This window comes from Acartia tonsa, chromosome 1 (assembly GCF_053477335.1).
Source record: "Acartia tonsa isolate MP-2025a chromosome 1, ASM5347733v1, whole genome shotgun sequence".
Classification (NCBI taxonomy): domain Eukaryota; kingdom Metazoa; phylum Arthropoda; class Copepoda; order Calanoida; family Acartiidae; genus Acartia; species Acartia tonsa.
The window spans coordinates 37448441-37520529 of record NC_137260.1 but is presented as its reverse complement, the minus strand read 5'-3'; the positions used below and the strand labels follow the sequence as shown (position 1 = coordinate 37520529).

At 30.9% G+C, this 72089-nt stretch overlaps 2 protein-coding genes and 2 long non-coding RNA genes across 7 annotated transcripts in view; 2 read left to right on the top strand and 2 right to left on the bottom strand.

Moving 5' to 3' along the window:
- Positions 1 to 10345, top strand: part of LOC145318656 (extended synaptotagmin-3-like) — a 22849-nt gene extending 12504 nt beyond the window's left edge. For 2 of the 4 annotated variants that reach the window (XM_080160097.1, XM_080160083.1), the window contains 14 exons: positions 123 to 232; positions 3892 to 4002; positions 4121 to 4199; positions 4478 to 4614; positions 4772 to 4876; positions 5103 to 5228; positions 5307 to 5374; positions 5580 to 5659; positions 5848 to 5900; positions 6023 to 6132; positions 6521 to 6603; positions 6970 to 7061; positions 9169 to 9269; positions 10106 to 10345. In XM_080160097.1, coding sequence (XP_080016223.1) covers positions 123 to 232; positions 3892 to 4002; positions 4121 to 4199; positions 4478 to 4614; positions 4772 to 4876; positions 5103 to 5228; positions 5307 to 5374; positions 5580 to 5659; positions 5848 to 5900; positions 6023 to 6132; positions 6521 to 6603; positions 6970 to 7061; positions 9169 to 9269; positions 10106 to 10248 — 1398 coding nt within the window. In that variant the 3' untranslated portion in view covers positions 10249 to 10345. Of the gene's footprint in view, positions 1 to 122; positions 233 to 3891; positions 4003 to 4120; positions 4200 to 4477; positions 4615 to 4771; positions 4877 to 5102; positions 5229 to 5306; positions 5375 to 5579; positions 5660 to 5847; positions 5901 to 6016; positions 6133 to 6520; positions 6604 to 6969; positions 7062 to 9168; positions 9270 to 10105 lie in introns of all 4 variants that reach the window. The other 2 variants (XM_080160090.1, XM_080160078.1) reach the window with 1 other exon arrangement.
- Positions 10346 to 34063: 23718 nt separating this feature from the next.
- Positions 34064 to 35395, top strand: LOC145318767 (uncharacterized). The gene is made up of 3 exons (XR_013879500.1): positions 34064 to 34169; positions 34539 to 34678; positions 35292 to 35395. It is a non-coding gene; the product is annotated as an uncharacterized LOC145318767 (long non-coding RNA).
- A 5669-nt stretch (positions 35396 to 41064) lies between these two features.
- On the bottom strand, positions 41065 to 51317 carry LOC145318906 (uncharacterized). Its single transcript, XM_080163604.1, has 15 exons — positions 51183 to 51317; positions 50610 to 50723; positions 50238 to 50327; positions 49754 to 49820; positions 49267 to 49343; positions 48873 to 48943; positions 48609 to 48689; positions 48110 to 48185; positions 47857 to 47949; positions 47513 to 47632; positions 47096 to 47190; positions 46776 to 46926; positions 46208 to 46274; positions 45746 to 45837; positions 41065 to 41732 (listed from the first exon to the last, which is right to left on the bottom strand). Exons 8-15 carry the CDS (start codon positions 48169 to 48171, stop codon positions 41618 to 41620), a joined length of 795 nt encoding a protein of 264 aa, XP_080019730.1. The 5' UTR covers positions 48172 to 48185; positions 48609 to 48689; positions 48873 to 48943; positions 49267 to 49343; positions 49754 to 49820; positions 50238 to 50327; positions 50610 to 50723; positions 51183 to 51317; the 3' UTR covers positions 41065 to 41617.
- Positions 51318 to 52099: 782 nt separating this feature from the next.
- LOC145327384 (uncharacterized) lies at positions 52100 to 53306 on the bottom strand. Its single transcript, XR_013882173.1, has 2 exons — positions 52990 to 53306; positions 52100 to 52202 (listed from the first exon to the last, which is right to left on the bottom strand). It is a non-coding gene; the product is annotated as an uncharacterized LOC145327384 (long non-coding RNA).
- Positions 53307 to 72089: the final 18783 nt, after the last annotated feature.

The following is a 72089-nucleotide window of genomic DNA, read 5'->3' as shown; positions in this document are numbered from 1 at the left end:
TTTACGATAGATGGATGAATGTATCTCTTAAAATTTACTTGGTCTGTCAGTATGTTGGGCATTGTTAAAAGGTAATTTGAATCCTATAGGAAATTCTATTGATTCCTTTTTTTATTTGTCAGGTAGAACCGCTGGTGCAAGGTGCCCTGGCCGCCCTCAATCTTGGAAGCAAGGCATTCAAATTCACAAGAATTAATCTGGGACATGTCCAGCCAAAGATCACTAACATCAGGTATTACTCAGAGATAGGTTAATAGGATATATAAATAAATTACTTCTTGTCAGGTAAAATAAAAGGACAAACTATCATTCTAACCGAAGCAGCTTAGAGTTTTTCCAAAACAAGTGTACAATTGTTAAACTCTTGAAAGGGTATATGACGTCAATCGGCACAGTTCGGCCACAAGGTGGAACATTTGTCCAATTTTTTGGAATAGCTTGTATGTAAGTATAATTTGTTTATATAATATCTTCTATAAAGTTTAACTTGTATAGAAAAGCTTGTATGCAAGTATAATTTGTTGATATAATATCTTCTATTAAGTTTAACTTGTATATAAAAGCTTGTATGTAAGTATAATTTGTTAATATAATATCTTCTATAAAGTTTAACTTGTATATAAAAGCTTGTATGTAAGTATAATTTGTTGATATAATATCTTCTAAAAAGTTTAACTTGAATAGAAAATTCTATTTAAGTATAATTTGTTTATATAATATCTTCTATAAAGTTTAACTTGTATAGAAAAGCTTGTATGTAAATATAATTTGTTGATATAATATATTCTATAAAGTTAAACTTGTATAGAAAAGCTTGTATATAAGTATAATTTGTTTATATAATATCTTCTATAAAGTTTAACTTGTATAGAAAAGCTTGTATGTAAATATAATTTGTTGATATAATATATTCTATAAAGTTAAACTTGTATAGAAAAGCTTGTATATAAGTATAATTTGTTGATATAATATCTTCTATAAAGTTTAACTTGTATAGAAAAGCTTGTATGTAAATATAATTTGTTGATATGATATCTTCTATAAAGTTTAACACTGATATAAAAGCTTGTATATAAGTATAATTTGTTGATATAATATCTTCTATAAGGTTTAACACGGATATAAAAGCTTGTACGTAAGTATAATTTGTTGCATATTTTCACCTTTAAAAAAGCCATGAACTCTGATGGTACTAGCCAGCCAGCCACAGAGACGAAAATCATAGAATTCAATACCTGGCACGACCATTAAACCAGATTTATAACAAGGATGAAACATCAATGAAAGCTAAGCTATAGAATTATAATATAAAACAAATAAATATTAACTCTTGAAGAGTGTAAGAACTATTAAAGCAGAATGTGTATAAATCAAATATTAGTTGCAAAATTGCTTGAATACAGGATACTGTTTTAAAAACTATTTACATTTTTAGGACTTGATTTGCTTAATATTTTACCTTGTTGTCCTAGGAATTATTATCCAAATATCAGATGAATGGAAATATTATATGGATATTATATCATATAAAAAAATATTGCCGTAAAAGTTAAAAACTCAGCATGTTTAAAATGGACTTTTAGACAAATTATTATATAGTTGCTGCGCTTTCAAAATCGTACCTAACTGTTGCAGGAATCATCAGGTAAGTTTAAAATCTCTAAGTTTACGGTAAGAGCAATCCGTTACAGACTTTTGGGAGGGACCGACCCTAAAATAGAAAAGCTTTGCTTTTAATTTCTTTAAATTTTCCAAGAAAAGGACATTGGAATAATATTGTTTTGAAATATATCTTTATCTATCCTAGGATAGTAAAAGCAGATTATATGAATCTAGACCTTAGTTTGATTCATTGATAAAGGAATTAGTATAATAGCTTTTTCGCCTTTGATGTTATTGATGAATGCTTAGTATAAAACCTTGGAAAATTTCTGACAAGTGATGCTTTTCTACATATAGGGCCGGTCCGACCGTCTGTATGAAATAGCTCTTTTCATTAGTTTCGGCATCTATGAATTGTCCTATCGATTTTAAACTTGGCATGTGGTTTCCTATAACAGGTACAGAAAGAAGTAGCAGATCTATAATCAAATAGGTTCGCATGTCCATTTTAAACGTGATTCTTTTTGGCATTTCTAAAAACTATATATAATATGACATAATCATTCTTTTCACTTGATTTTAGGAATATTGATTCCTAGGGCTATAAAGTATATAAATTATAGATCAACCAAAGCAACACTATAAGTAAGTGTATATTAAGCATCCTATACTGAAGTAAAATGGGATAAAATAGTACAGAATATTTATTCAGACTCATGGAAATTTACTGCGTTGTTATTCTGTATTTGTTGATGTTCGTTGGTCTACCTTTCTGATTTGTTAAGTTTTACTTTTTCTCGTATTTTTAAACTTGATTCATCAAATTTGACAATACTATGCTAACAATTTAAAATTACTGTAAAGTCATAATATAAATAATTTAGGAAATAAACAATTGACAGATATCATTCGGATTAAATATCCCTTCATTCCTAGTAACAAATAAATGCAGGAACATGAAAGCAGAGAAGAAGAAACAAAAATAAAATGGATAGAGGGATATATAAATTAATCTTCTCCTTATAAAAATAAGCATATATCAATCTATGAATAACATATCCTTTCTCAGTAGGATTCATCTTAACTTTTTAAAAGAAAAATAATTTTTATTCTTTCATTGACTTATCCATGAAACCATGAACAGAATCATAAATGTAAGGGAGTATACACTTTTACATTGCACTTTATTTTTTCAAGTCACTAAAAAACACATAGCATAAAACGGCTTCACTTTAGAATGAAAACATTGCTTTAAATCAATATGTTAATAACATTAATAATATGCTATGCGTAAATCTATGGTTTATTAATCCTTTCGTTTTTGGTACCTCCAAAGGTATTTATTTTAAATCTCAGTTTTGAGGGGGTTTCCCAATGTTTCCTCTCCGCATCATATGAAGCCTTAATCCTAACCATAAGAAAAAAACAAAGCTTCCCCAAAAATTATGGATAAATTTTATCGAACAATTAATGTTTTGGATGTATAAGCATACAAGCAGAAAGCTACTTTAGAGTGAATTATTTAAGTCGTTTATCTTCTTATTCTTTGCAATGATAATTATGTAAAACAGTAACCGTAGTTTTAATGGTATTTGAACAAAATAGTGTAGGAATATTTATTATACAGTTCCAGAAAAAAATCTCCTATTTACGCTAATCATTGCAATTTAATTTGCTAAGTAGATATAATACATAGATCCTAAAGTGAAATAGTTACTCAATGTTACAGTGATATTTTTTATATACTGATCTTAAATAGGTGTAAAATTGCGTAAATATCGACCATAGACTCCGAATTATAAGCTTCAGACTCACGAGATTGACCTTTCAGTGAAATCCCATCCTAAGCTCACATATAAAAATTTTGTCTCATAGTAAGACTGCACATAAATGTAATTTCTTAACTTAAAAGTTCAATATGAGTTGCACTTGTTTGTCATTTAAAAATTACATAACAATTTATTTTTGCAGAATTATTGTTTACTATTTTTTTTTATCTACAATCGAAAGGGTCAGGGTTCTAAGCCTCTTAGAGAAAAACTGTTGCTTTTTCGTTTTCAAAAATTACCTTTCTAACATATAGTACTTAAACCATGGTATCTTGTAATTTTTAATTCTAACAATGCCAATAATATAAAAATCAGCAAGACCCTGATTTTGATATGCATACTAATAAATTGTTTCTTAAATCATGAAATACAATCTTTGTAAGGTACTCTTGTAATTCATGCAAACTACATTTATTTCCAAAGTGTAAATATCAAAATCACAAAAAAATCTTATTTCTAGGACTCATGGAGCAGTGTCAGATATGCATCGCATAGTGATTGATTTTGATATGATCTATGATGGTAATGCTGATATACAAGTAGCCATACTGGGTACTGCTAGTGGACTCAAGTAAGAAATATTTTAATAAAGTTTTTTTTCTTAGGAAATTAATTTTTCCTAGCTTAAAAAGAAGGGTGATACAAATATCTATTTTTGAAAAAAAAAATCATTAAAACTATGTTGAAAGGAATGTAAAGATAGCAGGAAGAGCCAGAATTGTTCTGTCTCCAACAATGAGTGAACTTCCTTTAGTTGGAGGTATCCAGGTAAATAGCTAGATTTGTACTAATTGTCTCCAACAATGAGGTAAAGAATTAAAACTAAATAAGATAACACCAACAATAAGTGACAATCTTTTATTTGCCCTCTTTTAAAGCAAATATCCAAGAGATTAAATTTTAATATTTTATCTATCTTTCTGGTGATTGCAGAAGCATGAAACTCTGAGTAAAAGAAAATAAAAATCAAAGATAAAATGTTGTTTCACTTTTCAGTATATGAACTTTTAGATTTTTTTTACCTGCAACTCATTTTTTTATCTTAGTTTTTCTTCCTGACCAAGCCAGAAATAGATTTTGATTTTGATGGTCTGGCTAAAGTGGCAGATTTACCTGTCATTAAGAAGAAGATCAAAGAGGACTTGCTTAAGGATCTGAATGAACAAGCTGTCTTTCCAAACAGGTTTGCAGATTCCTTATTTTAATGTGAACCTTTTTTAGGCTGATTTTTATTTTTATTTTCATTTACTGAAGCAGTGAAGAAACAAAGCAACATTGTTTGGTCAATAGCTATCTCTGAAAGAAAGTCCAGCTCTGTATAACTCAACAATAATATTCAGGATTACCATTCCATTGTCCTGGACAGCCAATCCTCAAATGATCTGGCAACCTCAAATTTCTGGAATCTTGGGAGTCAAGCTGAAGTCAGTGAAAGGACTACCAAGGTAAACAAAAATCAAACTAGATCAAGTTTGGTTATGATACAAACATATATTATTCCACTAATTTAAGCTGTCTGTGTTGAAATAAAATATTAAAGTTTTTAATTGTGGGAAAACTTTATTCAACCCCATCCGATCAAAAAAGTTGCTTCTGCAATGATTCATATATAAGATATTCAAAACCTTACCCAACATAGCCCAACTCTTCATTTAATTGTGTATTTCATAGACGTGGAGGAATGAGAAAGTTTGTAGGACAGGACAGACCAGATGTTTACGGAATTGTTAGTGTTGGATCCAAAGAATGGAACACTAATGTTGTCAAGAATTCTCAGGAGGCCACCTGGAATGAGTGGTAACTTTTATTTGACTGTCTTATTGGTTCCTGTAATTGTTAGTTTATAATTTTATCTTACTGACAAGATTTGTTAAGGTATGAATTCCCATTAGAGGTAGTTGACGGTCACCTAGTAGAGATTAATATGTATGATGATGACACAGGTATGTCAAATAATGTAGGAACCAGGTTCTTAGTTCGATATAAGAAGCTTGGAACCATACTATAAAAAATTAAAAACAAATGTGTATATGAAAACCTTGCTTTAAAGGTTTAATTGTGTAATGAAATTGTCAAATAGCTTTAGTTTTATATAACATGAAAAATAAAACGTATGGGGATATCACATTTTTTTTATAATTTTCTTAGGAAGCAATGATGAATTTCTTGGGTACGCTGCTTTGGATGTTCATTCTGCCATGCAAACCCCCCATTTTCTATCAACTCAGGTTTATGCATGTTTTTTAGCTTAAAACTGTGTCTTTAATCATTAGGACAACAGAAATAGTAAAGTCTAATGCAGTTCTAGGCATAAAATACAATGGTCATTTTGTTTTGCTTTATTAAGAATAAATTATTTTCTAATAAATATTTATTTTCTATATCTCTCTTTTGTAAACATTTATGTTTTTTAAAGAAAAATATTGGATCTACAAATGTTCTGCAAAGCAACCAGCCTTTAATTTCCAGGTAAAGTTTTTACATTAATTTTACAGAAAATGTAAAAGTTATACACTAAAACATCTAAAATTCATGTCTAAACTATAGAATGATTGTTTTTGGTCAGTATGATTTATTATCTGTAGTCTCAGGTCTACAACAGCCAAGCTTGAAATGGTTCCTGGTAGAAAGACAAAGTATGCCAACATTTCTGGAGAAGTTGATTTAGAGATGGCTTGGATGCCTTTGGTTAATGTTCCAGGTACACATTATATATTCGCTGTACCTGGTGGAATTAAACTGGAGATTAAATGTCTTCTGGCACATATGATCATCTGGTGCTTTTTTCACAAAGTGTCCATCGAGAACTGAACCCCCCCCTTTTTATTGTTGAAATAATTTGACAATAAAGGGGGATTTTTTAATAATGAGGGGCTCTTGCATTGCAGTGCTACTTAATACCCAATACAACCTAACCTAACCTTAAGTAATGAACAAACAAATTAAAAACTAGTCCCCTCCCTCTTATTTTCAATTAATTTTAAAGATATGATGGGCTCAGTGCTCAACAAGGTACTTTGAGAAAATAATTACTAATTAACTCGGTCTTAGACATGCAGAAAACCCTACCTACCCGTGTATCTGTTAAGGTGCCCCAACAGGAAAGTTGTTTCCTAGCAGTACAGATGCCGTGCTTAGTATCTTTGTTTACTCTGCTAATAATTTAGTTAAGGTAAATGGTGTAAATTTTATTGGGCAAGGACTAATATGTCCAAGAGTAGAATGATATAAGATGATATCTTAAATCTTGACTTTGTATGAAACGATAAACTCATCTTTAAGATTTCCCCCCAAAAATTTATATTTTTTTAGTATGGCCTCGAAACAGCTCTGTGGGCCACAGTAAAAATCATGTACCGTATTGTATTTTAGAAATTTTTTTACAGATTATAAAACAAAAATCTTGCAAATTTCTTGGGTCAGAGCCTTTGACATTTCAGTGCCAACTAAATCGGAAACCTCTTTTTTTTTATTATACTATCCGCGGAAAGCTGTCTCTAATATGTATGATGCTTTAAATAACTATTTTATATATTAGTACACAACAGAGCCCGTGCCTGCAGGATATCTTCCCTCTCCTAGAGCAATTATTAAGGTTGCAAACTACACATCAAAAACTGAAACTGCTAAGTAAGTTGTTATGAACTAGTAGGGTTTGTTTAGTGCAGATCTGCTGCAGCTGCGGATTTTTAAAAATATAGACTTACTTTGCTGCGGCTGCCAATAAAAATTGCGAATTCAGTCAAATTCCTGCGAAATTTTAATCATAATATTATAGGTAGGCTGTCATTTAAAAAAATAATTATATTAGTAACAAAAGGATAAAGTATTCCCTCATATCTTTTGTAACTCCTATAAAATAGCATACTTTTTTTCATAGAAAAAATTCTCTTTTCAAATGTTCAAGTTTATAAAGAACAATGACAATTTACAGCTGTAGCTGAGAAAGAGTAGTAAAATAAAAACTAATTTACAAGTAATTGAAATGGAAATGAATGAAATTACAATGACTATGGATACAACATTACATAACTGATATATATATATATATAAAATGCTATGATGTTTGTATATCTTTCCGTGTGTCTATTTCATTTCTGTGAAGAAAAAATCTATTAAATTATCTGAAGGGTGGGTAGGACATTTGTCCATTATACTGTAACGACCAACCAACTAAGGCAATTAAAGGAAGGAGCCAAGGCAATTGGTTATGTAACACTCCAATCAACCAACCTTTGATTGTACGCATTTTGGATGAAAGTTCTAACTGGGAGTTGTGCCTCTCAATGGGCCAAGCATTGTCTCTCCATTCACAAATCTGAAATGGCAAAGAAGTTTTTTTATACACATAAAAATAAGAAGGGATGATCTGTGATTCGCTTGTTAATATTAGGGTTCTACCCAATTTTTATTACTCCATATTTTGAAATCCAATACTAAAAGCCCCAAAACAGTTATTTGAAGAAGACAAAAAGAATGCCGATAACAACTCAAATCCTTTCTCTAAATGAATTGTTTTGGTAACCATTCAGGGGGACAGAGATACGTTAGTGGACGATAAAAAACTATTGTGTTTAACGCTTTGAAAACATAGTATGAAAAAAGGAATGCCTTGGCCCACAAACAGGCATAGCTAATTACCATTAACGGGTAGGACCTATGGTCTTGGTTATGACTTGAAAAGGCTCAATTTTTGTCTATTGTTTAGGTCAGTTTAGAAGTAATGTGTTTAGAGAAACAAAAATTTGATAATTGACCAATTTCTCTTACACTGACGTATCCCTGTAAACCTGTTAACCACTAGACAACATTTATTATCATGTATTTACACCTCCTCGTAATTTCAGAGTATTTCCGCTCACCACGCCACAAATACAAAATTTTAAATAGGCTTCAGACAAAAACATGGACGATTACGTCCAACTGACGCCAAGCTTTAAAATTGAATGGACAGTCATGATTTTATTAATTATCTTTTTACTTTCTTACTTTACCCCCTAATTATAGTAAACAAAATTACCCTTTATACAAATGAAAAGTAAGCACATAAGTAAGTACATTCCATTCACAATTCCACAAATCCATGGTCCTCTCACTCTGTTTCTAGTCCACTTTTTACATATAAATAATTCTCATTTAAATTGAATTTCTATCATAACCCTAATTCTTTTTATTATGGGATAATATAATAAACGTACTAAAACTCATTTACACAAACAATCACTTTTAAAATGCTTTTTAGTTCATTTAATTAAAATATAAAAGCATGAATAAGTGATGATACTTCTGTAGCACAGGTCACAAATTAGCAAGCTGCTAACCTTACTTAACCTAACCTAATAGAATCATTGTACAAAAAAATTACACTCTTGTTATGGAAATATGATTTTCAATATTGGATTTATCCTATAAAATAAAGTAGTGAGATTTTTTGGGGTGTTTAACTATTTTAAGTTCACAATTATACAAAGTCCTTATTTAATTTAGATTTTCAGCTAGACTTCAGAAATTATTTATTAAGATTTTATTTATCAATTGTCATATTAAAGGTCTGTTTGACTGTACGTAAGTCACAGATTTCTTTACTATACTACTATTTGCTATAAGTTTATGAGTTGTTGTGATTTTATATTTTGCTGTTTATCTTGTTTGATATTTATGAGCTTCTTTAAGTAAAGATTTGGCATCCTTGGTTTTATTTTGATTTCAGTTTTTATCCATAACTTTTTTTTTGTAGGAAAACCCAACAGGCCACCTTCAACCATGGTGAAGTATATATGCTTCAATCTAATTGGAAAACTCAAGCATTGGTCATTAAAGTTGAAGAATCTGATTCAGGTAAATTATTAGGACGAAGCCCATTTTGTTCCGAATTTGTATCACTTTTGAAAAGTGCGACTCCAGTTACGTCATATTTTTCTTTCCCGAAAAAGGGAAGGGGGGAAGAAAATCTCTTCAAAAGAGATGGGAAAAAACCCCTTTTCTCTCATCTCTTTTTTCTTCCCCCCTTCCCTTTTTTTTCTTTCCCTCTTCCCTTTTTCGGGAGAGAAAAATATGACGTAACTGGAGTCGCACTTTTCAAAAGTGATACAAATTCGGAACAAAATGGGCTTTGTCAATTATTAGCTAATGTGGCCATCAAGCAAATCAAAATGTTCTACCAATAAACTAATCAAAGTGAAATAATTATTTTTCATAAACAAAACATTTAAAGTGCAAAGACAAGTTTTGATTTTTAGTATCGAAACAGGCTATATTTCAGAAAGACACAAAAGAAAACTGTATTACAGAATATAACGAAATTTTATGAAAAAGAGTAAATGAATGGTTACTATCCTATCATATAAAGCAAGCTTTTTTGTCTGTAGCAAAGGATCTCACTAATTGCTCAACCGATGTGGTCTGATATAGGTCATAAGATGGTTTTAGGCTATTATATTTTTGCAAATATGTCTGGGTATGGTTTTAGGCTATTATTCTGCCCTTCCATAGCCTTTTAAAAAATAAGAGCCTCTAGATGCTAGGGGTACAGCAGCTAGTAGAGTTTATATAAGCAGCTTTGAGGAATGTTCAAGACCTAAGATTCTTCAGTAACAATAAAGGCCAAGGGTTCACTTTATTTATAGAGTTGCCGACTTTCTACAATTGTCAAAAATAAATGTTCTAAATTTTAGGAAAAGCATTTGGAAGTATCTCAATCCCTTTGACGAGCCTGCAGGGTAAGGACCTGGTTCAAGAGCTGCTGCCATTGAATCCTGCCCAGCCCAGCATAACCATCACTATTTCTGCATCTATTAGATTTCCCTATGCTAAATAATATTTTATATTTGTCTAAAATATGAATATAATCCAATTTTTTTATCCTCTCATTGCCATTTTGTTCAATAAATCTGAAATCGCCCCTAATTCATTAATTATTAACCTACAAATAGATGTGTATACTCTTTTTCGTCGTTATTAATTCTAAGTGTCATAACGAAGTAGTAAATAATTGAAAAATTGTTTCCCTAATACAGAATCTACAACACAGAGCGCAGATTATGATCATAAACAAAATTTGCAAACTAAATGATTAGTTGTCTGGAATAAAAAAGCTCATTCGCAAAGTTGGTAGGGGTTAACAAGCACGTTATTTTTATTTCATTCGTTAGCTTAAAACTTTGTGTAATTTAAATCTTAATTGGTTGGTTCAAACTAGTAATAGCCAAACATTTTAACCAATATTTTAATTGTATTTAAAGGGGCCGTTCATCATTAATATTCAATCTTTATTCCTTAAGATCCCTGATTTCATTAAAGCAAGGGGCTTCATTTACTCCTTGCATGCCCAAAAGAATATTATCTTTTCAGGATAAGAACATTAAACCATGTTACAAGAAGCTTTCCTGAAAAGAATAAACTCTTGAGTTGCTGGATGTACCCTTGTTCAAAATAGTTATATAAATACCTTTCCTGGACCTGAAAGATCTCAGATGTGTGAAAATTGATTAAATTACACAATTATAGAAAAAAGCTTCACAATTTTGAAAGTGAGAAAGCGAGATAAAAATTTGGTAATTTTGCATGCAATCAAACTAGCGCAAAACTAGCGCAATTTTTAGGCCTTTGCAAGTTCAATAGTTTAGTATTATTAGGATAACAGGGATATGTCCAAAATGTCTAGGAGCATAAATGATATTTTGCGTTGTGTGTGCAAGTTAAAACAAAATTTTAAACCCTTGACATGCTTGGGATCTTCACATTCAATAGAAAATGTTATAAAAATACCTTGCCGTGCAAGGATACAAACAAAGTTATGGTACCAGCGGAGTTTGGAACCCCTCTGAGGTTAGACTTCGTATTTTCAATTTTAAAAAGGGGAGGGGGGGGGGGTATCAGGGTTTAACTGAAACTATTTGTGAAAACACCAAAAATTGTATCTCTATATTATTTCACTGTTTATGGACTTAATTGTTCTTGTTTTTTTTTACATATAAGCATCATACACGCAGAAACCTATAATTTTCACCCATGTTTGTACTATAATATGATTTACAACAAATTACTTTACTTTATTATATGAATAGCATCTAGGAACATTGTATTCTGAGTAAGGAAAGTAGGAAAATAGCCTAAAACCAAACTAAGATATAATAATTACATACCTTAAAACCATCCAGGAACATATTGGAAGCTTCATTTAATGGAGAACTTTTTCAGTTTAGTAGTTATCGAAATCTTAAGCTACAGACAAAAAAACCTTACTACTTTATGTAGTAGAGGAGGATTAAACTACAGACACTCACGAAGCATTCATGTGAAAAAGGAGGGTTTCTTCCTGTATATCTTTGTCTATCTGTAACAATAGGTCTCGCTAAGCACTGGACTGATTAAGTCATTTTCTTCGGGCAACCTTTACATACTTCTTTTTATTTTTTTTATCTGTGAGTAGAGAAAAAAAAGTATTTTGAAGATTTCAATAAAAGTAATGTTTAAATTAAAGAAAATGATAAAACTACTTTGAGTTTTACAAATTAGAGTCAATGTATCTGCAAGCTAAGCAACGTGTCGAGGGTAAGTAAAGAACTGCCACTCATCAAAAATATAAAATACATAATTGTAAAGCTAATGTAGAGCAATCTCCTATTTGTCCTCGAATCTTTGAAAGAGCCAAAAATTGCACACATTTTAGATGTTTATTCATTCGCAGCATTTTTGCATGTATGGCGTATTTTGTAAATGCGAAGCTTTTCTATATTCATGTATGTTCGTTGTGATGAATAGTTGCAGTTGTTCATATTAGAACATGATAGAACTGGTCCAACAATTTAAATTTTACACAGACCTATTGTTGGCGAAAAGATTGTGTTTACTATTCTTGATACTGATTTTTAGACCATTTTTGGGTTAGGTTATTTTATGAAAAGTTTAAAAAGCCCTGCAGGGATATCGCCCTGAACAGAGAGGGCCACTCAGAAGGAAGGGGGAGGGTGGGGGTGAAGTCCTCAATGTATAGCTTTAGTTAAAGCACCAAGTAAACTTTCCTTAATAACTTTTTAAAGAATTTCAGTAAAATTTTTAAGCTTTTCTATGGTAATGTTGAAGAAAAGAGTTAAGCTTAATGAAGAAAATGATAAATAAGTTAGACGACAACATCCAAAGTATAATACAAATTATAATTGCTGCAATGTTTTCATTATCTTGACGACCTCTAATAAAGGGTTTGTCTTTACCTTATTAAGAAATGTTAGCTGAAAAGACAACGAAGATAAAAATGAATTTGTAGAAGATAATCCTATGCAAGTTTTTTTTACAATTTGAAAATCATATAATACTCAACTCATATAACATGACATCAGTTATGATCACTTTCAATGTCACAAATCGACAAAACCATTGAAATCTTACAAAACAAATTTGTAAAGATTTCCGAATTGTCCTAAAACACCTCTTTGAAGAAGCCTATATTTAGCATAATCTTTCAATTTTATGTGAAAATTCTAGTGCTCCAAGTTTTTACTTGTCACGGAATAAACTCAAAATAATCAAGGATGCAGGGATAAGTAAATGAAAGATAAATTATTCTTGAATCTAGTTGTACATTTTTTTTGAGGGGGGGGGGATGGGTGAGAGATTATTCTTTTATCTACCTATGTACATCCCTAAGTAAAAACTAATGTGTTACTGTCAGGAAGTACTCAAAACTAATCAGGATAAAAATATATCTATTCAATAATATTTAATTCAGACGCATGACAATAATACAGAATTTACATTGGCCTTAAAACTAAGACATTTGCTATTTTTTTTCTCTTGTGCATTTGGATAAAACTTGGATATCAATAGAATTGCATTAGAAAATACAGATAAAAAGGTCGTAGATTATACTAAGTGTTGCCCCACAACGACAGCTGAAAATAGTATATAGGTTTCGTGATTTTCCCCCCGAATTAATTTCTTTGTTGGCATAAGCTGAATAATAATCAATGATGAGGTTTGAATTGGCAATGTGAAATGAAAATATCAACGATACCCCTCTTAAACTCTTTTTGTGACTTTTAAAACACAAATTCTTGGACAGACAGTTAGGTGTCTTTTATTCCATTAAAATGTCTTTTTTTTGCGCTGTCTCTTGGCACAGACCGCAAAATGTCTGAAAAGTGTATAATCAAATACAATAAATTTTACATATTCAACATGGATATGTAAGCAGATTTTAAAATACAAACTTTAGTTTTTTGCCATTATTTATGTAATATATGGCTAAAAATTAAGTTTTTGTGGCTAACATATTGCTGAAAAAGAGTTATTCTAATGGAACCATTTCTACTATCTTATGTCGGCATTATGAAAACAATAATATAATTTTTTTATCTGTGCCTAAATAATATACGTGTTATTATTTAATCAATAGTTCATAGTTTCTAAATAGTAATGTTTATGGTTGACAAGATATTGAAATGCAATGATCTGGGCCACTTTGCCATACAACTATGTCAACAAAATTGAGAACAATTAGAAGCAACCTAGATTTACTCTAGTCTACTTGCTACTCTAAAATTAAGAAAATGACTAGGTAGTCTTCTGTTGATCTGATAACCACATAAAACCAAAGATTAAAACTGGTTCTCAGTCAAAATAAAAAAAAAACATGTATAGCATCGTATTACAGACAAGTTTCTACAAATATTAGAATGGGAATCATAAAATTAATACCAGTTTTCTTAATCCAGTCCTTTGGCGTCTCAAGGCCAACAAAAATTACTTCAATCTAATAATTTTTCATTTTCATATCTGCGGAAAGTTGTCCATAATTCGATGTGATAAATATTTAATCCTATCCCTGACACACAGCAAAAAAGCAGAAGAGTTTAATAAGAATTAAATCTAAATGTTAGCCTCATAAATATTCATGAAAATTTGTTAAAATTACAACACAAATAAAATTCATTACAGAGAGAGAGGAGTGCTTATAAAGTAAGATTGGGTTCAAATATGCTCAGAAATTTAATAAAATTATTAGGTTATCTATAAAGTTTATTTGGTACATAATGCACGAAAAGAGAGAGTTATCTTCTAATAAATGAAGACGACTAAAACTAAGGTTTACTGAAAAGCACAGCCCGATAAATATCAAACAATTTAAGGAATCTCAATAAATACAATCAAAGCGATATATTTACACACTAGTCCAAATGTCCATGAAAATTTTGACCCTTTCTCTATTGTGGATCAGTAATACTAAACATGGAACACAGTAAAAGTGTCTGACTGATTATGACGTAACAAAAAAAATTAGCCAATGAGAGGCCACTATAAATTTTACCATTGGTCAATAAAGGCCTCTCATTAGCTAATTTTTTTTGTTACGTCATAATCAGTCAGACACTTTCACTGTGTTCCTAAACATGGCATTTTAGCACTTTTGTTCAATTGGGGCAGTTTTACCATCTATCTAAATAATCTGGGTATGTGCCAATTTAAAGTTAGAATTATATACAGACATATTCACATATACATTATGTATAGGTAATGATACTGAAACATGACAAATTGTTGTATTTCATTTTATATTATTTAATCATTATCAAAAAGTAAGAAAGTAAATTTATTGGCCAGAGGTGATTTTCAAAAAGGACCTATTTAAAAGAACGAACTGTCTTCCTTTATCCCAGGAAATTTACTACAATATGATAATAAAAAATCCTAGAACATGTCGTAACTGCTAACTTTCAGACTGTCTACTTCTATGGAAGTGAAAATACTGCTAAAAACACATATAGAGTAGCTTCTCTACTATGACGATTTACTCCAATTGTATACAAGCTTAACTTTATTTTCGGAAAAAAAATCAAATTGGAGGTCATTAATCTGCTTTCTAATTCTAAAAAGAAGAAAACATGTATATGAAGAATATTGGGAGTAGGATTATTTCATAGCACATTTTCCATTCCCTTTATCTTTGGGAGAAACTTGAACGTCACCAATTTGTGACATGAATAAAATATAGAATATATATTGACAAGGGAAAATTTATCGTCAATTTTGCTTGCTAGTATGGACTTCATTTATTGGTCAGTTCATTTATCCATTTAGGAGGAGAAGGGATGGGGTAACGGGGGTGGATAAGGAGTATCGTTGTTTTAGCCAGACTCGTGCATCACTTTATGAGAGTACATGAAAATCTGGTGCTACATTCAAGTAGTAATATATCAATTGTTACATGTCAGGGTAGAAAAAAGTTTATTGTTTAAAATATCCTACTTTGACCTTGCTTTTCTTTCAATTTTAATCCAAGGCAAATAATATGAAATTAAACAAGAATAATAATGTTCAAAAATATAATAAGAAATAACGAGATAATGATATAAGTAGATATTGTCGGTACATATAAGTTTAAATGACATATATGCGACACACAATTGGGATACTGTAAGCAAGCGCATGACAAAGCAAAGTGAATGTAGAAATGTTTTTATATTGATGTATTTTGTAGAGAAGTAGGTTTACTTTTGGACGTAATTATCCTTGTGTTGAAAATTATGCTCTATCTCTGATAAACACGTACAAATGTGTAGCTATCAAGAGCGGCAAAATTTTCCATCTGATTTCTCAAAATTGGTTTGGACAGGGAAATTTAAATATATAGGCAAATTTTTGTGGACCAATAGTTTGAACTATCGTTTTGTATTTTTTTGTAAATGTGCCTCCTTATAATTATTATGTTTTTGCAAGTTTAGAAAAATGTTTGCTTTCTTAAAATTTGAAATATCTCTTCTTCGTAGCGTAGCGGGACAAAGTTTCTAAAAAATCTACCAATCTTAAAACCTGATAAATGTTTTAGAATTGTCTAAAATACGCCTGATTTGTCAATATAAGATCTTTTAAATACGTTACAAAGCACCCAAAAAACCTATTGGTATTCAAAGCATCCTAGAAAATTGGGCAAATTTATCCACCCTTACCCCTCTCTTGAACGTCGTTGTATACAAAACGATAGTGGACATTCTAGATCATCAAATTTTACGCCCAATCAAATAATTTTGTTGTCTACTACACGTAAAGAAAATTATCCTATCTGCGCATTTTTTGGTGTGATGCAGTAAATACGGTACAAGGACGATTTTGTCCATAAGTACCACAGAACAGTGAAGTGTGTAGAAGGGGGTGTAAGGGTTGGAGTCAATTCTCTGGTTAAATCAATTAGAGTAGAAAGTACACAACACTGGAGGTCAACACCCCCACCAAAACAGCTAAGGAGACGTTCAGATGATGTTCAGAGTCTCTTTTAGAATAAATGATTAACTTATAAAAGAATTGTAAAAAAATTACATTTTTTATTAAAATTTGTACACCTTCTAATCAATAATGTGGTTAGATTGTTCCAACATTTTTATAACAATTCAGGGACTGTTCATCTAGACTTTCTATATTTATTACGTTGACTTAAAACCAATTTTTAGAACAATTGTTAACAAACCACTAAACCCATGCACATTGTATTCTCTAAATTTATGAGCATGAAAAATATTAACTTTTGCTTGTAAAGCTCATGTTCGCACATTTTTTGGTGTGTGCGAAAAGCATTTTTTTAACCCTTGAATTTTAACAGTTTAGTTTTCTTTTCAGCTACTAAATGTCTTTTAAAAACAAGGACAAATATGTACAAAATAAGTTTACATTGTAAGTTATGACGTGAAACATTATATAATTTAAAATTCCCGGTTAGTTGGGGGGCGTAGGTATTATTGCAACCCCCCCCCCCCAAAAAAAAAAACTCTGAAAAAATGCCAAAAATATGATGTTGCTATTCACCAGGCCAAGGTTGGAAGCTTTAAATTCTAACATTAAATGGATTTCTTCATATGTTTAAACAGGCATGTTTTGGAAAGTAAATATTTTCAAAAAATTTAAGTGCCTATTTATTGCAAATTGACAGGATGTACTTTACTAATAAGCGAGAATAAAATACAGAATGCCCTGCTTTTTATCATCCTAACAAAAAGACAGATGAAGAAATTAAATAAACCTCCTTTTGATCAATTAAAAAGAAAAGAAAAATAAGTGTCTTTTTAAGATATTTTTCAAAATTTTAAAACTGTTTTTCATCTACTAAAGGTTGCCACTCAAAATGAAATGTTAAATAATTTAAAATTATGGTATGCCATTTACACTTCCTATCGTTAAGATCTCGCCATCCTAATAAATTCTCCAACTTCGAGTAGTTCCTAGGATTGTTATCCTATTTGTAAATGTAATTCTTGGGAAAAAAAAGCCTATTTTCCTGGCTCTCCGAATACTGAGTCCGCTGCGTTACATAATGTTAAATATTTAGTGTGGCTACCACTATTGTATATATTTGCGGACATTTATTAGTATTGAATGTCCCAGGGCGGCAGAATAGCGCTGCCTAACCGCCCCAGGGTCGCCATCTACATTTAAAGGGCGAATATAGGTTCGATATGATATGAGCTTATATGAAAGGTGCCATTTCATACTTTTAGAATATCTATGCCAAATTTAAAAATTCAAAAAAATCCTTAAGTAAATTTTGCAATTTTCTGTTTCAATTGAACATATGATAAATGAGATTGACGACAAACGGTTTATTTTAGCCCTTTACAAGACTTTTTTTTGACTATTTTGCTTAAGTTTGATTGACTATTACAATGGCACGCATCTTAAATGATAATTTAAATGTTTATTATTTTAGATTATATACTCTTTAATTCAATTTTTAAAAAGCGTAGAAATAATTTGCGTAAAAGTTTTGACTAGGGTAAATAATACGTCTTAAAGTTTATTTTCTGTACAAAGATCATTGGTTAATTCTGGAAAATATAAAAACCCTGATGTACGCAATTTTAACACACACACACACAAACCTTAAAAAAACAGGGATTTGAAATCATTCTTCCTCCAAGAAAATTTTATCAATTATTTTTTTTTACTTTTTACATTATTTGATGTTTTTTTTAACTTTTAAATATTTTACTTTATATAATTTGTATTAAGGTAGAAGATGGGTATATTTACCCCTGATTAATTGGTTTCCACGTTATTACGACTATCCTTTAACGAAAGCTTTTTAATTCAACCTTGCTACGAAGCCTTGTGTGATGCTAGGGTAATTGAGTTCTTAGGGAACCACACTTATTACATAATATTATCTTGAGTTAGAAAGGTTTTAAGCTATAAACAGACTTATACAATTAGATATGTCAATATCCTTAAGTTATTTATAATCTATATAATGGCACCTTTGAAATAAGCTCATATTATATCAAACCTATATTCGCCCTTTAAAGATGAGAGACCAACGGGACCTTAATTTTTTTAGGGAGCGTAGCTTCGCTATAAGTATCATAGAATGTATTTTTAAATTAGAATGAAGATCATTTTATCTTTTTTGACCTTTCCCAGCATAATAGTAATAATAATAATAATTTAGGTGTATTTAGTTAGGCTGGTTTAAAATATTCAATTAATTCTTTGTGTTTAGAATATTATGATTCTTGTTACTTTTTTTGTGAGTTATTTAAAATGATGTTGAATTTTTATTGATCTCAAATTATAGGACAGAACAGACCATTTTCCAATTAAGGTTTTTTTTCATAGCAAAGTTTTCTACATATAGTACGTGTATCCGTCTGTCCGTCAGTCATTAACTTGAATGCCTATGCATGTTAAAATCGTTGTTTTAATTTCAAATATTATATAAGGATTCCGGAAATATGAGATTTAATTTAAAAGCATTGCTTTTTGACATCAAATTTTAAATGTGCTAATTGACTAATGCATTTCTGACCGACTAGTAATATACAAACATAGTAGTTTCGCTCTTTAAAAACTCCCAGTCAACAACATCAGAAAAAGTAAATGGCAGATTTTCTTTAGTTCAAAGATCTAATATTGAATAGTAGCCTCGCTCTTTAAAAACCCCAAGTCAATAAAATTAATAGAAGACCTACATAATGATGGCCACCTTATTAGTAGATGCCAAAGGCGGTTCAATTCTTTTATTTGATTTCAAAGGAGTGCCAATAACAACTCAAAAAAATTTTATACTAAAGTTACTAAATTGAGTTTTTAGTAATTTATTTTAAAGGAAATATAGCAGTAGGTAAGGAGTTTATAGTTAAAATTAATTTAATTTAATTGTAATTATGTGGTAATACGGCAACAGACGGACGGGTAGTTTACAGAATTGCTACGCAGTGGCTTATCATGACAAGCATTCTGCACTAATCCTATTATATCACCATTTACCTCATGACTGCAGATAATCTATTTGTATATATATAGTAAACATCCATTGTAAATGTATTCAGTTAAATATATAATTTCTGTATGACTAAATCCTGCTAGTTTGTTTTGGTAGAATACTTCAAGGCTAGGGCTCGTTGGATTCGAACTCGCAACCGGTGAGCTGAAACGCTTCGGCTTACCACAATTAAATGCAATGCAACCTAAGCTATGATATAATTTTTTACAATTGAGGCTAAAGTAAGTATAGGTAAATTGATGAAAATGATCCTTTCCACAATATTATTAATTAAACAAGTTTTTGATTTATTAAATAATCTACTATTTTTGAAAAATATTTGTATACTTTTCTATGTTTACATGGAGTTCAGACTAGTAATGTTAATAATTATTGACATCACCATATTAGAAACATCTAAAGAATTGCAATAATTTGCAAAACAAGGATGATTACATACATACATTATGGTTAATAACTCCACGGGATGGTTGATAACATTAACATCAGAGCCACAGAAGATTATTTGTTTTAAATGGTATAGAAACATCTATAGAAAATTTGCAAAAGAGGGTAACTACATTCGTTTTTGTACTGGGCAGTCTCCTTGTCTCAACCATGACACTTTGGTTGAGCTTGACTTCCGAATTAGCGGGAAGTTCACGAGATCAGTTGGCGAACATACAAACCCCCAATACCAGGAACCATCAAGTTTCAACAGCAGGTTTGAATATAGATTTATTGATGAAATTATTTCAAAGACCTGAAATTACAATATCAATTAGTTCATAATTCCAGTTATTTATAACCACGTAATCTTATTTGCTTTTTAAAAATCATTTTTCTCTACGGTAAAAATCTTTGGAAACTTTGGCTTTAAAGGAAAATTATTTGGTTTCATAAATCATTGTTAAATGCAACAATAAGGCACATAAAAATTACTAAAACATATATTAAACATAATTAAGTTTCATGCTTAGCTGGCTAAAGCCTTTTTTAAAACTACATATAATCGTCCTATACACCATTCTTCTTAATCAAATTAACAAATTCTACCTGAAGCTCTTATGGTTTCAAATCCCTGATATACTAGGGTCGTTCACACACTATGAGACCAATGATAGGCCCAATTTTGTTCTCCGAAATCTTCACACTCTCATATCTCATTCAAAAGTAAAGAACGTGCGCATCAAAATAAACAAACAATCCATGCCGCGCCACATTATGAAAGGAAAGCCATAAAAAGACGACATTTGCGCTTAGTTTTAGGATAATGATAAGGAATTAATTTCGCACTTGATAAACACAAAGCTTCCTCGAAAAGAGGTTAAGACACTCCTCTACGATCTTTAGGTCAGGTTTGTCTCCTCCATGTATTTGTTCATAATCCTGCGCCAGGTCCCCTTCGGCCTCCCGCGTCTCCTGCTCCATAATGGTTTCCAGTGAAGGTTCCTCCTAGGGATCCTGCTACCATGCATCCCTAGAATAATATGTCCTAGCTGTTGTACATTTGTCTATTCTTTAAAAACTACCATTCCAGACATAAAACAATAAAGAATAAAACTCTTTAAATATAGCTTGCATGAGAATAAATAATACCCATATCAAATAAGTCATAAAACAAAAAGCATATAAACAGTTAAGTCAATAAAATGGGCAATATTAATCAATTTCTGGCCATTAGCTGAGGTTGGATGGATATCTTGCTTTATTACGGTTCAGAGGTAGAAAACAGGCACATAACTTTAAAAGTTAATATAATTATAAGGATTATCCATTTTTACATGACATGGAAGGTTTTATTTCATATTTTATTAGTGTAAAGCCATAATCTCCATGGTACATATTTTAAAAAGAATTAAAAGTTGATACACCTGCTAACATCAACTTTTCTTTTGAATATATATTTAATTTTTTTATTGTTTACAATTAAAAGGTTTAACTATATGTACAAAACTTAAGAGTGGACAACCGAACTTCTTTCCTTCCTGCGTCGATATTTACCCCTGTTGGCCCTCCATAACCTTTTACTTTCCCTCCCGACCTAACCAAACCTCATCTAAAATATTTATAATATTCATTTTCTCAATTAAAGTGAAATAGCCAATTTTTTTTTTATCTACAGTGTGTTTTTTTTTATGAGAACTTTTTTGAAAGCAATTTTACCCCACTTATAGTTATCAGAATTTATTGATTAATGGCTTATTTTCTTCGTTTTTCAATGCAATTAATAGAACATTAAAAAATATTTAAGTTTTTTAATTAAAAAGTACAGTAAAATCCAAAATTCAAAACTTAGGTGACAACATCAAAATGGTTTTAGCGCATTTTTCTTATGCTCAAATCTTCTACCCTTTGCAAGAAAAAAATTGGATTTTCAGTAGTGTACTTTGGGGGGCCAGTACTTCCTCCCTGATTGAGATATGACCTGCAAACTTTGATATATTCTAGTACATGTCCCCAATAGTATCTGTATCAATTTTTAGCTCTAGATCTCAACTTTGAAGCGTTTTGCAGCCATTCTTGCAAAAGGTAGAAGATTTGAACATAAGAAAAATGCGCTAAAACCATTTTTAGATGTTGACACCTAAGTTTTAAATTTTACATTTTACTCTACTTTTTAAACAAAAACTGTAATATTTTTTTAATGTTCTATGAATTGCATTAAAAAACGAAGAAAATAAGCCATTAATCATTAAATTCTGATAACTATAAGTGGGGTAAAATTGCTTTCAAAAAAGTTCTCATAAAAAAACACACTGTATATCTGGAACAATGTAAAAAAATTGCGTTGCGATAAGTAAATCTTTTTTTCAGATGGCTTAGAAACCGATTAATATCCGCTGGATTAGAATTTGTTCTCATTTATACTGAAAAATCTTTTACGGCATCGTATTACAGTCAATTTTCTAAGTAATATTTCAATAAAAATCATAAAATTGATAACAGTTTTGTTATCAGTTTTTCGGGGCTAACAAAACTGGTTTCAAAATAAAATTATTTATTTTAATATCTGCAGAAAACTATCTTTAATAAGATTGATTAAAAAAAATTATTAAGCAATAAGAACTACTATTATTCTTCCAACTGTATTCTATTTGGACATAAAAAATGTAATTAATTGATGTAAAATAAAGAATACACGCGAGATAAAAGATTTATGTTGATGTTGGTATCATATACTAACAGCACATCATTCTTAATTTATCTAAATAGTAATCTTTAATTATCTCATCCTTCTTTCTTTGCTATATATACCTCTCTTTAATATCTCTTTCACTGTTTCTCTGTCATTTTTATTAGTAGCGAAGCTACTCTATAATTCACTTTGTCCGTAAGTCCGTCAGTCCGTAACGCTATGGGGGAAATGGGATTTACTCAGCTCCTATAAAAGATAGAATGCTGAAATTTTTTGACAACATTCCTATCATGAAGAAGCACAATTGACTATAAAACATTAGTGGCGGTCGGACCGCTTTTTAGCAGGTTTTAGGCTATTTTTATATTTTTCTCCATAACTTCAGTGTTTATGGTTTATTTTCAAAATTTTTTCAGTTATAGATATCAAAATTAAATTTTCCGTCATCTAAAGAAAACAACTATGACTTTGAGATGGCCTTTTTAGATGGTTTTAGGCTATTTTTTATATTTTTTACATTTTTCTCCATATCTTCAGGGTTTATGGTCCGATTTAAAATAAAACAAGGTTTGGTGTTTATTTTATCCAATAAATCTATTCTTGATTTTAATAAATACACTTTAAACCCACTTGTACAAATTCCCATCCATTATTTTTGTGCTTCGCTACTTATGGATGTTGTCATCCTTGTTAATTACTTTTCCATAACATTTTTAAATAGTCTGGATTCATCAGTTGCCGCTCTTTGCTATCTAGGGGCTCTTTAATAAACCATCACATGACCTATGTATGCAAAGCTTTCCTAACAATTATAACTTAATTGGCTCAGAAGTGAGCGAGATCTTAACGGACAAACAAACAAATATAATAGGATAGATTAAATTGTTGGTTAGAATATTTTATTTCGGGATAATATTATAAAATTGAATGGTAAATCACCACTCCTGTAACATGTAACTATAAATATTACCTCTCTATATATTTTTGTTATTATTAAGTGAAAAATGATGCATATGATATAAGCAGAATATTAATAGGGGTATGACTCCTAGGTGTATATTTTTGCAGGTATACAGGGATTTGTAATTGGAGTAAAAGTCTTAACTTGCAGTAGATTTGAAAAAGGCATAGTTCTATATTTCTTTTAACATTTTTTTTCTTTTTGACTCGCTTTATTGTCTTCTCTAACTATATTTTGCTTTTCTATTTCGTTTATTTTTGTTGGCAAATTGTACTACCTAAATTTCGTGGACTTGCGAATATTGTTTGCATATTTGTTGTGAATTTTCAGACACAGGGCTACATAACATATATTATGGCAGGTGTCATAACACAGTCGCCAAAAAAAAGTCAAGGCTTCAAAACCGCTTATTATCCGGTGGATTAGAACCGGTTCTAAGCCACACTGAAGACTCATGTAAAGCATCGAATTACAGACAAATTTCCACAAATATTACGAATATTAGAATAGAAATAATAAAATTAATACCACTTTTGTTATCAATGGACTTCGACCCCTCTGGACTAACAAACTGGTTTTAATCCTGAAGAAAATCCTGTTTTTAAGATAGTGCAGTGTTTGCTACATTGTTTGGACATCATTATCGCATATTCTGACAAAACATAAATTTTGTCAAAGGGTCAAAAGTTAACTCGTTAATAAATAAGACGTGTAAATATATAATTAGATATAGATCAGGGATACAGAGATAGTTAACTCGTTAATAAATAAGACGTGTAAATATATAATTAGATATAGACCAGGGATACAGAGATAGTTAACTTGTTAATAAATAAGACGTGTAAATATATAATTAGATATAGACCAGGGATACAGAGATAGTTAACTTGTTAATACATAAGACGTGTAGATATAATATAATTAGGTATAGATCAGGGTTACAAGGATTTGTAGCTTCATATCAATTAAAACTTCTAGATATATGTTTTCATAGATATGATGAATATTGTTAGTTTACAATTAATAGTTAAAGAGTTGCGATATAACATGTACAGAAATTGTGGCATAGAAATAGTTTTTATTAATTATTAGGTCTTTAATCCCTGAAAAATATTTTGTTTTAGGTTTTAAGATAACCTATGCCCCTTTCCCAAGTTATTATACAACCAACGCTTAGCAAGTCCTGTTATTGTAAATATATAAAAGTCTTGTTTAAAATAATTTTCTAATCTTAATTGTCGTAACCTCCTATACTATATTTTTACTATAAAACATTAAAAACTGTCAAGAACCTTCCTTGGCGGTTTTTCCAGTTAATTGCGAAATTTCTAGATACAGACTACGCACTTACACTAATTTTGTATCTATTTATCTTTCTTTCTTTCTATAGATATATCTCTATTTTAATCTATCTATCTACATTCTGTATACCTATTCACAGACTGTATCTGATGTAAACAAAGCATAGAATAAGGAGGAATAGAAATGAAAACCTCAAATATTTTAGGGAATATTGAAGAAAAGTTGCGCTTGCGCAATAAAAACATAATATGAAACTTGAATGTTACACATGTCAAGTTGGGACAAAACTGAAATAATATCTTTTTAATGAAAATAGATCGAAAAGTATTAGATTTTTCCTCTAACTTTATGTCTCTACTGCATAGAAATTAAATTTATGTTTATCTAATATTGTTTACATTTCACCACTGTCAATGTACTTTATGACGCAACTTGCGTAATCACTCGATAACGAAATGTAAACGTAACTTGCGTATAACTCAACAATTAATAAAATAATTTATGATAATAATTGAAATTAAAAATATATAATTGGATATAAACATCATTTACTCTCAGACCTTGAAAGAATTAAAAATCAGCTGCTAAGGGTTTTTTGTAAACAAATTCATGCGCAAAATGTTGAAATGAATTTTTGTTTAAAGTTTTGCTAATACTATAAGGTTTTAATCCATTGTGAATAGGACAAATATGGCTGGACGATTGGTTGTATGGCTTTTAGTATACTATTAAAAAAGGCATTTATTTTTCATATCATTTCTCGATAATATCTGAAATCATATGATTTTACTACAAGCCTTGTACCCATTTAGGGCTTTCAAAAGTTCCAATTTTATTTCAGGCTATCCAGGCAGAATCTTCTACCTGGATTCTATTCTATACTTTATCTTCTTTGAAACAAAGTATTTACTAAGTTTTGAAATATTATGCAAATTTACAGTTGAGCTTCCGTACATAATCTTTTTTAAAGCTATTTCTACAAAACTACTAACATAAAACACTGTCACAATCAGTCAAAAATCATGAACAGGCAAACGCACAAAGTAATTTTATAATTAGATGATCAGTGAGAAAACAATAATTACAAGAAACTAAGGTTTCTATGATTAATATAGCCCATGAGAAATACGTTTTTCCAAAAACCTTTTTCTTGCGGAAAGAAGACTATCATAAGTGGACTTGAAATTATAGAGTAGCTTTATTACTAAAAATAGAAACGCGCCAAAATTATTTGTCCTTTCCAGTACAGTAAAATTAGTAGAATAGAAAAAAACTGAAAATTATGGATAAGTAAATTCATGGTTTTAGAGGCATAGATGTTTTATTATAACTGAAAATTAAAACCATATCTTTATATATTTTGTAAAAATACTGTTCTGAACAGGAGTTACGTCTATGAAATATTAGTTTTTTTTCTCCCCTGATTTAAAGCTGCTTAACAAGTAATTTTATCTTTTACAGTATAGTCCAGTGCTTTTTAAAATAAAATTGTTTGTTTATTGTGTATTTTAATTCAGCTCTAATTTTTACAAGGACGGATCGAATCCACTAATGACTTTTACAAAAGATAAATTGCACTATAAAAAATTTGGACAAGAGTTACCTAAGGCAATAATTTCTACAAATATGGTTATTACTTTTTTCCTACTAATAGCAAAAGTCTTTTACAATAATTCGTAACTCATTGGATCTTAATCATAAAACTAAACAAGGAAGAAAGTAAAGTCTAAATTATATACTTTGAATATGTTTATACTTATTATTTAATTTTTGCATATAGGCAACAACCAGTTAACAGGGAACTAGAAAAATTTGCATAACAGCAAAAAATTTTAGAATTCAGCAAATATTTTTACTTGGCAATGCAAATATTTTTGTCAGTTTGTTCACTTGTTATCCAATTCCCTTTTTCTATTTTCCTCTTTCTTATATAGAGCTTATTAATCTAAATGATCTTTTATATGTTTCTACTTATATAAAATTCATGATATGCTAAGTTTTTACACATAAATTGTAGTATTATATAAACATTGCATTCTGTAATAGGTAATCTTTCACAGCAATATATCAGCCTTACAGATTTGGACAGACATTATTTTTAAGGTAGCTTACTAATATCATTGATTTTAGGCTTCGTCATAGGTTTATGATGTGAAGATAAGTGGAAGAGTATAATTGGTGACATTATCCTGATAATTTGGACCCCAAACCCCCACCTAAACAAGCGCAAAATTTCAACAACAACTTTGTTTGTATAACTGATTCTTTATGTAACAAGGCCTTGCACGGTTATAACACAAACATTTAAAATAAGCGATCAAAGTCGATTTCATCAAAAATTGTCAAATCTAACATTATTAAGCGAGGAAAGCTAAGCTGTGAAAAATAAGTTTAGCGTTCATAAGAAATACTTGTAGATTCTCAAAGGAGTGCTAGTGGCCATATGCGAATCATTAAGATAAAATATCTTATCACTACGTGAAATGCATATATTGAGTAATAACATTTTCAACAAAAAATTATTTCTGATTAATGCATAATGAAACAGCTATGAACTTCATTAGAATCAGGAAGAGTATAAAAAGCATTTTCATGAATCTCTAAATTTATCATTTGTTGCAGGTACTGTCATCGAACCAGTTATCATTTAAACATTAAGGATACCATGCAGATTAACCCCCATCGTGCAGCTATCCCTTTGATTGCACATACCTTTCTCGAAGTCCCTTAATGATGTGTAATGAATTAAGCAGTTTATTGGCCAAGATATTCTTCTAATTTTTTATGTCAAAAGTTATGACAAGGTTTGGGTTAAGACTCATCTTTAACTAATACAGTAACTTTAGATAGATTTGTAGAAATATCATTTTCAAAAACTATCAACAAGAAGCATCCAAAAATAGCGCTGCAAGGATAAGCATGTGAAATTCTAAAATAAAGTAAATATTTATGCATGTTTGGATGTTTGATTGCGAGAATTTAGAGTAATGTGCTTTTAAACCAGCCATATATGGATATTTAACTCCAATTTGACGTAATAATGTACGTATAGAAATGTCTTAGTTATAGAGTAGTTGTACTACCAAACAAAATAACAATACTATTACTTATAAACCACATAAAAATCCGTTAAAATAAAAGTGTGCATAAGATTTATGGCTTTAAAATCATAAAAATAGAACCCGGTATTAGTGTCTTAGAAATTATCTTAGTGACGTAAAAAAAATAGGATGTGTCGATACTACTAGGATTTTTAAGAATTGTTAATATAGGCCTGAAATCAAGATTTTTTGTGCTTTTAAAAAATATTAAAAATATTTCTAAAAATTCTACATTAGTTTTGCTCACTTTTAAAAAACAAAATCAACTTTTTTTTATTTTTTTTTATAAAATTATCTTTCAAAATTGAAATAAGATCTATCAGCCGATATTGTACTTCTTACATAACTCAAGAGTTGACTTACAATGTGTAAATATTTTATAGATTATTTAGCAAAATAATGAAAAACCTATATGTAATTTCGTGATTAATAATTGGCTTAATCTTACATTAAACATTGAATGATTTTAAATAATTTTCAAATATTTGCTGTTATAATTATACTTATTGTATAAACCCTTCATAAGTTAGCGCAAAATGCTATATATTTTATCACACATGAGCTATTTTTTAAGCCAGCTTTTTAGTCAAAATTTCAAACCAATAACAATTAAATCAAAAGATATTAGGTTAAAACTATATATAAACGAGAGTAAAGAAATAAGATATTGCTATCAACAACAACAAAAAAGGGTTTTGTCTAGTTTTTGGTAAAAATAACGCATATTTATCATTTTAAATTAAAGCTATCTTTTCAAGATTACATCTATAAATTCGTCTGTATTTTATAACTTATGTTACCATGAAAATTCAATTGATTTTCCATAATAATTTTATTTCTATATTAAATTTAGAGACAGCTAATTTTTCTTTAAATATAATGAGATGTTTATCAGAAATTTTTAATTAAGCATAATAATGTATATATAAAAAAGACAATTACGAATAAAAACAAAACAATCAATTATTAGATTATTTATATCAATAAATTTAACGGAATTTGAACGTAATTGTTAAAAAAGCTAGCTTAAACAGTTTTGCCATTAAAAAATAACCTTCTTTATGAATGGTACATTCTAACAAGGGTAATGATATCCAGTAGAGCAACATATTTAACAAATATGTCTTTAAATAATCAGTCTATTTAATAAATATCTTTTTAAAATGCATAAGTTATATTACCTCTCACAAGATTGTTTAGTCCTTTGACACTGTACATACTTATTATTTGATTGATCTATCCTTAATTTTTATTCATATTCAATTTTATTGTTTGTATATAAATATTTAATACCTGTATTATAATACGGTTATTATTTTTTTTGCTATGTTTTTATAAAATAAATATCTAAGCAAATGTTACCAATTCTTATAATTATCTGGAATTGAAAAGAATTACTTTCATTCGGTTGCTAAAAAGAGGAGAAAAAGAAATGTATTGAGTCAGATAGTAGCCTTAACCTGTACAGCTTTACATTTATTTCATAGATAAATTGAAATTGAAATTAGATAAAATTATTAATTGATTTTAGATTATTAAACAAGACATGTTAGAATTATCCTATCAATTTCAAACTCTTCATGATGATTCCTATGACAGTTAGGTATAATTTAGAAAGCAACTCTATCATTGTTAACAGAAAGTCAGTACGTCCATTTAAAACATGCTTTGTGTGTTTTTTGGCTGCTATTGAAGAAAGACAACTGAAATTTTAAGTGAAAAGGTCTTTTAAGAGGTGTTTTAATGTATTTTTTTTTACAGTAGCTTTTGATGGATTATTTTAGGTTAGGTTAGGTGATTGCCCTGCAGGGTTAGGAAAATGGCCCCGCATGGATAGAGCCCCCCCCGCAGTGGCTAGAAATAGGATAAAATCTACTGTGAAAATACCAAGAAACGTCCCTTAAGAGGCATTGTCATGAAAGGGACTATACCCAAGATATATGTGCATCTACTTAACGACTTCCAAAATTTGAGGGTGCCCTCAAGTAATCACCCCTTCCCCCCCCCCTGCATCTACTCTATACATTATTTTGTCTGTCTGACTGTCGGTCATGCTTAAAAAACCTTATTGTTGGAGAAATGTTATTTTCACGACTGCTTTTTTAGATAGCCAGCTGTAAGTTTTAGTCAAGATACCTTATATTTATACAGATCTGCTCCATATATTTATTGTCTGTCTGTCTGACAGATATACTTAAAAGGACAATTTAGTTTTAAAAGAAAAAAATTTAAAAAATGTTGGTGGTTTTTTTTCTAAGCGCGTGAGGGTGCAGGTACCCTATCCTAAAATAGTTAAAAACCTTCCCATGACCTATGACCTATGTCCCTGCAAAGGAGAAGCATATTAGTTAGGAAGATCCTTTCATATAAATAGACACACACACACAAACATTCTTTTACTACGCCTTAGAGGCCTCTTGGGGCACTTGAGGAGGAGAGAGTCCAATTTAATAAACCAATTTATTTTTCTAGATTTTAAAAGAAAAAGACAAACAAACAAACAAAGAGACAGACAAACAGACATCCTGTTACTTTATTATATCCTATTATATAAATTAGTAAGCTAAGCTTTTTTTGACTGTAGCAACGGATCTTGTTAACCGCTGAACCTAAAGGGTTCTTCTTTACAGTGAAGCTTATTATAGGTATAGAGAAGTTTATAACTATTTAGGAAGAGGGCTCTTCACTCTCCAAAAAAAATAACACCTAGAAAAAAAGTACCATCTCCGCAATTTTACTTCTTTGTTTTAAAACTTAAATTGAAAATTGGAAGAATGAACTTTCCCCCTTACCACCCTAAAAGCTTCTAGTGATGTTACTGCTAGTGATAATATATTATAGTTTATATCAACATAATATGCGGATTTTAAGAAAAATTTAATCAAATATGCGGACTTTTTTCAACCTTTTTTTGACAACATTTATTAGACATATTAGAATTATACTATTGATTTCAAATTTTGCACGGAAGTATGTCCTTTTACTGTATGCTATATTTACGCAATTTTGCAACAAATTTATGTGCAATTTCATTTAGACTTCAAAATTAATATTCTGCTTATTAAGTTCTGACACTCTAGCTATTGTGCGTTTGTTCTACCTTCTGATTTTTGTGCTTCGTTTTTATGGATGTTGTCATCCTTGTCTAGAAAATACAAATTAATTAATCTATGGTAGAAAGTACAGAGAGTATAAATTATTTCCTACATTTTCTTTATCAATTATCAATTATCAATCACCTCTATTATCCATCTCTTTTTTAGGGGTTACCTTTCCCACCTCCCCTCTAATCCCTCGTTTTTAGTTACGTCACTAAGATAATTTCTAAGACACTAATACCGGGTTCATAAAAATACTGCTCGGTGCTCAACACATTGTTTCAACTATTTTTTAACACATTAAACAGGATTTTTATTTGACAAGCCCGTACTTTAAATTCTGGTAAGAGCATAAACAATAAACATAACCGAAACAAAAAATAATATTAAAAACTAGGTATAATATAAAACGTAGCTGTCTATAGTGCCCTAGACAAATGGGGATAGATGTCACTGCTTTTGGCCTATTGACATTAGGAAATACTATTTCTTTCTAGGGGGTTTCTTTCCCCCTTTCCTTTCTCTTTCCCTCTACTATGACGTCAATAGAATAGGTCAGCCAAAATCTGTGCTGTGACATATATTACCATCTTCCTTGGGCACTAAACACAGCTACGTATAAAAAGCTAGACAGATTAAAACACACAGTTCACTTTTTTTCTTCAAAAGTTTAAAGAAATAACCAAAAAATTAATGTTTATGTTTAAGGGAGGACAACGAAATTAAATCGAAAGTTATACGTTATTTTCAGCTGTAGTTGGGGGGCTACACTATTTAGAATTGACGACCTTTGATCTGCCACCCAAATATCATTTTAGATTTATTTCGCTAGTTGGCTATAACTTATTCCTGGGGACTGGGAAGTAGTAGTAGCAAGGAACAAACGTTTTTTAAAATTTCATTTTTTGTGATGACAATTCCAAGGCTTACAGTTTAGAAATTTTAAACTACTGCCTATTGCCTTTCATGTAAACACTCATCCTTGTTTTGTTAAACGCAAGTTGTGTCCAGTGAATAAAAAGATCTTCTAGCCAGATGTGTGATATCTTCACACACGGATAAAAACATACCATTCACACTTTTCATAACCATCAATGTCATAACTTCTTCTATTTATCAGGTGTATAATAAGAAACATTATGTAGCTATATTTTGGGTCGATGCATCGGTCCATGCGTCCGTTCCACCTGAACGGATAGCTCCGATTATTAATTTAGGACTGTTGAAATTGTCCTATCGATTTAAAACTTGAAATGGTGATACCTGTTAGGTAGCAACTCTGTAATCAATACCAGAGATCCAGTAAATTTATTTTGGAATATGGAATTTTAGGAAGTTTAGCAATAATATTATAAGCGAAGCATCTATATAACGTTGAATTCATTGTACTCTATATTTTTTTGGCCTGACAATCTAGTTTGTTGAGCTTTGCTTTTTATGATATTATCATTCTTGTCTTTTTATTCCATTACTAGCGGCTACGCCCCAAGAGCTCTAGGGGCTCTTAAGGTAGGAGGGGGAATAGTCGACCTCATCCCATTTTAAATTTGAGTTTCAAAAGAGTAAAAAAATATTTTTTTTTTTTTGGGGGGGGGGGGTTAAGACACCCTCCCTAAAAATAGTTTAAAACCTTCCCAGGACCTATAAGAAGCTTCACTGTAAAGCAGAACAATATCAGTTCAGCGGTTAGCAAGATCCTTCAGGACAGATAAAAAATGCTTACTACTTTATATAATAGGATATACAAATAATGATAATGTTTAAATATAATAATAAGTAAAGCCGTTATTAATATGTGGTAGAAATATTTTTTCTCGAGGAAATCCATCAAACCATATACTTACCCAAGGATATCAATCAAATCTTAAAATCTTTCCCCCTTTATTACATAAAACATGAAACTGTATGTAACCTTAAATTGTAAATTAAATATATACAAAAAATACACTTGAAAAAATTCTTATCTCTTATAAAACTTTGATTTTTAAAATGATAGCTTAAAACCCAGCCCAAGAGATATGAGCCTCCAATAAAGAGAATTCAATAGGTTCTTTGTTTTGCGAGATCTTAATTAACAGTCAAAAAGCCTTACTACGTTATGTATATTTTACTTACATACACAAAACACATCCAGCTGGTTTACACTATAGAATTAGCAATCTTTTGACCCAAAATTAGAATGCAATGATTGTTTTGTGAATATAGAAGTATTACATAAATCTTAAAAATATTCTTATAGTTTTGATGTAAAGGGTTGAATAATTGATACCCTGTAAACTTTTTAAAACTTAAATACCTAAAAAATGTTTTATCATTTTATAGAAACCAATTATTATGGATTAAAATCCAAATGGATATAAAGAATGTTATTTCTTTAAAAAGTTGGTAAACATTTCATAAAAAGCAAGGAAAAGTTCGCTAATGTTAACAGGGAAACAGGAATTTCAAGGGAGTTCAAAATCAGAAATTTTTATTGAGTATATATTACACCTTCGTTGGCTATACACATATTGTTATATCGTCATTTTCATATTAGCGTACAAAAATCAGTGATTCATATAAACATATAAATTAGTGGCTACGCCCCTAGAAGCCTCCAGGGGCACTTGAGAAAATAGTCTAAATCCACCGATGGCTTTTATATTGCTTCCCTGGAAAGTTCAACCAATTAGGATCAGTATTGTTGAGATCTTTTAACTTGAAACTAAGAACCTTATTACTTTATAATATAGGATATTGTTTGTAGCTTTATTCTTATTTTTAAAGATATAATTGCTACTATCATTTCAGAATATTTCTGTTCTAACTGTGATCATGCAAAAGCATAATTGGTCAGTATAAAGTGACTGATTCTATCAACACCCTCTCTATCAACATTGCAAGCCTGTCTTGAGGTAGTATTAATACATTTTAAAATTTATGGATTAATCCTGACTTAAACAAGTACAGATTTTAGTTCTTCATGTTATTTCAAGTATAGTATTTTCCCTGCTATGGTCTGTCTCAAGCTTGTTGGATAGAAACCCAAAATAACAGTTTTTTTTCTTCCGGTTTAATTTGTATTCCATGCTGTTTTAACAGAATACAAAATCATGTTGTCAAACAATAACTTTCACAGTAGTATGGAGTCCTAATAAACTTTATTCAGGCGAGGCCAGTTTAGACAGAGAGATACTCTGTGGTTTTATATTATTTTATTTAGATATGGCCTCCAGAGGAATAATCTATTTAAATGACTCTATTATAATTAAATATATTTTAAGGATTGTACCCAAGCAAGAATAACCAGAAAGCACTGCTTCTCACCCCTACGGCTCATGGTAAACCATCATTGGTCTAATAAAGAAGATTTGCTTTTCAACTCTTGTTTTCTAATACTCAACAGGCAACCAGCATATTGAAGGTAAAAAAGGATAGTAGTGTGATGTTATAACATCATTAAAGGATAGTACTCAGATTTGTATGGTAGACATATTTAACAAGTTCCATGTTTATTTGTGTTTACCACATTTAAATTATTCTAGAGTAGGTCCGCTCCTATAAGCTGTTAAGGAAATCATTACTTAGTTTTTTTTCTTTACAACTTGTTTCTTTCCTCTTTAGCATATATAGTCTAAAGACCATAATATCTCGTTTATTCTATGTCTAGTACATTTAACTTAATATAGAGTAGATTTGCTCCTACAAGCTGTTAATAAGGTCAATACTTAAATTCATCAGCTTTGTGTTGTTTTTACTCTTTAGCATGTGTAGTCTAAAGACAATAATTGCTTCGTTTAGTCTATGATTATTACATTTAAATTATTGTAGAGTAGCTCCGTTTCTGTAAGCTGCTAAGAGTCCAATACTTAAATTTATCTGTAAACCTAACAGTAATCCCAAAAGTTTAATTCACCTTGTTCTAATCGAAAATTAAGATCTCTAGCTATTACCAATTATCATATTTTGTTATATATGATTAATTGTAGAGCAGCTTCACCACTAGTCTAATACTTAAAACGGTCTTTTATGTCTAGTTCGAACACCACTGGTTGGAACACACTTGCTGAAGCTTCACCATTTTATCGTTTATTTTATATGTTTATTATTATATGCTTTATTGAATAAAATTGTATTTTAATCAGAATTTGTAACTTATTGATTATTTTTATGTATCCACCCCATTTTAAATTGCATTGATATAAACTCTCAGTAACGTCTGCTTAGAGAACCCAACAATGATTGTGGAACACTTACATGAGTATTTATAGGTGTGCCATACTATATTTACAGTGGACGTGGCTATAATGTAGCATAAACATAAAATTATAGGGCAAAGTTGCAAAAACTAATATTTAAATAACAGGTATGATCTAATTTTAATTTACATCCATATGGTATATAATATACTATAACTGGGCCACACAACAACTTGCATCCTTATGGAAGAGAATATTCTATAAATTCGCCACACATTAGCTTACAATCATATGGTAGAGAATATGATAAAATGCGCCACTCAGCAGCTTAAAAGCATATGGTAGCGTATTTGCTATAAATGAGCCACAACACAACTTACATCTCAAAGGTAAGAAAATAAGCTAAAATGCGCCACTTAACAGCTTACATCCCGATGGTAAGAAAATATGCTATAAATGCGCCGCACTACATCTTACAATCATATGGTTGAGTATGTGCTATAAATACGCCACACCACAACTTACATCCATAAGTTACATTCATATGGTAGGAAAATATGTTATAAATACGCCACACCACAACTTTCATCCATAAGTTACATTCATATGGTAGGAAAATATGTTATAAATACGCCACACCACAACTTTCATCCATAAGTTACATTCATATGGTAGGAAAATATGTTATAAATACGCCACACTACAACTTACATCCATAAGTTACATTCATATGGTAGGAAAATATGCTATAAATACGCCACACCACAACTTACATACATAAAGTAAGAAAATATGCTATAAATGCGCCACATCCCGCGGTAAGAAAATATGACCTTGACAGCCAATCATGAACTATGGTCATACGGTCAAATTAAACGCTTGTTTTAAAGTATTTATCTTGGTATATGTTGTAATAAGAGTTTTATAAACTGAGCTATTATTTGAGGGGGTAGAAATTCTCATTAGAGAATTTAAAATTTTTGAGCGCATGGAACGTCAAAACTATACTTAATTTGTGAAAACTAAGAAATTAGAGCAATGGCATGTAGCGACAAACTTGTACATTTCAAATTTTTTATGAGTATGAGGGTGGATATATTACGCTTATTATGCCCCTTACAGACATCCTTGGTCTTGATCATCTTTTTAAATACTCTAGAAAGGATAAAAAAGCCCATTAAGTACAGTATTTTTTAAAAATAAAAGCTAAGTTGTTTTTATTAGATATATGACTTTAAAGAACTTGGTGTCTTTAATATTTACGTGTTTAGACTCTAAACACACCTTGTTAATCATAGAAACCATGACAAACTTCCTCTATTTAATAAAGATTTACAAATAAGGATTTGCTATATTTAGATTCAATAATTTTATTTTAATGGAATATACCATTAACTATGCAAACACACACACACACACACACACACACACACACACACACACACACACATGTATATATTTTAGGGTTTTTCTTGGGTGAAAAGAAAAATTTAAATTTTCATTCTTATATGAGTATTAGGGTGTTTGACTTACTGCCCATATGTATCGAAGGATCTCGCTAACAGCTATATTATTCTCATTTACAGTGAGGCTTATAATAGGTCCAGTTGGGCACCTCAACCATTCCAAGAGATTTCCTCTCTGATAAAAATCCACCTCCCCCCCCTAAAAAAAAGAAGAAATGTATATTTTTTTTATTTTTTTAAGGCTATAATTTAAACTAGAGAAGTAAAGGACAGACGTAGCAATTTCACAAGTTTCAAATTAGAATACATTTTGTCTCAAAAATGAACATTTATGAATCCCTAAATCCCTAAGAATAGGAAATAGATAGGATGATAATAAATAATATTATAAATATGGGTAATGATATATACAGAGAAATGATATTCAAATTATTTATGGTTAAATGATAACTATGTGTATATCCTATAACTTATTGCTAAATGGACAAATAAGTTATAAATATAACTGTATTTTATTATTGGTTTACATATCTAAAAACATTTTTCATTATAACATGTATAAAATTATCCACATCGCAAGTAAATAGATTAATAAATCCCATACAAAACTTTATGCTGTTCATATATCAACAATGAAAATGTAGATTATTATTAGAATACTATTATGATAACTCTTTGTGGTACTTTATGTTAATCAATATCTATAGCGTCAACATTACCATCAGACAAAATAGTTCTTATGTCAGCTATAAAAACATCTTTAATACTACATGGCAGACAGCCAATTCTTTAATTGCGCAACCTTGATCTTAAAGTCTCTGCATCTTATGGGTTTGTCATGATTTGGGCCAAGGTATTCCTGCAAATTTAACTATTGCTTACATGGAGTAAATTTTTTTTGTATTTCTTGTTATGACGCAGTTCTTGACTTATGTTGTAATATATCTCCCCTACTTCTAACGGATACGATAAGATCGTGGATGAAGAAGGTGGGTTAATGATTAGCTAAAGGAAAATATCTTATATCATCTTTTTTCAAGAAAAAAGAAATGTGTGACAATTAGATCAATTTTTAGATTTAATGAAATTAAAAAGTCACGTCAAATAAGCTGTTTTATGAAATTTATAAGCCTTATAATAAAGTAACAGGCTGTCTGTTTGTTTGTTTGTCTGTCTGTTTGTACAGAAGGATCTAGCTAATCGCTGAACCGATGCGGTTCTTCTTTACAGGGTAGCATTTCTTAGATCCTGGGAAGGTTTAACACTATTTTAGGGGAGGGTACCACCACTCTCCTAAGATATATCGCCCCTTACAAAAAAATTCTACACCCCTCAAAAAAAAATTTATATTCCTAAAATTTTTAAATTTTTTAGGAACCAAAATTAAAAATGGAGATAGGGTGGTCGGGCACATATTTCATTACTGGCGTGGAGTTATTGAATGGTCAGCAATTACGGAAAATGGATTATAAACATCTACAATTTCAATAGTTTTTTTTATAATCTTTAAAAAAAACTCTTCATAGCTATCAGACAACAAGGGTTATTATGTCAGAAAAGTTTTAATTGACAAATAACAAAAATGAAAACATTTAAAACCATTTCATACCTTTTTCATCAGTTTCAGTGGCTTCATTTTTTCTACAGCAAACTTTGACGATCCCTCGATGGAAAATCTTCAGCCAAAGAACCATATCAGTCAAAAGTATACAAAGAAGGCAAGTAATGTGCAGTCGAATGGAACCAGGCGAACTAAATGCTTATCACTTAGTAGAACAAAAGATCGACCAACAGACAAGAAATGTAGAATAGATTTGTTTTAAAAATCAGATTAACATTTTTTTGTCGTTTTCCTAGTTTAAAAGTGTACAGTAGTCATATCATTAAATAATCTTTTTTATCTTTTAGTTAGAATCTCTTTTTCTTTGACATAGTTTTAGATAACATTTTTTTGTCTATATATTTTAAGAAGCGCAGCTCGCAATAGTTCAATTGGTTTGTCCGTTCGTAACGCTATGAAGACAGGAAAATATGATTTTACCAATAAACAATATGTTTATACTTTACTTGGCCCGTCAGTATGTCAGGCGTGCTACAAAAATATCGAATTTATTTTTGATTTATACTCAATATCTTTCTGGACATACTTAATTGTAGAGATGCATCGCTTCTTCAGAATTCCTAGGACCAAAAAACATTCCACAACTCGGGAGAAAAGAATAAGAATTATACATTTAAAACAATTCTACACTGTACTTAATATAACCTATATAACATAACACGACCTAAGATAATAAACAAAATACTTCCCCAACCCCCATTGTATTTTAAAAATATAAGTGGATTGGGGAATATATTGTGCAATGCACTTTGATGGAAAACTACTTCATGCGCCATTTTAAGAGCAATAATGTTATAAACTTATTAATCATCCATTTATGAATTTTAAAACATCTTTATTTTTGTCTCGACCTTCAATACTTGACAAAAAAGCTTTTAGGTGCTGCAATTAAAGTTTCTATTCAGAATTTTTAATGGGTTGATGAGTAGGAGGGCACGTCATATAAGCTATTAAAGTTTTAAATAAAGGTAGACCTATCATGTCATTCGGGTATTTTTTGCAGCTCGGCTGCAGTTTAAGTTCAAATAAGGCATTGAAAAATGAAAAATGTGAATCTTGTCAGTGAGAAAGTGAACAATTGACTGTTTATTACACTAGTCCCCAAGGTTTTATAATAACGTTTTCTTATTCGTTGTCTTCACAACTTTGGGGACTTAATTTTATTTTGATTGTTTGGTTCGTTTAGTTGAGTGTTCAAACGTTTCGACCACTACTTTTAATCTACAGAAGGAATAATCTTGTGTATTATCAATTTATTGGCCCTTGTCTTACCCATTTAGATCCCTGACATATTGTACCCTGAATGGTTTCTGCAAATTTTACTTTTGGTAGCTTTGATATCAATAATACAAAGTAGTACGATGTCTGTCTGTCCGTCCGTCCGTCCGTCTGAAGCTTAAGATCTCGGTAACCACTGAACCGATCGGATTCTACTCTTGGGGTATATACCTATTGGTCCTGTGGTGGTTTTAAGCTATTTTCTTAGGGGGTGGGACACCCCTAACCCCCCCAAAAATAAAAAAATCCCCCCCTTATTTTTTATTTTGCTCTGCTACAGGCTGCCGCAGGCTGCCCTTTATTATTTTTTATTCCAGCATTTATTTTGAATGAAAGAATAGCAACATTCTCTCACTAAAAACAATAAATATTAATTTTTTTTATCACCTCTTGGGGCAAAGCCCCTAGAGGCTAGGGGCGAAGCCGCTAGTAAATTAAAAAGAAAACCTCTATGTAAAGCATTGATAAAGGCGTTCGAAATATTTTCATTCATAAGATAAGTATTTAGTATATTCATGATTTTTTATGCAAAGCTTCTCTACAATTATTAAGTGTACATTTTTTTCATACTAAAGTGTATTTTTTTATTAAGTTCGATAGATCAAAAAAAAAACAGTTGTTGAATTTCTTAGGATAAAGCTTTCCTTCGAAAAATTATATAACCTAAAAATTAAGTGTATATGGAAAAATTTTGAATGTAAAGGTTTTGTGATTTTATGTTTTTGGAAGCTAGTAGGCATTCAATAGATTTCTTAACTTGACAAGGAAAATAACCTACCTGAAAAGCTTAATTAACCAGAGAGAGAGAGAGAGAGAGAGAGAGAGAGAGAGAGAGAGAGAGAGAGAGAGAGATAGAGAGAGAGGACAATGGGCTGTTACACTTTTTTTTAATAACGTTTTCTTATTCGTTGGTTTAACAACTTTGGGGACTTTAGTGAATTTTGATAGGTTATAATATTGTATAAGAGTTCTTTGCAACATAAGTAGCGAAGCTCAAAAATTCTGAATTTAAATCGGAAAAAATTACTTTAGAGCAGTGTCATCGACCCAGCACACCAATAAATACAAATCCTATTAAAACAATGTATAGATTAGATGGGCGTATGTCATTGGAATCTTTACTAAAATTTTAGTTGTCTATCTTTAATAGGAACCGAAAAAATCACGTTTTCTCCACTTCATGACTGACAGATGAACGGACATTGTGAATTATAGAGTAGCTTTGCTACTAAAAACAGCAAAAAAAAATAGTTAAAATTACTTTATTTGTATAAGTTGGGTTAAATGTTAAATTTAGACTAGTGGCAGTTTTTTATCGAAAACAAATATATTTATAATATTATGATACATTCAATGGTGGAAGTTTTTTTTTATTATACTTGTATTATGTTAAACATTTAACTGACATCTTATTCATCTACACATATATGAAAATCAATAAAAAAAAATCTGCTTTGGTTTTAAAAAGAAAATATATCCATATCCTTTAACTTTGGGCTTATTTCACCTTCTATGTTTCAGTTTGTTTGATGAATGTTTAGTATTCTTTTATTCAACTTTTACATGATAACATTAGATAATCTTTGGGAGGTTGGATGTATACACTTTTTAGCCTATTGGGTCATTTACATTATTGTTGAACATGTACCGAAATCTAAAAATACTCCACTTTAGGTAATGTGATCAGATTTAATATAATTTATCACCCATTTCCAGTCTGTAATGACGGGTAGCATATTCAAATATTTCGTTTTCTTTATTTGATCATTTACTTATTTAAGATTTCTCTGTTATACAGTTTATCGAGCAGCTTTGGTATAGGCAGGTTTACCGCACATTTCCAGCTTATGTATGACATCCAACAGGTTGAGACCCTTCTTGGTGGCCAATTCTTCCAGGAAGGTACGCCAGGTACTGAGAAAAAATACATATTAATTTATTCTGAACATAATTCTCCCTAACCTTTAATGCCATATTAATGGATTTATTATTACCTGGATCCTACACCAATTATCATAATGAAATAAAACTCGTAGCTGACTGAAATAACGATAACCCATACCACCCTATACCCCATCCCCTCCCTTCTAACTGGATGAACGAACTGACCAATAAATGATGTCCATTGTCCATGTTAGCAACCTATATTGACGACAATTTTTCCCCTATCATAATATCAACTTATATTCTATTTCCATTACCATATTTAAAACATAATTGAAGGTGCAATTAGACTAATTTTATAATTAATTTTTGACGAGGTATTCTATGCTATTCTATTTATAATCATATTACATTGCATTGGTTAGATGATACATTTCACTAGTTTTTTATTCATTTGATCGAAAGCTAAAGAGTTTATGTATATGGGAGACAATAGTAGATTATTAATGTATAGTATGCATGGTATTCTAGTTATATTGACCAGGGCTCGGCAGACGCGCGCCTGTAAGCCTCAGGGATATCAACCTTTTACTATTATATCACAGTTATGGAATCTCGACGACAAAGATTTTTTTATCCAATCTTGACAAGTGAGGTATTTTTAGAAAGAGGAATATATATAGAAAACGCCTATGAAAATTAGAAAATCCGCAGAAATCATATTTGCAAGTTATTTGCAAAAATCTGCAATGTTAATTTGCAAAATTAATTTCATGCCTTAAATGACTTATTTAAAAAGAAATCTTTTTATGAAATGTGTTTATCTATAAGTTTAGAACATAATTAAGGCAAAAAAAAATTTCTTTAGTGTTACTTTTTTCACCTTATATATGAAAAAAGCAGTTTCTCACATTTTATGATAAAAAAAGGTATAGGAACAAAAAATATGTTTTTTCTTGATGTAAACACAATAATTGGCATAAAATCTATCATCCTAAATGTAAAAATCAGATATAGAATCCTTTTTAGAGCAAAAATAGTGCAAAAAGTAACCAAGACATTTTTGCAAAGTATGAAAATCTGAAGAAAATAGTTCTTTTTGATTTTGATATACATATCAGATAAATGTATATGAAATTAGTGATCAAAAACTAAAAAACAAGTTATAACTTTTTCAATCCTATCATTGATTAAAATGCACTTTTAGGTTTACTTATAACCAAAGTAGCACATAAAAACTCTTTTTATTAAGTTATTAAACAAAATAAATTCAAATCAACAATTAGGCGTTTTTTATAATGCAGTAAATCATTTTGTAGTTGGTTTTTTGGCATTTATTTTGTTTAATTACGTCATAAAAAGAGTTTTTATTCACTACTTTGGTAATTCTTAAACCTAAAAGTGCAATTTAATCAATGACAGTGTTGAAAAAACTTATAACATGTTTTATAGTTTTAAATCACTAATTTTATATACATTTATCTGATATGTATATCAAAAGCAAAAAGAACTATTTTCTTCAGATTTTCATACTTTGCAAAAATGTCTTGGTTACTTTTTGCACTATATTAGCTCTAAAAAGGATTCTATATCTGATTTTTACATTTAGGATGATAGATTTTATGCCTATTATTGTGTTTACATCAAGAAAAATCATATTTTTTGTTCCTATACCTTTTTTTATCATAAAATGTGAGAAACTGCTTTTTTCATATATAAGGTGAAAAAAGTAACACTAAAGAAATTTTTTTGCCTTAATTATGTTCTAAACTTATAAATAAACACATTTCATAAAAAGATTTTTTCTAAATAAGTCATTTAAGGCATGAAATTAATTTTGCAAATTAGCATTGCAGATTTTTGCAAATAACTTGCAAATATGATTTCTGCGGATTTTCTAATTTTCATAGGCGTTTTCTATATATAATCCTCTTTCCAAAAATACCTCACTTGTCAAGATTGGATAAAAAAATCTTTGTCGTTGAGATTCCATAACTGTGATATAAAAGCACCTGGAAGCTAAACCTGACCCAAATATGAAAATCCCTCTTTTTTAAAATTTCAAAGCATCAAAACTGGTTTAAATTTGATTCTCTGTTGCGGCTGCCGAGCCCTAATATTGATCCTTTGTGGTGTGCTCAAACGTAACAGAGTATACTAAACAGCCACAGTATAAAATTTTAGGATGAATGCATACTAGCCTGTCCCGGATTTGAACAATTTTGTTAAAATTTTTGCCCCCAGCCAAAATATGGTTGATTTATGCAAAAAAATGACCCATGCAAAATATTTCTTCTGTAATGCAAAAATGAAAAATTGCGACGATACAAGCACTGCAAAGTTTTTCAAATGTGCAAAAAAAACTGTTTTTAGTGCTTTTTTAAGGCTTTTGTACCATACCATTTTTAACCCTTACAGCTCGGGCCCCAATTCCCACCTTAATAGATCGGGGGGGGGGGGGGGGGGCTCCAAGAGCCCCCCCCTCTATCTCGGCTCCTGTTACAGATAAAGACGTAAAATTTTTTTCTGGTGGTTCATGTGTATTTTTAGAGAAAATTACTTTTTCTAGTCATAGCGGCCAGGCCGCTCCTTAGCCGCTTTTTAGCGGCCAGCCGCTAAATTTTAAAACAGCTGTAGAGCGGCCAATTTTGCAGCTAGGATGACCAAATTTTAGGACGAACTTTTATTTTTCATAACAAAAAAATTACTTTTTCTGATCATCGCCAAAAAACGGAAAATAACGGAAACCGCCATTTTCGGCGGTTACGGTGGTAAAACGGCGGTTGGCGGCGCCAATTAATATTTTTATCTGTTTGATGTTGCTCAAGGATTTGCCAAAAAAAATTATAGGACTTTAGCTGTAATAGAAGCCACGATATTCATGATATATGTCTGTAGTAAAAGCCGGACAAAAATCGGTCATAAAGTCGGTCAGGGATCGGTCAAACGGTCATAACACAACTTTTCTCAGAAGGTCATTGATATCTAAGTATTCACCAAAAAAATTTTAGGTTTCTCCTTATACACAAAAGTCATAATGTAGAAATTAAGATTTATTTAGATTTTTTTTCAAATTTTGGTGCTACCCAACCGACTTTGACCGGACATTACGACCGACACAGACCAGATATCCTAATAAAATCAATGCTTGCCGACGTATAATTACTAAACTTAAAAAGTCATGAAGTCACAGCACTCCATCTTACCTACAAAAAAAATGAGATTGAAAAAACTAGAGGGGGGGCTCTTGGAGCCCCCCCCCCCCCGATCTGTAAGGGTTAAAGATTTTTACAAAATTTCTAGTGTGTTGATATAAACCTGAAATTAACCAAAAAAATAGGGGCAGTCCCGATTATAATTTATAAAGGTGTAGCAAGTAATCTTCCAAAGTCAAAATTGTCAAAACTCTACATTAGCCTGTCCCGGATTTGAACATTTTTGTTAAAATTTTGGTCCCCAACCAAAATATGGTTGATTTATGCAAAAACAATGGCAATTGCAAAATATTTTTTCTGTAATGCAAAAATTGCGACGGTAAAAGCACTTTGAAATTTTGAGGCCCCCCCCCTTATAGAGGTCAAAAATTCATTGCATCAAAACTATGGCTTCGTGGTGCTCCCAGGAAAGGCCTTGAGGAGTAGAATGAGGAACTTTTGTCCTTTTCAAAATATCTCGTTTCTAGCCTGAGAAAATCACAAAAAAACATCAAAAAACTTCTACAAATTGGACAATTCTCAATAAACTCTAAAAAATAGTGGTTTTTTCGTCATTTCTAATACTACGAACGAGATATTTTGAAACGGACAAAAGTTCCTGATTCTACTCCTCAAGGCTTTTCCTAGGAGCACCATGAAGCCATAGTTCTGATGCAATGAAGGGGGGCCTCAAAATTTCAAAGTGCTTGTACCGTCGTAATTTTTGCATTACTGAAGAAATATTTTGCATTGGTCATTTTTTTTTTGCATAAATCAACCATATTTTGGCTGGGGGCAAAAATTTCAACAAAATTTTTCAAATCCGGAACGGTCTAATGCATACTATACCTATATTCCAACCATATTGACCCTTTGGAGTACTTTCTGAAGAATATTGCAGTGTCTGTGGTGGTTACAGTCCAACCATCTATGATTCCAGCCTAGAAATCATAATTGTAAAAATAGAAAATAGATTTATAAATCTAGATGGACTGTCGTACAAGACTGTCATAGGACTGTGTTCTTATTGGCCCAATTTTTAGATTAGGGATCAAGATATACTATATCTATTAAATGAAAGGTTTGCAGCAACTAGATAGTCGCCAAAACTATAAATTTAAGGGGTTACATTTTTTATATAGAAATATTTATTTGGAAGTTTTTATAACTACTTAATGAAGGTTCTAAGTAGCTGGCAATTGAACGGTTGCCGAGCACTCGATAAATTTGGTAGTTTGTATTTTTATGAGGTATGTGCTCGAACCCTAACTTTTCTGGCAGCAAGCGATAATATAAAAGTTTATAGTTAACCTGTCTAAGCCATTTATCTGACTGTGTCAGTGTTATTGTGCTTCCATCTGATCTAGAATCTCCAAACCTAAATAAATAAGAATATAGTTTTAGTAATGGTAAAATTTTGTAAAAGCTAAAAATTAAGTTAAAATAACATCAGTGTTTTTAGTAGCAAGGGCGTCCAAGCTTTTATTTTGATGGGATGAAATGAGGGGTTGCAAAGTTTGAGGGGATTCCCCCCCCCCCCCTTGGACGTCTATAATTATCAGATTGATATTTTTCTTGTTAAAGTAATAAATTAAGCTTACATGAAGCTGAATGTCGTCTTGCACATGATGAACATTAATAATCTCACCCTAATGCAATAAACCAATTTGAATTATAGTTTTCAAATGTTGGCAAAACTTTTCTATGGTTAAGGCATGTCCATCTATCTTTCTTGGATGCATAGTCTTATAATCTTCATTATGTTTAAAAATAGACCTAATCAAATTGCTAGATAATAATACTAATACCTAAATAGTTTCCAATAAGCCAAGCGTATTTTCAACACCTTACTTTTTAGATATAACCATATTGTTTATACCTTGAAAAAGCATCAAACTGTTGCCTAAGTTCAGGCCTGAATGACCAGCCATCGTTACGGCGGTGCTGAACCATACTCTCCCGCCGTTTCCTTGCGGTTCTTGCCCGTTCTTCAGCCAGCCGCGGTGATACTGGTGATATTCGCCCACCATCTAGGAAAAAAAATTAAACTTTTTATATAATTTACTAGGAAGAAAAACAAGCTATATAAATTAGACAGAAAGAAATGTGCTTAACCTTAACTTCAAATTTGGAGTTACGGTTTACAAATAGATTATTTTCTGTTGTCAAGATCTAAATCCAAACCCCTGAAATAATTACCATTATTTGCAGAGTCTATAGGTTCCAACCAAGCTTTGTCAGGTTCTGTCCAACTTAATTTCTCACCAGAATCTATCATTTGTTTTCGCTGCATTCTAAAATTTTTAAAAAATCTGTTAAATTTCATTCGTTAAAAGTTGTTTCAAGAGCTTATTTTTTTCACTTATTTTGCACTTTTGTGACATTTAGTCTTTTTTTGTGGAACTTATAACCAACAGTAACAGCAACCAGTCTTATACAACTCTGTTTTTATAATGGAGTGAAAATTGAGGTCATAGCTCAAGGGTAACATAATTTAAAAGTAATAAACAATTAATAATTGATTTTTTTTAAATAATGGTTTCTTGAAATTCAAAGAATTCTATCTTATTAAGTACAATTAAATGTTGAAAATTATATACACTATACTAAGATTACCTGTATTTAGAATGTAGATCATGATGAATACCAAGTATATCCTCAGTTTCAGATGGAAGCAAGTTGTAGGGACCAACTATTATATTCTCTACTAACGACATGTATTTATCCTTTTGGGCTCTAAATGTTATAAATATTTATCCAATTAAATCTTGTTATATGTTTCATTGTAAGTATTTTGTTATTTTGCAAAAACATTTTATTCAAACATATTTCATAATTGCCATTGATCAAAGTAATGACAATAGTTTTTTGATAAAATTAGGAACAATTTCGATTTTGCTAAAATTTGGCTTGTTCTATGTTAATCAAGGCAGTATATATGAAAGGTTTGTATTGTATACCTTATTCTTAGTTGATCAAGGTTGTATCTAAGGTTTCTACAAATTTTTGACTCTGCATGGCTTTGCTCATCACTTGTGTCATCAAAGTCTGGTCTAAAACAATTTATTAATTTAATAAATTTTTCATAGTTTTGTGAGATATATAAGTGAACTCTTTATATTCAAAAGTCAGGATCTATTTATTTTTTAGAGAAATCGTCCCAAGAAATTTTAGACATTTATCTTAAATACTATTAGAGAATGTCTTATTTACCTGACTTTTGAATAACTCTGTCCAGAATCTGTATTTAACAGGATGCCTGCATGAATTCTCATATTTTGAACTTCACCTACAATATTAATTTTAGAAAACATCTGCTATTGTAAATAAAAACTAAATTATATCCTAAGAGAAAGTATTTTTACTAAAACAGGTAGAATGATTAACTCTGTAATTGAGAGCAATACTATTTTACTTATTCTCGGGTATGGTATAAAATAATATGAATCCCTAAAGTACTAGAAGAGAGCAGAGTATAACAATGTAAATATATTACTGTACAAAAAAATACAAACATTCAAATAAAAATCTTTACGTTGGCTACTTGTTAAAAGCTATGAATAAGATATGGATGTTCTTTAGAGTTTGATACTTATTTTATAAAAACACAAAGGAAGATAATTTTAAAAACATTTGTAAATAAAATTTGATACTAACAAAACAAAAAAAAAACAGGTAAGTTGTAGGATGAATAATTGTAGTATTATTTTACCTGGACCTGGAGAAGAAGATCTGAAAATGGCAGAGGCAGTGTTTGGAAGATCTTGGGGCAGTGGCACAGTGGCTGGAGGTACTAGAGCAATTTTGGGTAGGTTATATGGGGTTTTCTAGGGTCAGTGTTCAATTCGGCAAATGATTGGAAACAGGTTTCCAAAAATTAGTGGGAGAAGATTGAATCTAATTAGTGATAATACCTTTTTATCTTTTGAAAAAATTACTACAGCAAAAAAAATCCGTAATCTACCATTAAATCTACCTGGAGATTTTTTGCGTGGTTTTCTGAACCTAACAGGAGACTTTCTTCCCTTGGGTGGAGGTGATGGAGATCTAAAAAACTTTCACTGAAATTCCATGTCAAAATGTGTAAAATACTTTACCTACTTGAATAAAATGTTTAGTTTACTTTTTGTAGGATTCATTTAAATTCAATATTTTTTTGTGTCCACTGTGAAATTTATGTGCGGTTAATATATTATTATGTTAGATGGTAAATATATATGATTATTATTCTATTTTGCCTTTTTTTCTAATGTCGATAAAATATAGGGCGTATTAGTTATTTATAACATTGTATGATAGACAGCTTTCCGCAGATATTGAAATAATAATTATAAGATTAAAACCAGTTTTGTTAGATAATTGATATGTACCTTCTGTTGCTTTGTTGGACAGGAATGGGATATGATTGTTTTCTTGTATAGCCTACTAAATCTTCTTTACTTCTCTCCTTAAATACAATTGACAAAATATCTAAATATCTCCCCAGTAATGATAAACAAAATTAACTCTTCTTTAGATTAAAATCATTGGTTAAAAAGCTTAGAAAAAAAAGCAAAATTCAATGAAGTATCCAAAGTAAACGGATTATGAACCTGCAAACTTTGGGTAACTTACATTAGAAAGGTCTGATTTCCCATTTTTCAACCTCTAATGGTTACAACCCCCCCCCCCCCCTCCCATCCCTGCTGAGTTGCTGTGCACGCCACTGATTTAAAAAAAGAGCAGCACAGAAAAAGGAAATTAAAAGGGGGTGGGGGATGCCAGTGATGTACATGAACAATTACATTGTAGAAAAAAATGATAGATGGAAAAAAGAAAATACAGACACAATTGACATTAAAGTAGCTGATGAATTACCTGATCTGAATCATCTGATTGTTCAAATCTGATTCGTCTTTTTGGGGTGCTTCTCCGCCTCTTTTTCCTAGATAATGTAAAGTCCATGTCATTTACAAGCCCTAAAATTATATACATTTTTTTAAAATGTCCTTTTTTTTATTTTTAATAATTTATTACCAGGAAACAAATTAAACATGATTTTTAAAGGGAAGCTTTTCAACGTTTAGTGTCCGTCTGTCCGTAGAATGAAAGCATAATCGAATTTTGAGCTTCGCTTCTATGTGTTATCGCACGGTTGTTAAAAACAAAGTGTGGTCTGAAAAAAACTAGCTTCCCTCCATCTATCTTTTTAAGTATAAGTTTGTTTTTCTTAAAGGTCTGTCTGTCAAATCACAACTTTTTCTTTTAGATTTTTTGTTAAATTTTTGTATTTTTTAAGATTTTAAGATTTAGGCAAACTCTAATTTATTATGAATATTAAAAAAAAGTTCTTCAATTTTACCTGGAGGATCTAGGTGGCTCATAGAAGGAAGGATTTGTGTATCTATTCTCAAAAGTTTCACTTGATTGAGATCTAGGATTCACTGAGTACCTAAATACAAAACAATCTAGGATTATTTATATCTAGGATTACTTTTCTAAGAACTTAGATCTAAGATTCACGAGATGTCAATCAATCTATAGAGTTAAAGGATTAGAGATTAAAGGAGGAAGGGAATAATATTTAAAGGGGGTTACACCTCTCCCCCCAATCCGTCCAAAAATATTATAAAATAGGCTTAAATTCTACCAATGATAGCTCATAATTAAGAAGAAAAACGGTTGAAAATGATTTGATTATAAAAAGCATTTCCCCCCACCCTAAATTACAAACCTGTTATTTTTAATTGGAGAATGGCTTCTAGTTCTGCCTGGTGAAGGGCTCCTATTCCTGGAAGGGGATTCACTTCGCAAGTTAGAATCTCGCTTTGGACTTACACTGTATTTCCTGATATCAAAATATTTTTTTAAAAACTTAATTTAGATAACACTGCTGGGTAACATTAGTTTTTTGTCCATTAAGATTGGTTAGGAATGGTTAAGTACCGAATGTTGCTCAATACATATACATTCTTGTAAATAAAGAAAATTTTTTTAAGAGTTAAGATTACTGCTTCTTACAAAGAACGGAGTGGACATTTGACAGTAAATTAAACTAGTATCAAATGTTTTATAACCACGTTAATTTGGGGTTCTTTTTATCAATATTTGATTTGTTGGTTCCGTACTAGTAGTGTCCAAAATGATCAACCAATAAAGGAGTATTTTAAGGTAAATCATTAATCGACAATTGTTTTATCCCTTGATCCCTCATGATTAAATTGCTAAATAAACATAGGATACTTAAAAACTCTATCAGAAGATGAACCCTTACTAGTTTATAGATTCGACTATGTAAAAAAGTTACCTAGTATATTTAGAGTATGGTCGTCTTTGTGGCCTTCTTGTTGGGGATTCTGAATCTGTTACAAAAACATCAGAATCTGCTGCCTATAGTGACATTTTGAAGTTCATATATCTAATTGAAGTTATGTAATTTTAAGCAATTTTAATCATGTTTTAAGAAATAATTTAAGTAATATCCTAATCACTATGGAAAATATAAGAAAAGTAATTTTACAAAAAATTCTAACAAACTAGAAAAAAGACAGTTTGACTTATATTTGGCACCATATTTGTGTTTTATTCAATAATCAATTCAGGACATTTACTTTTAAATTGCAATTACCTTCTTTTTTTGATAAAGATTATTTTATCTTTTTGTGGGTTGTATCTCTATATTTGTCTGTAAGAAATTCCTATTTGTCTTATTTGTAATTACTGTCTTTTTAGCTTTCAAAAGTATATAAACTGTTATCCTGTTCAAATCTTGAAGGAGAATATCTACGGGGACTTTTCCTAGGGGTTGACTGTCTCCTATACCTGGGTAAATAATACTTTCACGAAATATATAAAAAAAAATCACGAAACCTTTTTTTGGCAAAGTACAATAAACAAATTACTATATAAACTTTTAATATGTATTCTGCTTCTATTTATGCGTGTTCAATTGATAACGATACCATTATATACACCACGATAAAATAATTGAAGTTTTATTTTTTAATCCGTTGTCTTCAAACATTTAAAATAACCACTTATAATAAAACACAAACAAATATAGAATTGTCCTAAAAAAACACATACATATTAACAAAATGGACCTCTATCTTTTATAGCACTTGATATCATATTATTTAAGTGAAGGATAGAGAGACAAACTGATATAAATTTCATAATTATAGAGATGCTGTATTATATGAAAAAAAACAGTAAAATAATATCTTAATAAAAGTATAAATTCCTAGTAGGTGTTCCTCTAGGACTAGAATTATCTGAAGATTCTTCGCTAGCTTCTCGTATTATGGACAGGCGTGATTTTAATAATCTGAAATATATAAATTAGAGATAGATACATAAATATCATCTTTGTCAGCTTCTCGTATTTTGTTCAGGCGTGATTTTAATTGATTTTTTAAAACATATAATAGTAATAGAGAGAAATAATTACTTTTTATGAGCTTTGTAAACCATAGACAGTCAAGGAGGTACACCCACTCCCAACGATAAGATTTCAAAAAAACTTTTTCCTTTAAAAACTAAAACGTAAAGTGTAACGAGAGGCTGTAGGGGTATAGCCGCTAGTAGATAGTTTTATCAACTATCAACCATTCCATTAATCAATCAACTAATTAATCAATAGATATGTTATAATCATACCTGGGTTAAACCTGTTGAGTCTGGGCAATAGGATCTGATCAGATTTAGTATAGTATAGGTATACCTGGGTGAAACTTGTTGAGTCTAGGCCACAGGATCTGATTTAGATTTAGTACAATATTATAGGTATACCTAGGTGAAACTTGTTAAGTCTGGGCGACAGGATCTGATCAGATTTAGTACAATATTATAGGTATACCTGGGTGAAACTTGTTGAGTCTGGGCCACAGGATCTGATCAGATTTAGTATATCCCAGGTATACCTGGATGAAACTTGTTGAGACTGGGCCACAGGATCTGATCAAATTTAGTATATTATTGGTATACCTGGGTGAAACTTGTTGAGTCTGGGCCACAGGATCTGATCAGATTTAGTATATCCCAGGTATACCTGGATGAAACTTGTTGAGACTGGGCCACAGGATCTGATCAAATTTAGTATATTATTGGTATACCTGGGTGAAACTTGTTGAGTCTGGGCCACAGGATCTGATTCAGATTCGGTACTTGGAGGCAGCAGGTAGAAGCCAACCTTGGAAATCATTCCTTGTAATAATCATTGCTGCGCTACTGATGTCATGGCCACCAGCTTGATGCACTGGGACACGACATACCTATCTACTTCTTGAGTATAGATTCAAATTTATTAGATACTGAATTAGTCTTTGATTGTTCATAAGCTGTCCAATGGTTATTTGAAGTCACTTTTTAGGTTTAACTCCTAACATTATATTTAAAAAAAAATATTGATAAAAAAACACATCACTGAAATTCATCTGTAAAATATATTACGATACTGAACCTAATTGCTTATTTTTAAAAGGAAAGCTTTTCTATAATTGCTTAAAGCGATGTGTCGTTCCATAAGTCCGTAACTGTTAGTTCTTATTGTTCACTTAGACATGTTAGAATTGTCATATAGATTTTAAACTTGGAAAGGAGATTCCTGTAACAGCTAAGCACGATTTAGAAATCGTAGCCAATCTATAACCGTTGTCCGTCTGATTTTTAAGCTTTGCTTTTTAAAAATAGAATTATTGATATTCCATCGTTTTCCTTTTGAGCTTTTCCCCTTGTAGTATTTCAATTTAAGTGTGCATTAATAACAAAGAAGTTTTATATCGTTTTGACACTACCAATAAAGTTGAAATTTCAATTAAACAATAAATAAATTTTACAATTAAAGAAATGTAATTGTTTCTTTTTTGATTGCATTATTATAACTGATTCATTTAGTTCTGAGTATTACACACGGAGAATTAAATACTTATATATAAGGGACAGGCCACATAAATGTTTTGTGCTCAAAAAATAAACACTCTGTCTTTAACTGATATGGAATTAAGGTACAAAAGAAAGGTACTATCGATTTAAAACTATGAGTAAAGATTCATGTAATGATCAGATATAAACTTAAGTTATTTAATTAAATTTGTCAAAAAATAAAAATACACTTTCCTAACTGTCCTAACTGCAAAATAATTTTATGAAGTTTTATATCCTTGAACCTAAAATAGGGTTATAATTAAGCTTTCCTTATATCAGAATTCCATCAATATTTTTGTTATATGCTTCAAACAGACAGTCTTTGGAAAATTTTTGTTTACAATAAATAAATTAATTACAAAGATTGTCCTTTGAAATAATAATGGCAAGTAAAAAAGAGAAAGTCTAATGCATGGTCGCATGCAGTGGGGTTGGTGTTCATTTAAATCCAATTTAATTTAATTATGGATGCAAAATAACTTGAATTTTTAGTTCTTAAGCAAGTATATCCAGAGAGTTAGTCTAGCACTACTTATCATTACCAGTTGATTGCAGGACCTTTCACTGACCGTTCTAATCGTGCATGATAGTCAATTGCACCTGATTATGTGCCAAGACATTCTACCCAGAATTTCTATCATTATTATTTGCTTGGCCTGACATAGTAACAGGACACCGTTATAACATAATTGTCATGACTGTCTGAGTCTTCCTAAGTCCAAAAGGAACTAAAGTTTTAATTAACTCTTCTATTTTTGTATGAACACCAGGGGTGGCAAGACATCCCCTGGACCAGCATATGACTACTCCCTGAGCCTCCCCCCCCCCTCTCCTCCACCCGCTGAACCTCGAACCTTGATCCTCTTAGATTTAAGATGGTGATAAGAGTATTATTATTGCCATTACCTTACTAGTCCATCATGATAACACCACGGATACAGGGATAGGAAAATGCACAATAAAATATTCTTCCCTGTACATTTAAATTTCTTCTAAAAAAAGTGCTTGCCTTTAGTAACATAACATTATTTAGAGGACGAAAGGGGTGTAGATTAAACTAATCGTTATTGTCCTCTTCATTCCTGTGAGAACACACAACAATAACTAGATCCTAAAGTCAATTTTGATGCATAATTACTGTGTCCTTAAGTAGTGGTAACGAGGTTTACATACTTGTTTTAGAATCTAAGAACGTATAATTTAACGACATCACCGAAACTGTCCCAATTTTGTATTACTTTTAGGGAACAAGTTCCAATTACGTCATATTTTTCTTTCCCGAAAAAGGGAGGGGGGGGAAGAAAATCTCTTCAAAAGAGATGGGGAAAAACCCCTTTTCTCCCATCTCTTTTTTCTTCCCCCCTTCCCTTTTTTTTCTTTCCCCCTTCTCTTTTTCGGGAAAGAAAAATATGACGTAATTGGAACATGTTCCGCAAAAGTTATACAAAATTGGGACAGTTTCGGTGACGTCTAATTTAACAAAAAAAACAGCAATGTAAACCTAAAATCAGGGAAAATATAAGAAAACAGTGGCGTGCGAAGCACTTTGTCTAGGGGGAGGCATTTTGAAGATTTTGTAAAATTTTGCCCCCCCCCCTAAATCAAAGTGCCCCGGGGGGGCACTTTGCTTTAGGGGGGGGGGGGCATTTTGATTATATATACTAATTTTAAATAAGGGCGTTTTAAGGGGTGGGATTATTTGATTATGGGCCTCCTAGTCCTTATCCCTTCTTCTCCATCCCTTCCCCCATCCCTATTTCCCATTTATATCCCCCACCTCTTCCCCCCCATCTCTTCTCCCCCATCCCTTCTCCCCACCCTGCAATGACCGAAGGGAAGGGAGCTAGAAAGCATCTTCGAAAAAATAGTACAGAAGATAAATTAACCTTTCCCCCCCCCCCCCCCCTCCACCACAAAACATTTTTAATGGGTGGAAGGGGATGTTATAAAATCTCAGCAGGAAGGATGAATAACCCCATTAAAAAAAATTGGGGGGGGGGGGAGATAAAAACACTCATTTTGGAAATAATTTACCAAAAATTAACCTAATATGAAAAAATAATATTAAATATTTCTTTATTGTATGACAACAAGGATGACAAGAACTTTAAGTAGCAAAGCACAAAAAATCATTAATAAGAATACAGACAAGTAGATTTAAAGAGCATCTGTTGAAATAAATATATATTTTAGGTAGAAAAAGTCACAAATCCTTTTTCCTGTATGTATGATGACAGTCAAAGTAAATTACATACTGGATGCTCAAAACAGCGAGAAATTTTATTTTTTTTATTATTAGGTATAATCCACAAAAAAATTTATCGTACTAAAAAAACCAAAGATATAATGAACTATGTAAAAACTAAAAAAAAAATACTTGTCCTTTCATTGTGATAAAAAGCAGAAATCATTTGGAAGGGTGCGAAGCGCAAATTTTTTTCTTCAAATATGCAGGGAGGGAGGGGTTTTTGGGCTATTTATTACACTAGTCCCCAATATTTCATGGCAGAAACCATTTGGAAGGGCGCGAAGCACAAATTTTTTCTTTAAATATGCAGGGAGGGAGGGGTTTTTGGGCTATTTATTACACTAGTCCCCAATATTTCATAGCAGAAACCATTTGGAAGGGCGCGAAGCGCAAATTTTTTTCTTCAAATATGCAGGGAGGGAGGGGTTTTTGGGCTATTTATTACACTAGTCCCCAATATTTCATATAAAATTTTCGGGTATTGTCCCTTTCGTGACATCGCACCTTAAGGGGCGATTCTTTGTATTTTTCACAGTAGGTTTTCTTCTATATCTAGCCCCTGCGGGGGGCCCTAACCCTGCGGGGCAAATTACCTAACCCTGTGGGGCAATTACCTAACTCAATATAACCTAACCTAACCTAAAATAACCTGTAAAAAGCTATTTTAAAAATACGACAAATCGCCCCTTAAGGTGCGATGTCACGAAAGGGACTATTCCCAAATTTTCTTATTCGTTGGCTCAACAACTTTGGGGACTTTAATGGAATTTTTATTGGTTGGTTAATTAAGTCGAGTTTCCATACATTTCATCCACTAATTGTAATCTATATAAGTGGTAATTTTGTGTATCATCATTGGGGATGTACAAAATTTCTTTGATAAAAAGTTTATATTATACAAAATAAAATACTTCCTATAACCTGGTTTGTTATGTTCAGTAAAAAAAGATTATAACCTAATATCTACACTAATTTAAAAATTTGTTAAGGTTAAATGAAGAGGAACTGAAGCGCCAAAATTTTTTTTTTGGAGTATTTCTTGAACTGGGATAGTTTTGCTTATTGTAGGGTAGGGGGCAAAAAGGGGCATTTTTGTTGACCAGGGGGGGGCAAAATGGGGCATTTTTTAACATTTACAGGGGGGCAGGGGGGCGGTTGCTAGGGGGGGGGCAGGGGGGGCGTTTTGGTCGCTAGGGGGGGGGGGCGATTGCCCCAAATGCCCCCTTCGGTTCGCACGCCACTGTAAGAAAATGAAAGTTAAATTGATGTACATCCCCATTCACGATAAATAAAATTACCCCAGCCTAAAAATAGTATCATTGGTTTAAAGGTTGGACACTGCTAGTTTGATTTATCCCAACAAAATAAATCAACCCAACATTTTTGTGACAACGAATGAGAAAACTTGGTACCAGTATGATTTACAGTATATTGTCCTGTACCTCTCTGGCTAAAACTCTGTGCTTGCTAATGCTACGGGTTAGATGTAACCTAACATACTTTTACTGGTGGTCAGAAGACATACAGACATGCTTTTGTTAAAGGGAAGTTGCTGTAAGACTTTGCTGTGATGTTTATGCGTATGAAATAATTTAACCTTAGAAACCACACACCTAGCATATATTCTGCAGGTATGCTAAATAAAACAAATATAAAAACAACTCTGTTACAAAAAAGGCTGTTCATTTAAAGACCTTAGATCCTTCTTTCGTCATAGGTTCATATTGATTAATGTGGATGACTATAACAACGAAAAATTTGATATTTTTAACTTTTTACAAGTGTTTTTGAATTTCCATTCAAAATTAAGCTGAACAAATATACGAGATACAAATTAGAAAAAAAACGTACGAAAACCAAATCAATAAAAATCTACATTTTACCTAGTTATTGTGGCATCATTTTCATCTATTAGTATATAGAGAAAAATTAAAGTTGCTTTTTGGTGTAATATTTTTTTACAGGGTATATATGAGACCTTCCTTGATAATTGCCATTATGCAACAAAGCGTTTGTTTCAGCTATTAATAAGGTATAACCGTTCTTACATGTAGAAGTATATGTTTTCCTTAAGATCAGCAAAATATTTATGTTTTTTTAAGATTAACATTGTTAAAAATACAACTAACTTTTTGGTTTCATTATTTTTATTTGTGTTTTTTACCTTTATATAATTATAATTTACTCTTGTTTTTAAGCCAATTCAATTCCTCTCCATATAAAAACTTTATTAATAAACCTTTTAATCATCTTTTGATTTAGTTCTCCTTTTTGATTTGGCCTTGAATAAGAAAAGACCTTTCATTGACTAGTTAAATTTAATTGCAGTAAAATTCAATTAATTCTGACGTTATTACACCATGAAATTCATTCATAAGTTTGACAATACGGCTGTTTTTAAACAAGGCTACTCTACAAATACCATATGGACCGTTTTTTCTGAACTGTTTACCCGCTTTTTTAATTGTAATATGTTCTTCTCTTTGTTTTGCAAGTCTACCTTGTAAATGTTCTTGTTGATATCATAAGGGGATAATATTTCTATCGTTCTATTTTTAGAACCTTTAATTCTTAATTCTATGAAAGATGTAATAAGATGTACTATGCTTACAAGAATACTTCTTGTCAAAAAGAAGATTAGATTTATGAGTTATTTAGAATAATATTAATCAATCCCAAAACTTATTACCTAAAAAATGAGGGGGATGGGTAAAGACTAATTTATTGTCCATTGCCCTATTCCTGTATCAAAAGAAACAACAATTGCATTGTATAAAAAATTTGTGTATTACAGACAATTCTTTGTAGTCTTAATTAGTAGTCTATAAAATATCTTAATGCAAAATATTCCAGGAATAATATTTTCACTAATTAAGACATTGACAGGTATATATGGCTTCTAAAAAAGTTAAGTATAAAGAAATGTTCTAGAAGCAAAATGAAGCTAGGACTCATATCAGACATTCAATGAATAAACGTTGAAGCAAAATCGTTTTTCCATAGATTCCATATCCGTGTCGAAAGTTGGTAAATTGTAACAACATAGTCACAACACAATCAAGATTGAGCTCAGATAGTAAATGTGCTGTAATTGTTACTTACCAAAAAATTAGAGGAACTAGTTGTAACATATGATGTTAACATTGAATAAGCATTCATTGGATATCAAATTATAAGGTTTTAAATTTAACAAATCTTTGTAAAGATAACTTTTTACTAAAAAATCAGTCTAATGTTGCAACACGGTTTAGGAAAGAACTCGAACCAAATACCATATTGGCAACTAATGGACACATCTAAACTTGAGGCCAAAGTCACTCATTAAGAAGATCTTGAGTAAATAATGTTTGATGGCAGTATAAGGACCCCAAATGAATAATTATGAATAATTTAATTATTATTCAACCTTAAGTAGATATTCCTTGAAGACAGAAGGCCTAATTAATAATTGTTCTGTCGGCGGCGGTGTTGCTCTTTATATAATGGGCTTCTTACATTACAGCAGACTTTTTATACAGCTTCAAAAAATAATTTTTAATTGCTACAAGGATAACAACATCTATAAAAGAATAGAGAAACTATGCTTATATCATCGTACGTCTAATCGTCATAGGAAGCAACAAACATAAAAAAAATAGGTAAATCATTTTCAATATTCACCATTAAAATTGTTAGAAATAAATTATGTTTAATTAAAAGACAATGTAATACTGTATCAGTCAAATTTTTTAAAAATATCAAAATAAACACTGAAAAGCTTAACAGATAACCTTTTTCTCATTAATCAGATTATTTTTATCAGCAATACATTTGTTGTATAATATTCAAAAATTATATAAAATCCCATATTGTAGTTTTGTTCGAACACTATAGTCTCTGAATTGAAATTGATAAGGTATTTGTTTAAGCCACTATGTGCATGATTAGACATGTGCCCAAGTTATGTTACTATTATTCTTTTGTATTCTGCAAGGGAATATAAGCATTACTTATAAGCAAATAAGGTTCTATAAAACTTGGAATATCTTACTCTTAAAATATTTGGTTTATTGAAGCTATTTTGTGCGTGATTATATGTTATGTGCCCAAGTTGTTTAGTCTTCTGTAGGCGAGTTTAAGTATTATTTACACGCAAATAATGTTCTAAAAAACTTGGAATCTCTCATTATTATTTGGTTTAAGCCATTCTGTGCATGATTAAATATGTGCTCAAATTATGTTCCTATTTTTCTTTTACTGGGCAAACAGTTTTCTGTAAAGCGCCTTTCACCTATTCCGTTCGTTTAAAAGTTCGATTTGATTACATCCCAATTGAACTACCCCTGTATCCTTTAGAAGAAACATAAGATACGCAATTTTAAATAGTGCGTAACGTTCACCCATAATATTGGATCATGTATGCGCGCAGCAGGAACAAGAAAATCAATCAATCAAAGGGGCACAGCTGTCAGCAGGCACAGATATATCATAAATGGAACAAATAAAGAAAGTGTTAAATTGCCTAGGAGTAAAGGAAGATAATTGTATAAATCCCCCAATTTGTACAATATTTTATGCTTGTAAACAGAACTTTTATTATTTGCTCTATAATAAGGATTTATCAGTTTGAACGTTCTTCAGTCCTTCTCAAATGCATAATTTTCTATTCTTTTTCTATTTATTTCGCTGTTCCCTACCTCCCTATCTGTAGAAGAATACATATCTATCGTTAAATATATTAGCAGCCAGCCATAGCAACCATTAACCCTCAGCCACAATCAGCCTCAGCCTACCACAGCCGCAGATTATAATGAAGCTGCTGTCGCAACTGGCTAAATACGCTGCTTCAAAGGTCTGCTATTTTCTCTATCTCCTAGCCAACAAGCTTTTTCTTTTTTGTGACTCATTATGTACTTTTTTTTCAAAGCATATGTGTAATGTGTATTAATTATTACCTAATAATGAAATAAAATGAGTAATATGAAATATTCTTGCATAATTTACTATTCAAAATATAATAATTTATGCACTTTTTGTTTTTCATACAAATCAGCTTAAATTTTCTTAATCAATTGTGCCTTAAAGTTTAGCTAATCAACAATTTTTTTCTTCACAAAATATAGCGAGAAATCTTGCATATCTTGCCGTTATTGAAATTTTAAGAGAATAAAAAGCCAAATTTTTATTGTCAGAGGTATTTTTTTGTAATTATAGTTGAAATGATAGTAGGTCTGCATTCAATTGTTTGCCAACTTACTTTGTTTAAATTTTTTGTAAGAATTAATTAACTGATAAATGCTAACTTTTTTGTTAGAATGTACTAACGTCATAATTTTTTTTGCATTTGCAGGCGTTATAATCATGATAATTGAGTGCCATTTTTATTTCATTTTTATATGCAAGAGTAAAGAAGTCTTAAAACAATAGAATTATGGATTAATTTAAAATGATAAAATGATTGCTTACATCTGTACTTAGATCCTTAGGTATTTTTTCAAACCAAGAAAAGATAAAACAATCACGAAACCTTTAGAATTGGGTAAGGTATAAATCAGTAAACAAAAGGTGTCGCTAAAGGATATCTAAGCATTAGTTGGGTAGAGAGGAGGGTACTAAATAAGAATAAGGGGATATATCAACTTACCTTGGGAGAGGTATCACATTCATCCCGCCCAGAGGAAAATTTTCATAAAAGTTTTTTTTTTTTGGGTAGGGGGGGATTATTTTCAAATTTAGTTTAGAACATTGTGGACTTCTACTGTATGTTAATAAGTTGCCACTGTCCAAAGTATTTACCTTAATTATTGTCAGTCATTCGTCTTACATAGCAGAAAACATCTACATTCGGTATGACAACAACTGTAATTTTCATCGTTTATTACAGTAAAGTAAAAGCCATTTGTATGATTGTGAACATAAGTGAAAACATAACACAATGCTTAATTTATTCACCATTGCTCTTAATTCGTCATGTATATGGGAGGTGTTACAAAATTACAAATACAAATTATTTTTTCATGGTAATTCTACTCTGCTTGCATGTCTGTTGCTAATGCATTAAAATGTTAGGATCAAGTCAAGCTGAGTATGCCAATAGCCTGTTTTGGCACAAGCTACTTGACTTGGGGGAATATTGGCATACTCTACTTGACTAGGGGGAAAATTGGCACACGCTGCTTTACTTGGCGTAATATTGGCATACTCTGCTTTACTTGTCAAGATATGCTTTTTCTTAAATTTGAAATAATTTATGTATATATACTAGCGGCTCCACCAACACCCCCCGATGTCTGTAGGGGCATTTTAGGGAAGGAGAGAGCTGAAAATCTCCTTTACATTTAGGTTTTAAAAAGAAAAACTATTGTAACAAAATCATGGTATTTTAAAGGACCAATAAGAAGCTTCATTAGTGAAGATTAGTGAGATCTTTTATTTTGAAATTTTAATGGTTTAAGGCTAATTTTCGTAACTTGTCTACTTCTTGGAATAAAGAGCTCCTAGATGCTAGAGACGCACTGCTAGTTTATATATTTTACGTACATAAAGTAGTAAATTTGTAGGTTGAATTATTATAATACTAGCGGCTTCGCCCCTAGCCTCTATGGGCTTTGCCCCAAGAGGTTTGATCAAACAAATTTTTCGTATTTTAGATTTAAAAGAAAATTAAAAAAAAATTCTTTGGGGGTTGGGGGTATCCCACCCCACAATAAAATAGTTATAAACCTTCCCGGGACTTAGGAGAAGCTACCCTGTAAAGGTGAACCCGATCAGTTCAGCGGTTAGTGAGATCTTTCGCTACAAACAAACAGACAGACAGAAAGAAAGACTACTTTGTATTATAGATAAATCGGAAAATATGTTAAATTCATCTTTTTTTATTTTTTTTGTCATGCTGCTTTGTTTAATAAACTATTGGCATACTATGCTTTACTTGATGAAATATTGGCATACTCTGTTTTACTTGGGGGAATAATGGCATACTCTACTTGACTAGGGGGAATATTGGCACGCTCTGTTTTACTTGTTGCCATTGGCACACTCAGCTTGACTTGATCCAAATGTTATTGTGTATATTATATGTATGTACATGTACATGTTCATGAACTATGTTTTTCCTCTTCTATTTAAAAAAGTAAGCAAGATTTCCTTTTTCTATTTATAGCTATCAGGAGACTTTTGGAATTGTATTATGTAAGTACTCTTTTTTAAATAGTTTTTAGAAAACATCAAAAACATGGTAGCACCCCCTTTTTAAATTTGTAGGGAACATTGTATCATCCATAACATCCCTAATCTTATACTCAATATGATATAGGGATACAGCAATGGACTATAAATAAATTTTTCTCCATTTATGCCAACAGTTTAAAAGTTAAAACCATAATAAAGCGTCATTGTCTTTTCCCTCCCTGACTACACACACTACTACCTATATAGTATAGGAACTAATTCTGGGACTAACCTTTTCCCAGCTTATAATAGAGATAAAATAGAAAATAACATAAATATTCTAAGTATAGAGAAGCAAAGCTATGATAAATTTCAGTCGGTTGGTACAAAAATATAGTAGTAATGTACTGTAAAACTGTTTTTGTACATACTTATCATACAAAAACACTTTTTAAAAGCGATGGTCGGTCCGTCCGTAACGGATAGCTTTTTTCGTTAATTTATGCATGTTAGAATTGTCCTATCAATTTCAAACTTTGCATGGTGATTCCTATAGAAGTTAGGTACGAGTTAGAAAGCGTAGCAACTCTATAATCATTACCAGAATGTCCGTACGTCCATTTTAAATATGTTGATTTTTTAAAAATTTTAACTACAAATTTGTATGTGACCGAATTAACCGATTGGTCTGATTTTTGGTATACTGATTCCTGGGACAACAAAGTACAATATTATAAGCGAAGCAACTCTATAATCAAGTCCTAAAAATGTAAGTATGTCCATAAACATTATCCTGTATCAAGCAGTTTTTCAACAAATTTGCCTACAATTTTGCTTTGACTCTTATACATTTACATTCTGATTATTCAGTTCTGACATTATACAAGTGTTAATGTCCGTATGTCCTACCGTTTCAGAGCTTCGCTTTTATGGATGTTGTCATCCTTGTTAGTACATATATAGAATACTCTATAAAAACTCTATTTATCAGATTCATTACAAGCTTGACTTCTAGAATAACAATACTATATAGAGTAAGAGCAGAAATACAACAGAATAAGCATAACAATAGAATGCTGAGAATTAGTTAATACTAATAATTATCCATGTAAAATATCAAATTTGTTGGAAATTCTTAATCTATAATACAAAGTAGAACGATGTCTGTCTGTCCGTCTGTCCGTCTGTCTGTCCGTCTGTCTGTCTGTCCCTTAAGATCTCAGTAACCACTGAACCGATCGGATTCTACTCTTCAGAGTATCTACCTATTGGTCCTGTGGTGGTTTTAAGCTATTTTCTTGGGGGGGTGGGACACCCCCAACCCCCCAAAAAACCAAAAAATCCCCCCCCCATTTTTTTATTTTTTTTTGTAGAAGATTTCCTTGGTCCTTTTTTTTTGAAGCAGATTTCCATGGTCCTTTACGATTTTCGCCTTAATTTTTTTTTATCACCACTTGGGGCAAAGCTCCTAGAGGCTAGGGGCGAAGCCGCTAGTTAAATATATAAAGTAATAAGGTTTCTTTTCCCTGTAGCTTAGAATTTTAACATCTACTGAACCGATTGGGTTCTCCATTATAAGGGAGTTTCAAATTTGTTCCGGGATGGCTTTCGGCTATTTCATTTTTAGATTTAAATGTTAGGATAATTTTATGCTATTTTTCTGTCTTTTCCTTGAAAAAAATCCTTTCAACTATAGAGCCTCTAGATGTTAGGATCGCAGTGATGATGATAAAAGTGCCCTTAGCATATAATTGATGTGTGGTTTACAAATAAAGAATGAATTTTCTGGTTTATGTTCAAAGGCCAATGATATTTAGGTTATTAGAGGGTTGTTGTGAATTCTATGAAAACTCTATTGAAAATTTGTTCCTTCTAGTATCATACTGTGAAGTTATGTTTATACATGAGTAGCCTGGCTCAAATGACATCTTCGATTTTCATCCTATGAGTAGCTTTGCTCAAAATAGCAACACCTACAATCACACTGTAAATTTATGTTTATACTTTAGTAGCATGGATCAAAATAAAAACATTCCGTATCAACTTATGAGTCTTATTTGTGTCAAGTTTATACACGAGTAGCCTGGCTCAATTTTTTTTCTCATTATATTTATACAGACTTTACGGTTAGAAGAATCATTTGGATATGACTAATGTGTAACACAAATATAATATCAATTCATCAAATTAAGTTATACATTTAAAAGAAAAGTTAACCAGGCTACTGATGAAGTAATATTTGTAAGTTGAAATCTGGAGAAACCTATGTAACTATAACATATTATGCAAGCGATGTTGTGCCTCCAATTTTTGAAAATTAAATAGAATAGCAAATGATGATAAGAGGGAAATGAACAATTTTTGCTGTAATACTTTGCGGCATGGATAGTCTGACTCTTTAAGATGGGTAGAAGTGAATAACCACCTAAGCATTCTAACTCTAATTTCTCTTGCTTCAACTATAATAATGAATACAGAATACGTGGATATTGTGACTGGGAAATGTTTATCACTAATTTAGGTTGTTAACACAAATCTCAGATATTGGTCAATACATTCATCCATGGTCAGATTAGGGGATTGGGGATTTGTTATTACATATTTGAAATTACTTAAAAATCTAAATACAACTTTAAATTCTAATCTTGCACCTGCAGATAGTGTTACCAGATTATAATTCTACATACATCCAAAATCAAAAGCAGAACCATCAACTTTATTCGTCCAAAATCACAACGTGCTTTTTGACAAAAGCACTTGAATATAATTGCCAATTTAGACCACATACTAGACCTGACATGCTAGTTAATTGCCTGGTAATTAGTCTCACACACGTAAATTAGAGATGAAGATATCAATAATTTTAACTTTCAAAACTTGATATTACCCTAGGCTTGCAGTATTTTTACCCTATCCTTGCAGTATTTGATATTATAACATCTGTTGTAAACTGAAACAATATCCTAGTATTTACAGGGATCTCAAAGGACACTGGACGATAACCACTACCCAAAGTTGTATTCGTGTTATAAAACTTTGGGTGCCAGTGTAATTAATGTCCCCCATCTCTGTTTTTCTGTCAGTTTTTCAATATATCAATCTGATGACTATTGGATGTAGACTATCTGAATCAGTCTGTAAATAGTTTTCTATTTGTGAGCTTCGATACCTTTAAATGCGATTATATTTGTTTAATAGTATACATATATTGTGATATATGTCATAAATACCAATCAACTCAAGAATTTTAGCCTTGTTAAAGGTAAATATTGCATAGTTAAGTTATCTATCAAATAAGGTTTATCAACATCAGATTGTATGTGTTAACTATCATCTAATCTCAAATTTTATCAATAAAGGTTGTATTGCTTAGAATGATTATAAATCTGAAAAAGGTTGAAATCCCTATGTACTTCTTTTATAAAGTATGGTAAGTTTAACGGAGGGTGTGTGTTGGTTTAACCATTTTATAATTAATTATAACCTTTTTAATAAATTATTGACTGATCGGTTTAGTGGATTCTGAGCTGGACATCTAGACATCCAGCTATTTTAAAACAATTACGATATATTTTGAGATGTACATTTTAGATTAGGGTATTTCAAACTAAATTGAACTAAAATATATTATTTTATTCTGGATCCGTACAACACTTGATTTAAGAAGGCACTAATAGTTTGTACACTTTATTACAACTTCAAGCTCTACAAGCCAATCTTTTGCGTAATTTAAGTTTTACTTATTATATTAACAGTTGGTTAATAATAGTCTTACTAAACTTGTAAATATTTCAACTTTTAAAACTTTTTTCGGCTGTCAAATTTAGCAAGATAAATAAAAACAGCAACCATACTACAGCACAAAATTAAATGTATACAATTTTATTGCTCTTTTTTGGTCATTTGTATTACGTACGTGTAAATAGACTGACCAAGGCGAGATAAAAGGACATTGTAAAATGTATATGGCAGTTCATTCCTTCAAAACAGCAGAAAACAATGAATAGCTTAAACAATAAAAACTTAATTTTTATGAGAAAAAAGGGGCAACTTATAAACAGAGCGGTAGTCATCCTCATGTAAAAGTAAAAGTACGTATGTATGTACTTCTGTGTGTATGTCTCTAGCTTGATTTTTCCTGGATTAATATGGATCTCCTTTACATTGAGACTTCTTACAGGTTCAGGGATGGTTTATAAGTCTACTTCGGCAGGGTAACACCGCCCTTCCAAGAAAAATAGCAACTGAAACAAATATCCCCCCCTCCAAAAAAAAACCTGCAAGTATTTGAAATAGCGAAAGCTAAGTAACCTCATTCTTATAATTATTTACTTCCACTGAAGAAGCCTGTATTGTATTGTATGGACACTGTAGGTGTGTATGTGTATGACACCAGGTACGTATAGGGCATTTATTTCTTCTCATAGTTGGAGATTTAAATTGATATTTTTTTGCTTATTAAATAACTAGCGGCTGCGCTTCTGGCATCTAAGGACAGAAAATAGCCCTTGACCATCCCGGGATATATGTGAATCTTTCCTAAAAGGGAGAAATCATTTTTCTTATTAAATATCGAAAATTTAAACTACAGACAAAAATTCTTACTACTTGTATATAAAACTGTGTTTTTCTGTCTGTAGAGTAAAGTCTGCAACTTTTAAAAATTGTCATGATCATATCAGTTTGATGAGGTATTAAAGTTACAGATAGGATATATTTATAGCTACAGTCAAACTTGTCAAATTGGGACATTTTCTTGTATATGTCATATTCTTCAAAATTCTCAATCTTAGATACAAAACGGTGGGATATTGAAAATGTGGGGCTTCGCTATAGCTCTCAAAAAAGGTCAGGTTTAAATGCGGTTCCGGATTAAAATAAGTTTACTTAAAAGTCGGTTTAATGACGGCGTTACCTTGACGGCTGTAGCTTTATGTACTTTCTAACATTGCTTATTTTCGATGATCCACTCCATTCAACTTGGGTCATATAAATAAGACGGTATTGTTGTATATTTGTCTCCTGAAAAGTGTCCTTACTAAAGGAACAACCAGACAAAGAATAATTTTAGTGCTGGTATTTTTTAGTTTGTGTCAACAAGTCAACTTGAGATGCAAGAAACATTATAAATTATTTGTATCATTATTATCTTGATTTTGATAAAATCAAACCCTATTTAAATCTAATTTAGAAATTCAGAACATAAACAGATGGACAGGCTCCCTGTTACTTTTTCATCCATCTCTACCCTTTTTAAATTTGAGTCATTGTATTTTATTAAAATTCCTGAATGAAAAGCTTTGACTATTCTAAATTTTTATGTTAAAAATGTTACTATCTTGTTTATGCTGCGCCACTTATGGATATGAGTTGTCCTTGTTGTGATATGTGAGGACCTCATGTATGATGATAGGAGATAAACCATATATAAACTAGGATTATACACAGTGTGCATTCTTTTCCGCACAACATCAGAACCGCAAACTGGATTCACTATTATCTCTAAACATCTCCTCTCTAATTTCTTCTACTGTGTATTTTTGAAACATATTAATATTTATCTCATTATATGCGGAAGTGATTGTGCAATTTTATAGACATAAAGTCAGGAATAAGAGGATAAAATGGACAAATTTAAATTCTTATGAATCAAAAAGTAGATTGTTCTTTTTTTAAACCCTGCGTTTGAAATATTTTTTATAAACTCAAGGCAAATTTCTTTTTCAGATTTTGTAAAAATAATCAAAGATGTTAGATTTCTGGGCATATGTGTTCATCTTCCATTTATGTCCTTTAATCCCTGGATTTAACCAGGTTAGGGAGATGAAAGGGGGGGGGGGTTCTGGTAAGGTTGTAAATAATAGGAAAGGAATTTGCTTCAAATCGAACCTAAGAAATCTATGAAAAATAATACTTAGACACTTTTTTTACAAAATGATTTTTTTATTTTAATCAGTACTCTTTCATTGAATTTAAACATTATGCTATGGTCACAAAAAGCCAAATATTAAAAAAAATATGATTTGCACTGTATGTTTAATTTTGTTATGTGATTCTATGTGAGGGAAGTCTTATTTCAAATCAATAAAAAATAAATTTAATCCCATTCGAATTAAACAAATAAGATTAAAAATAGCGTTGCTGCTCCATTGACCGTTTGTGATATAATTAGATCTAAAATTTGTTATTGACTAAGGATATACTTAATTATGGACCATTAAGTTATGAATTTTAACACTTAAATTACTTGTGAATTGATTTTTAAGAAGTTTTTTATTTTCCCAATATATAAAGTAGCATGGTTTTTTCTTTGTTTGTTCACTAAGATTACCCAACTCATTTTTTAATTAAGATTCTCATAGATCCCGGGTTGATTTCAGGTTATAGTACTTTCCTGCCTCCCCTTTGCTAGGGGGTAAGCCGATAGTATCTTTTAATATTATTTCTCGTATTCATTCGAATCCGGTGGATAGGAACCGGTTCTCATCCATACGAAAAAACTATGTCTAGCATCGTATTATATCCAGTTTTCTACGAATATAGAAATGTACAATCATAATCATACGAGAAATAACTATTATTATTATTTTAAAGTAAAATAGATAGTCGCTTTTTGAATATGGTGATCGTTCTTGTTTACTTTTTAATCGTATTAAAACTTAACATACGCAAACATTGTTTGTGGAAATATTCAATATTATAACAAGAATAATAATGTCCATATGTACTAATGTAGTGCAGGAATAGTTTTGAAATAATGGTAAGGTAATCTATTCAGAATATCATACAGAAACATATTAAATCTTTACGGATGAAATCCGTATACTAAAGTAACAGGATGTTTGTGTGTCTGTGTGTTTGTACCGAAGGATCTCGCTAACCACTGAACCGATCGGGTTCTCCTTAACAGGGTAGATTCTCATATGTCCCGGGAAGGTTTATAACTATTTTGGGGGAGGGTACCACCACCCTCCCTAGAGAAATTATTTTTTTTTTAATTTTTCGATTTTAGAAAGATAGTTCAACGAAAAATAAACGTCAAACGTAAAATAGCCATATTTTTAATATAAAAAAGCATTTAAAGTGCCACTAGAGGCCTCTAGGGGCGTAGCCGCTAGTGATAAGTGAAAGGAATAAATATTATTTCAAATCATAAATCAAAATACAGTCGTATAAAAAATTTGTCATGTGTTGGACGGATGTAAGGACATACTAGACGTATAAAGTTGCTTCGCTGAAAAAAAATATTGATTTGATTTATAACTAATTTAGTCAATATAACAACGGATGCAATTTAATACGCTTATTCTTATAAAGAAATTTCTACACTTAATATTAGTTTGTTTTTATGGGTTCTAAGTTAAAATTGAAGATTATAATAGCTAATGAAAAGTAGGAAGAGATAAAAAAGGAAGGCAAAGGATCAAAAGTTCATTTTATAAAGCCCAGTATAGGCAGTCGGACCAACATGATCAATATAGTAGCTTCGTAACACTTTTACCAAAATTTCAAGTGCACAAAAAAATGCGCGGCATTGGGGTAAAATTGGTTGAATGTGAGGTTTTCAACAAATGCAAGAGATAAGCCGTTAAAAAAAGATATTTTCTTCAAATAAAGTTACAATGGAAAGTCTTCGTATAGGAAAATGACTTGGAGTAATTTTGGAAAGAGGAGAACATTTTAGAATATAAAATCTTATTACTACGATGATTATGTAGACAATATATAATAAGCTAAAAATCTTTACAATTAAGTCTTGAAAAGTAAAAAATATATATTAAGCATACTTTATTATGTACGAAATTTTCGTTTAAACTTCTTCTTTTAATGCTCGCCTGACTTTATTAATCGTCACTTTGATGTATGTTGTCATTCATATTCTTTCTTATTAGCTCTTGGCTATTTGCTCTTTGTTAAAATGGCAAAGCGTTTGGGTATTTGCATTAGAGTGAAGCTAATCCCTTTGCAACTTTTTTTTCTTTGCAAATTTGCAATGTTATCATGCCCCCGTCCCCACCATCTCTTACAGGGGTGTGTTATGAACCCCCTCCCCCATCTAAAGGATTTCGTGCATATATGGAGTGTTGTACATGTACATGAAAGTTTTCATTTCAGACAGGGGCGCGGATCTGGATGTGGACTTTCCTGTCAATTTGCATTTACCTTACTTTATCCAAAAACGTTTGGTGTTAGCGATACTTAATATAATTAAACTCCCCTAGAACTAGCTTCTTTAGGAGATTAAAAAGTTTCATTGGAATTACACACAAACAGCTCCAAAAGTACAAAGATCGGACCCTCTAGCTATACCCATGTTAATATGATTATTAAGTGCGAATTTGGTTTAAATCTCTATATCAGCTCAAATCGAACTTCAAATCAATATATTCTTTGGTGGTTTCCATAAAGGTGCCTAAACAAGCACAGAAAAATCTTATTTAGTAAAGAAATGTGGAATATTTGATTTATCCATCTATATCTACATCTAGTTACCAAGGCTCAGCTTCACTGGAAAGTTTTGAAGAGTTCTAGCTCTATCATCAAACCTAAACTGCAAATGAGTCAAGTAAAGTCCACGATGTTTTTCTTGCAATAATGACACCAAAAAATTTAATTCTTTTTATAACTTACATATCATAAATAAATTTAGACAATTAAAAAAAGGAAACAAGGATATCATTGTCCATAGTCAATTGTCAAAATATTTGAAAAAATGATGTCTAACTGTAAGCAGAAAAATTGGTATTAGTAAATTTTTTCTCGTTAAGTGTAAGGTCATGAAAAAGAAAAACAAAAAAAAAAAACAGTTGAAATAAAAAATCTTCAAGAAGTCAAAAGAATTGGTGATAGTCAGAAAGTTGGTATAAAAACAAAGCATTACATACAGACTGA

Coding starts and splice junctions, on each gene's coding strand:
- LOC145318906 (XM_080163604.1), bottom strand. CDS start 48,171: ATGAGAATTCATGCAGGCATCCTGTTAAATACAGATTCTGGACAGAGT. Junction 47,191..47,512: donor GATCTACATTCTAAATACAG/GTAATCTTAGTA, acceptor TAAAAATTTTAG/AATGCAGCGAAAACAAATGA. Junction 46,275..46,775: donor CAGTTTGATGCTTTTTCAAG/GTATAAACAATA, acceptor TTATTTATTTAG/GTTTGGAGATTCTAGATCAG.